Here is a 72,089-nt window from a genome sequence, read left to right on the forward strand (position 1 = left end):
TCTGACTTGATGAAACATTCTCCTAATGTCCTCCTCAGTTACCTTTGTCTCTCTGAAGAACATCCACAACCGGTGTGTGAAGTAAGCTTCATCAAAAGGTTTTTCGATTGGGATTCTGAGGACTCTTTTAGTGAAACCATCCATCTCCTTATCGTTAGCTTCCCGCTTAAGGTTTTTAGGAATCTTCTCCTTTCTTTTCCTTAACCTTCTCCCTTCAGCTTCTTGTTCTTCTTGAACTGATTCAGGTGAACTATTTAAAGGGTTGGGTTTTGGTTCGGGTGGGTTAGCTAATCGGTTAGGTGGTGGTCTGAGTGCGTTGATGTAATCATTATCTATTGAGGGTAACCGCACTCGGTATGTCAGAGGTGCCTGTCGATCAATGGGAGGTGTGTTGTGACGATCGACGTCGGACTCACTCTGTCGATCGATGGTTGGCACAACCGATCGATTGATTTTATCATAGAAAGGGGAGGGTGGGTGAGGATGCTTAGCTGTGAATTCTTCATGAGTTAGAATTCGAACCGCATTGCATTCAGTCGATTTGGCAGACAACGTCGATCGATGACTGGAGTAATCCGTCGATCGATCTTGATCATGGTCTATCGATCGATGCGAGTTCATCGACATCGGTCGACACCATTGGGATCCGCCGAGACTTATGGAGCTTTCGATTTCGAAGTCTCCTTCCTCAAGCTTTTCATTTTTCACCACTTGCCAGAAATCATCATATATGATGGCATTTACGTGGTGTTTCCCTTTGTCGGCTCCTGCCTCTCTAGCGAAAACTTCTTGCCTCTTTATAGTCTCGCCTGTCTGAATTACTTGGGTTTCAAGTTTTCTCACCTGAGTCCCTAAGGTCTCGATTTTGGTGTTCAGATTGTTGTAGGCGGAGTCTATTTTACCGTTGAAATCCATGGTGATTTGTTGTTGTCCCAACAGTACTCGATCAAGCATTTCTTTGATCTTGCTTTCCTGAGTCTGGGGTGGTGGATCTTGGTAGTAAGAGTTCGAGTAGCTTTTGTTGTTGTTGAAGGGTTTTTGAAATTGTGAACTTTGGTTACTTATTTGGCCATTTCCAAAGAAGTTTATGTTTCCGCCCTGGTTTCCAAATTTCTGGAATCCGGTACCTCCGATGTAGTTCACATTTTCTTCTCCTTCCGTATCTGCTACTTCTCCTTCAGCTGAACAGACTTGATTCTTAAGAAGCTCGTGCACCACATCTAACTTGGCTCTTACTTCGTCCATCTGTTCCTTCCCGATAGAGGCTACAGACTTCTTCCGTTCAGAGTCAGTGTTTTTGGTGCTGCTGCTATTAGCAAGGTTTTCGATAAGTCTCACAGCTTCTAACGGATTCCAAGTAGTGAAGTTTCCTTCACTCGCCGTATCAAGGGCCATTTGATACTGTAAGGCGAGACCTCGGAAGAAAGTGCTTAGCAGCTGCACTTCGTTAAATCCGTGGTGTGGACAGTCTCGATGGAAGAACCTAAATCTAATCCACGCATCTTTGAAGGACTCTCCAGGCTTCTGCGAGAATGTGGAAATTTTGTTCCGAAGGTCTTCAGCGCGCGCCTCATCGAAGAAGTTTCGTAAGAAAGCATTCTTGATGTCGCTCCAGGATGTTAAAGATCCTGTGGGTTGCTGCCTAAGCCAGTGCATCGCTTCTCCATTCAGCGTGTATCTGAAGAGCTTGCACAGCAGGTAATCTTCGGGGACTCCTTCCCTCCGAATAGCAGCGATTAGATCCTTGAACCGTTCCAAATGGTCCATAGGATGCTCGTGCGGTAACCCAGAGTAGGGTATCTTCGACACGAGAGTGTAGTATTGAGGCTTCAGCTCGAAATTCTGCTTCTGGATCTCCAGAAGTCGAATAGCTGATATGTTGGAATAGTACTCATCTATGCGATTGTAGTCGGCCAGTGGTTTCGATCGAGCGTCCTCGTCTACAGGTTGAGCAGCTCCTGTAGTATCAGCATCAGGGATTACAGTTCACTGAGCATCTATTTTCTGACCTGTTTCATTACGCAGATGACCGGCCTGGTCATACAGGTTTCCGTTCTCGTCCTGAGTTAGAATAATAATGTTTACCATTTTTGACGACCGGTATCGATCGACGTACGCGGTGTAGTATCGATCGTTGTCGAACGATTGAGATCGATCGACGATGATGGTCTGTGTCGGTCGACGGTTGGTTGTGCGTATCGATCGACGACGAAGTTGTTGCGTCGAGCGATGTGGAACGTTGACCTCTATGGATGGTGCGTTCCAAATGAGCAGGATCGTCTGAAAACAGCAAGTCTTTCTCCTTGTTGCTTCTGGTACCGCTGGGCATGCACCTGAAAAGACAAGAAGAAGATTATTAGAAAGGGGGTAGAGAAAAGAATAAGAATCAATAAAACTAAATCTAATGGAGATTAAAGCTCCCCGGTAACGGCGCCAAATTTGATACCACTCAAATTACCCTAAGGAGTGTTACTCTCATCAAAAGAGGTTCAGATGTAGTACTTAGGGATCGAATCCACAAGGAGCTAGGGAACAATTAAATCTAGTGTTTATTAATTATAAAGGTTGTAAATGTTTAAATGAAATAGCAATAGTAACAAGCGAGTAAATAATAAATGTAACTTGGTTGGAAATGATATTAGATGCAGGGCCACTATTCAGGTGTTGGAGATTATAATACCTATAGATGCCTAACTGTTGCATGCATGATATATTAGAGCTTATTCGCTTAACTAAGTGATCAGCTGTCGCATGTACCACTGGTTAACAGACTAGATCTCGTGTCTCAACGGTTAGTATGCAGACAACGAGAGAGTGTCGATCGATGGTCTATTAAGACGTCGACCGATACACCTTTGCCAACGTCGATCGATAGTCAGTTGAGGACATCGATCGACGGGTTCTAGCCAGGCCTATGCGCGAGTATGAAATGCCCTCCTAAGATGCTAAATTGGCGGTTAGCCCTCTCTAGCAGTCCTAATATGATAGATAGATGTCAGGATGGGATAACAAGGGTGCTTGAGTATGCAATCCTATGATCAAGTTCTAGTTAGCAAGACTAAAACAAGCAATGAATACAAATCTATCATGAATATCACAACAAGGCAGATCTATAGTTTTGGGCTAATCCCACAAACCTATCTGAACCCTGGATCTAACAGTTGAACTACTCAGACATAGCAAAGCAATTCATAACAATAAAGGAATAGAAACTCATAGTATAGATGAAAAGAAATGGAAACAAGGAGTTCCAATCACAAGTGATCTTCCCTCCCCAATGAAACTTGTAACAAAACTAGATCTAGAAAAAGCTCTCATGCCGTCAAAACACTTAGGCAGTATATATTCTACTAGGTTAAAAACTCGTCAGGGCATTTTGGTAATTTGGCTTGGCCGTAGTTTTTAAGTCTGCTGAATCCAAAATGTCGCGTCTGGTGTCTCTACATCGATCGATGGTACTTGTGTACATCGATCGATATTAATCTTCATCTGTCGAGGCAATTCCTGATATCGATCGTCAGCACTGATGCACATCGATCGATTGTTCTTCCTCTCGTCGACCTCTAAGTGGTCAGCTCAGGTGAAATGTCCTTTAAGCTCCAAAATGCTCCAAAATCATAGCTTTACTCCGAAATGAACCTGAACCTGAAAACATACCTAGAAGAGTAGAAAACATAGATATATATATAGTAAAATACTTATATACCATGGATAAAAATGGGTCAAATCCAAGGTATATCAGACACCACGGACTTCCTGTGTGTACTGAACAGACAGTCCACGTGGGCCAATGTCACCCGAATAGTCCACGGGAAGGGCCAGCGTGCTGAGTCCAAGGACCAGCGTGCTGATATGTGTACTGATGGACAGCCACAGACATCCTGTGTGTGCTGACGGACACACACGGACCCACATGGACAGCCACGGACGTCCTGCGTGTACTGATGGACAGCATTGAGATCAGAACGTTCTGAAGATTTCAACTGAGGTTCATGTTTTTCACCATACTGACCAGACTGACCGGACACTGTACTGGACTGTCCCACATGCATCCGGATGGGAGCTTTGGCTGGAACCATGGCCAGATGACAGATTTGACCGTACCAGATTTTGTATCCACCATACTGTTTTCCATTTCATGAAGAACAGTCGAGACGAAATCGCATTCGGACGCACCAATTCTGAGATAGGTCATCACTACTCAATTCTGGACTGTACCGTACGTACTGCCCGCGCGACCGGATAGGAACTTCTTCAAAACTCACGACCAGACGATCGAATCCCTCGTACTGAATCTCGGCTTTCCTGACCTGTTTTGCATTCTAAGAAGAATGGTCGTGGCAGATTTCAATTTGATCGAATGGATTTCAAGTTAGGCCGTGCAACTTCATTTCCGGCTAGTTTGGACTGTCCTGATCACGTACTGGCCCTGTCCACGGGACATGCTGAAGGTTCATTGAATCTGGACAGTGGAATTTGAAGAGTTCACTTGCAGTCAATGTTAATTTTCGTGCTTGACCAGATCTGGTCAATTTTATAATTTTCTATGTTTAGATTTCCCACATTTTTCTTTAAGTCTTTTGACTAGAACTTCTATATAATGTAACCATCAGATCTGAATAAGATAATTTCGTTTTGCTTTCATTCTTTTGAGTTTTTACTCTCTTTGTTCTTTGTTAGAACATTTCTTAGTTTCTTGGTGAGGTTATCTCCAAGTTTCGATCCGTCTTTTCTTGGACCGGTGCGTCACATCCGGCAACGATCGAAGTCTGGTAGTATCTTTGGGCTATTCCGCAACCCTTAGTGTAATAACCCTCACGAGCAGATAGAATTTTGGTCAAGAAAATTCTTTAAGATTAGTTTGAAGATTGATCGATCAGAATTTAAATAAAAATCAACACGGTGAATTAATCTCGACGGGGCTGTCTTTTGGTCGAAAACCCATCTCTTGATGGTTCTGGTCGAGTGTTAATTATTATTGTCGATTTTTATTCATGCTGGACGAGTTTCTTCAGAGCAGGATGAGATTCGAATGATGAAAAATATTTAGTCGAAACAGTCCGAAAAATATCGACAAAACTCTTAAAATTATTTCTGAACAGTCACATGCTTTGCTCCTTCTAGCCTACTTGCTTCCTCAGTAATTAGGTCACATGACCTGCACCTACTTGCTTGCCTGCTTGCTCATTAATTCAGTCACATGATTGTCACCAGCTGCTTGCAGCTTTCTTCTTGGGAGGGAAAGGACAGCAGCTTGCTGTTGGAAGTGCTGAAGCTGCTCTCCACATGTCCTTTCTCAGCCTTGCTTTGTGCTGAGTGAAACCCTCACCTGAAGCAACTTCTTATGTTATAAAACACCATCTTCTCTCCTCTGAACGTTCATAACCTGCAAGAAAAACCAGAGAAAAATTCAGAGAGAAAGAGAGAAAGAAGAGAGAAAAATTTGTGAGAAAAACTAGTTGAAAAATTCAGAAAGAAAATTCAGAAAAGAGAATTGAGCATGGACAAACCTTTCTCACCATCCTGTGACTTTATCCAGTGTGTTCTGGTGTGGTTAAGAGCTGAAGGTTTGGTGTCCAAGAGTTAGAATCACCCATGTTCTTCAGCCTTTGATTTTGATCGGTAAGATGGTTGTGGATCAGTTTCTGTGAGAAGTTTTGTTGGTTTGCCTACACTGGAGATAAATTCTGAATAAATCCAACCATGAATTCTTGTGGTGTTGATCAGGTTAATTCGTGGTTAGCTTGAAGAGAGACAACCAGTCAAGTTTAATTAGTTGAGTAAAACCGGTAAGCTTCAGCTTCTTGATTCAGCCATGTTTTGATGAGAACCAATTGCTGTATGTTAGTTAACCTGTCAGGATCAGTTGTCTAAGGTCTTGTTCTCTTCAGTATTGGTTGGTTTATGATTTAATCAGTCTCATAGAACCAGTAGACGAACTGATAAGAATTATGGGAATTAAACCGAACTGATTTGATCTTGTTTAGAACTGAATTGAGCTGAGTATGTTCTGATCTGATCTGAGCCAAGCTGTCTATGGTCTGAAATTGTCTTGAACTGATGTCGTCTGAGTATAACCGAGTTGAGCTGTTGGGAACTGATTAGAACCGGAGTTAGCTGGGCATGAACTAAGCTGATATGAACCGAGTTAAATTGTTAAAGCTTGAACCGAGCTGAACTGGTATCAATCTGTCTTGAACCGAACTGATATGAGAGAACTGAACTGAAATGTTATGAACTGAGTTGAGTTTCTTCTTGAACCAGACTAGTGAACCTTATGTTCCAACTGTTATGTTTTTAATTCAGATGGCCAAGGAGAGTATTCGGATCAGCCGGATCCTTGTGATGGTTCTGAACCGAGAGTGATCCAGAAGTGAAGTGTGATTAGCTTGAGCTCGAGTCTAGTCTTCCTTAGCCAATCTCATGGATTTAAAGGTGAGTCTAGATAGATGATGAATGAATTATGAATGAGTATGCATGATTGCATATTGAATATGGTTGATTAATTAAGAATTAATTAAGGATTAATCATGGATTAATTAAGGATTAATCATGGATTAATTAAGGAGTAATTATGGTTGATTGATTAAGTATTATCCCTTGATCTATATTTATATATGAAGTATTTATCTAGTTTAAATACGTAAGAATTAATAAGAATAATTCTTGGAGGTTATCCCGAGCCTTAGTACTTGTTCTAAAGTACTAAACTATAAGTATTCTATTAATAAGTGTGAATCATGTGAAGTCTTATTGTATACTCACTCTCCCGAAAGTCCCGCATTGCCGTGAATTGGTCCTGCGATATGGATCAAGGTCATGAAGACACGATGATGGGGTCGCACCCTGGAGGCCGTGTAACTGCATGCAGCGTTGGATGTTCTATCTTGGAATATCTGATGGAGATGATGGTTATATTTGTTCCCCGTTAAGCTCGGTTAGCCTTGGTGGTTTTCCGGGTTTAGCAAATATATTTATTAAGAGTGAGTGATTGGCAGGTATCGTGGAGGTGATGTTTAAGATAGATTCACATGGATGGATTGAGAGGCCTTATAATTATATTAATTATCGAATATAATTCCACTGCATTCAAATGGTGTTGCTTGCTCGGGATACTATTGATATGTCTTTTGGTGTGGGATTAGACTCACTGATTAAACTAGTTACTCATGACTCATTTGATATGCAGGTAACCAGTAGGTGGGAGACCTTTACTCTAGGACGGGAAGGAACGGCTTTAGCCAGCGGTAGTTTTATTATCCTTGCAGTCGTTTTGATATACTATATGTATAAGGTTTGTTGACCGAAAACCTCGAGGTTAATCTATAAGATTTTGTAAGGTTCTTTTAAATGAATAAGTATATAATGTATAAAGAATGTTTTTAAAGTACGGCTTCCAAATGATATTAGTCCTTGTCCGGACGAACCAACTGTTGGGTATTACTCTTAAGGTTGTAAAGCCTCGGGTTGTATCTAATAGGATATGTGTACTTAGGCGGTTGGCCTAAGGTACCTGGATTTATTTCGGGAACTTCGGGTTAGTCGTTTATGTACACATTGTGGCTTCTCGGTTTGGTTTCAGTTACAAGTGATCGGCTGTGCATGTTCTTGTTTGATTGTTGCACGGTTGGTCGAGTAAACTTATACTTAGACCAGATCGGGGGTGTCACACTTAGTGTCACCGTTCATACCATCAGTTCTCAATCCTCTCGGATCTGAGTTCATATCAACCTTACCGAAAGAGTGATCCTTATTTTGGTTCTATCACCACGTGGGCCAAAATAACCTAAACAGTCCACGGAAAGGGCCAGCGTGCTTAGTCGGAGGACCAACGTGCTGATATGTGTACTGATGGACAACCACGGACGTCCTGTGTGTGCTGACGGACACAGACGGACACACACGGACACACACGGACAGCCACGGACGTCCTATGTGTGCTGGTGGACACCCACAAACGTCCTGTATGTACTGAACAGACAGCCCACGTGGACCAAATTCACCCAAACAGTCCACGGGAAGTGCCATCGTGCTGAGTCCAAAGACCAACGTGCTGATATGTGTACTGATGGACAGCCACGGACGTCCTGTGTGTGTTAACGGACACACACGGACACACACGGACAGCCACGGACGTCCTGTGTGTGCTGACGGACACACACGGACGTCCTGTGTGTGCTGACGGACACACACGGACGTCCTGTGTGTGCTGACGGACACCCACAGACGTCCTGTGTGTGCTGACGGACACACAAAAACACACACAGAAAGCCACGGACGTCCAGTGTGTGCTGATGGACAGCCACGGACACCATGTGTGTGCTGGTGGACACCCACGGACGTCCTGTGTGTACTTAATAGACAGCCCACATGGGCCAAAATCACCCGAACAGTCCAAGGGAAGGGCCAGCGTGCAGAGTTCAAGGACCAACGTGCTGATATGTGTACTGATGGACAGCTACGGACGTCTTGTGTGTGCTGACGGACACCCACGGACACACACAGACAGCCACAGACGTCCTGTGTGTGCTGGCGGACACCCACAGACGTCCTATTTGTACTGAACAGACAGCCCACGTGGGCCAAAATCAGTCCACGAGAAGAGTCAGCGTGCTGAGTCCAAAGACCAACGTGCTGATATGTGTACTGATGGACAGCAATGGACGTCCTGTGTGTGCTGACGGACACACACGAACAAACACGGACAGCCACAGACGTCCTGTGTGTGCTGACGGACACACAAGGATGTCTTGTGTGTGCTGACGGACACCCACAGACGTCATGTGCGTACTGAACACACAACCCACGTGGGCAAAAATCACCCGAACAGTCCACGGGAAGGGTCAGCGTACTGAGTCCAACGACCAATGTGCTGATATGTGTACTGATGGACAGCCACAGACTTCTTGTGTGTGCTGACGGACACACACGGACGTCCGGTGTGTGCTGACGAACACCCACGAACATCTTGTGTGTATTGACGGACACACACGAACACACACAGACAGCCACAGACGTCCTGTGTGTGCTGACGGACAGCCACACACGTCCTGTGTGTGCTGACGGACACACAAGGATGTCTTGTGTGTGCTGACGGACACCCACAGACGTCCTGTGTGTGCTGACGGACACACAAGGATGTCTTGTGTGTGCTGACGGACACCCACAGACGTCATGTGCGTACTGAACACACAACCCACGTGGGCCAAAATCACCCAAACAGTACAAGGTAAGGGCCAGCGTGCTGAGTTCAAGGACCAACGTGCTGATATGTGTACTGATGGACAACCACGGATGTCTTGTGTGTGCTGACAGACACACACGAAAACACACAGACAGCCACAGACGTCCTGTGTGTGCTGGCGGATACCTACAGACGTCCTATGTGTACTGAAAAGACAGCCCACGTGGGCCAAAATCAGTCCACGAGAAGAGTCAGCGTGCAGAGTCCAAGGACCAACGTGCTGATATGTGTACTGATGGACAGCCACAGACATCCTGTGTGTGCTGACCGACACACACGAACAAACACGGACAGCCACGGACGTCCTGTGTGTGCTGACGGACGCACACGGATGTCCTGTGTGTGCTGACGGACACCCACGGACGTCCTGTGCGTACTGAACACACAACCCACGTGGGCCAAAATCACCCGAACAGTCCACGGGAAGGGTCAGCGTACTGAGTCCAAGGACCAATGTGCTGATATGTGTACTGATGGACAGCCACAGACATCTTGTGTGTGCTGACGGACACACACGGACGTCCTGTGTGTGCTGACGAACACCCACAAACGTCTTGTGTGTGCTAACGGACACACACGAACACACACGGACAGCCACAGACGTCCTGTGTGTGCTGACAGACAGCCACGGACGTCCTGTGTGTGCTGGCGGACACCCCCGGACGTCCTGTGTATACTGAATAGACAGCCCACGTGGGCCAAAATCACCCAAACAGTCCAAGGTAAGGGCCAGCGTGGTGAGTTAAAGGACCAACATGCCGATATGTGTACTGATGGACAGCCACAGGTGTCTGGTGTGTGCTGACGGACACACATGGACACACACAGACAGCCACGGACGTCCTGTGTGTGCTGGCGGACACCCACAGACGTCCTATTTGTACTGAACAGACAGCCCAAGTGGGCCAAAATCAGTCCACGGGAAGAGTCAGCGTGCTGAGTCCAAGGACGAACGTGCTGATATGTGTACTGATGGACAGCCACGGACGTCTTGTGTGTGCTGACGGACACACACGGACGTCCTGTGTGTGCTGACGGACACACACAGACGTCCTGTGTGTGCTGACGGACACCCACGGACGTCTTGTGCGTACGAAACAAACAGCCCACGTGGGCCAAAATCACCCGAACAGTCCACGGGAAGGGTCAGCGTACTGAGTCCAAGGACTAACGTGTTGATATGTGTACTGATGAACAGCCACGGACGTCCTGTGTGTGCTGAAAGACACACACGGACACACACACGGACAGCCACGGATATCCTGTGTGTGCTGACGGACACCCATGGCCATCATGTGTGTGCTAACGGACACCCACAGACGTCCTGTGTGTGCTGACAAACACCCACGGACGTCCTGTGTGTGCTGACGGACACCCACGAACGTCCTGTGTGTACTGAACAGACAGCCCACGTGGGCAAAAATCACCCGAACAGTCCATGGGAAGGGCCAGCGTGCTGAGACCAAGAACCAGCGTGCTGATATGTGTACTGATGGACAGCCACTGACGTCATGTGTGTGCTGACGGATACACACGGACACACACGGATACATACGGACAGCCACGGAAGTCATGTGTGTGCTGACAGACAGCCACAGACATCCATGGACGTCCTGTGTGTGCTGGCAGACACCCACGGACGTCCTGTGTGTACTGAACAGACAGCCCATGTGGGCCAAAATCACCCAAACAGTCCACGGGAAGGGCCATCGTGCTGAGTCCAATGCCCAACCTGCTGATATGTGTACTGATGGACAGCCACAGACGTCCTGTGTGTGCTGACGGACACACATGGACAGCCACAGACGTCCTGTGTGTGCTGACGGACACACAAGGACGTCCTGTGTGTGCTGACAGACACCCACAGACGTCCTGTGTGTGCTGATGGACACACACGGACACACACGGACAGCCACGTACGTCCTGTGTGTGCTGATGGACACACACGGACACACACGGACAGCCACAGACAGCCACGGATGTCCTATGTGTGCTGGCGGACACCCACAGACGTCATGTATGTACTGAACAGACAGCCCACGTGGGCAAAAATCACCCGGACAGTCCACGGGATGGGCCAGCATGCTGAGTCCAAGAACCAGCGTGCTGATATGTGTACTGATGGACAGCCACGGATGTCCTGTGTGTGCTGACGGACACACACGGATACACACAGACAGCCATGGACATCTTGTGTGTGCTGAAAGACAGCGACGGACGTCCTGTGTGTGCTGGCAGACACCTACAGACGTCCTGTGTGTACAGACAGACAGCCCACGTGGGCCAAAATCACTCGAACAATCCACGGGAAGGGCCAGCGTGCTGAGCCCAAGGACCAACATGCTGATATGTGTACTGAAGGACAGCCACAGACGTCATGTGTGTGCTGACGGACACAGACAGACACACACGGAAATACACGGACAGCCACGGACGTCCTGTGTGTGCTGGCCGACACCCACGGACGTCCTGTGTGTGCTGGCGGACACCCACGGACGTCTGGTGTGTACTGAACAAACAGCCCACGTGGGCCAAAATCACCCAAACTGTCCACAGGAAGGGCCAGCGTGCTGAGTCCAAGGCCCAACGTGCGGATATGTGTACTGATGGACAGCCACAGACGTCATGTGTGTGTGCTGATGGACACACACGGACAGCCACAGACGTCATGTGTGTGCTGACAGACACACACGGACGTCCTATGTGTGCTGACGGACACCCACGGACGTCCTGTGTGTGCTGACGGACACACACGGAAACACACAGATACACACGGACAGCCACGGACGTCCTGTGTGGGCTGATGGACGCACACGGATGTCCTGTGTGTGCTGACGGACACCCACGGACGTCCTGTGCGTACTGAACACACAACCCACGTGGGCTAAAATCACCCGAACAGTCCACGGGAAGGGTCAGCGTACTGAGTCCAAGGACCAATGTGCTGATATGTGTACTGATGGACAGCCACAGACGTCTTGTGTGTGCTGACGGACACACACGGACGTCCTGTGTGTGCTGACGAACACCCACAAACGTCTTGTGTGTGCTGACGGACACACACGAACACACACGGACAGCCACAGACGTCCTGTGTGTGCTGACGGACAGCCACGGACGTCCTGTGTGTGCTGGCGGACACCCCCGGACGTCCTGTGTATACTGAATAGACAGCCCACGTGGGCCAAAATCACCCAAACAGTACAAGGTAAGGGCCCGCGTGGTGAGTTAAAGGACCAACATGCTGATATGTGTACTGATGGACAGCCACAGGTGTCTGGTGTGTGCTGACAGACACACATGGACACACACAGACAGCCACGGACGTCCTGTGTGTGCTGGCGGACACCCACAGACGTCCTATTTGTACTGAACAGACAGCCCACGTGGGCCAAAATCAGTCCACGGGAAGAGTCAGCGTGCTGAGTCCAAGGACGAACGTGCTGATATGTGTACTGATGGACAGCCACGGACGTCTTGTGTGTGCTGACGGACACACACGGACGTCCTGTGTGTGCTGACGGACACACACAGACGTCCTGTGTGTGCTGACGGACACCCACGGACGTCTTGTGCGTACGAAACAGACAGCCCACGTGGGCCAAAATCACCCGAACAGTCCACGGGAAGGGTCAGCGTACTGAGTCCAAGGACTAACGTGTTGATATGTGTACTGATGGACAGCCACGGACGTCCTGTGTGTGCTGAAAGACACACACGGACACTCACACGGACAGCCACGGACATCCTGTGTGTGCTGACGGACACCCATGGCCATCATGTGTGTGCTAACGGACACCCACAGACGTCCTGTGTGTGCTGACAAACACCCACGGACGTCCTGTGTGTGCTGACAAACACCCACGGACGTCCTATGTGTGCTGGCGGACACCCACAGACGTCATGTGTGTACTGAACAGACAGCCCACGTGGGCAAAAATCACCCGAACAGTCCACGGGAAGGGCCAGCGTGCTGAGTCCAAGAACCAGCGTGCTGATATGTGTACTGATGGACAGCCACGGATGTCCTGTGTGTGCTGAAGGACACACACGGATACACACAGACAGCCATGGACATCTTGTGTGTGCTGAAAGACAGCGACGGACGTCCTGTGTGTGCTGGCAGACACCTACAGACGTCCTGTGTGTACAGACAGACAGCCCACGTGGGCCAAAATCACTCGAACAGTCCACGGGAAGGGCCAGCGTGCTGAGCCCAAGGACCAACGTGCTGATATGTGTACTGAAGGACAGCCACAGACGTCATGTGTGTGCTGACGGACACAGACGGACACACACGGAAATACACGGACAGCCACGGACGTCCTGTGTGTGCTGGCCGACACCCACGGACGTCCTGTGTGTGCTGGCGGACACCCACGGACGTCTGGTGTGTACTGAACAAACAGCCCACGTGGGCCAAAATCACCCAAACTGTCCACAGGAAGGGCCAGCGTGCTGAGTCCAAGGCCCAACGTGCGGATATGTGTACTGATGGACAGCCACAGACGTCATGTGTGTGTGCTGATGGACACACACGGACAGCCACAGACGTCATGTGTGTGCTGACAGACACACACGGACGTCCTATGTGTGCTGACGGACACCCACGGACGTCCTGTGTGTGCTGACGGACACACACGGAAACACACAGATACACACGGACAGCCACGGACGTCCTGTGTGGGCTGATGGACAGCCACAGACAGCCACGAATGTCCTTTGTGTGCTGGCGGACACCCACGGACGTCCTGTGTGTACTGAACAGACAGTCCACGTCGGCTAAAATCACCCAAACAGTCCACGGGAATGGCCAGTGTGCTGAGTCCAAGGACCAACGTGCTGATATGTGTACTGATGGACAGCCACAGACGTCGTGTTTGTGCTTACGGACAAAGACGGACACACACGGACACACACGGACAGCCATGGACGTCCTGTGTGTGCTGGCGGACAGCCACAGATGTCCTGTGTGTACTGAACAGACAGCCCACGTGGGCCAAAATCACCCGAAGAGTCTACGGGAAGGGTCAGCGTGCTGAGTCCAAGGACAGCGTGTTGATATGTGTACTGATGGACAGCCACGGACGTCCTATGTGTGTTGACGGACACACACGGACACACACGAACAGCCACGGACGTCCTGTGTGTTCTGACGGACAGCCACCAACAGCCACGGATATCCTGTGTGTGCTGGCGGACACCCACTGACGTCCTGTGTGTACTGAACAGACAGCCCACGTGGGCCAAAATCACCCAAACAGTCCACGGGAAGGGACAGTGTGTTGAGTCCAAGGACCAGCGTGCTGATATGTGTACTGATGGACAGCCTCGGACGTCCTGTGTGTGCTGACAGACACACACGGATACACACGGATACACACGGACAGCCACGGAAGTCCTGTGTGTGCTGACAGACAGCCACAGACGTCCTGTGTGTGCTGGCAGACACCCACGGACGTCCTGTGTGTACTGAACTGACAGCCCACGTGGGCCAAAATCACCCAAACAGTCCACGAGAAGGGCCAGCGTGCTGAGTCCAAGGCCCAACGTGCTGATATGTGTACTGATGGACAGCCACGGATGTCCTGTGTGTGCTGACGGACACACACGGACAGCCACAGACGTCCTGTGTGTGCTGACGGATACACACAGACGTGCTGTGTGTGCTGACGGACACCCACTGTAAGACCCAATCCCGGCCGACTAGGCCGCAATCGATGCCTCACGTCGCTCGGTCCATACTACGACCGAACCTCTAAATTTTTTTTGCCTTTTATCTATAATATCGCCCATAGGCGAGGGCTAACCTAGATCTTAACTTACGACTATCTTAGTCATTCCATAGTTTAGATCATTTCAACTTATGCACAGCGGAATAATATATACTTAACCATTGGACTAAATCCAATCTAGTACTCGTCCGGTCGAATCACCTCAGCTAATGGTTAGTATTCTCAACTACCAGCTAGCTCAAAAATCGATCCTAGACCCGAATCAAGTCATACAAATCTGAGGTTCCATTCCCCTAGTCAATTCTATCTAGAACTACGCAAGAGTTACTAGATCATACCTTAGCCACATACACGGAGCTTGTTAGCTCATCGGCCCAGCTACTCTAGCTGAATGAACTCGTAAACCAGCTGATCAAGCTGTCACACTCGAACAGAGCTGAGTCCGAGCTATGGCCAGCTGCCATATACTGCGTCCAGCTTCTTTACACATAAAACAACTCCCCTAGGCACTTAGTCATTCAGCCAACCATCCCCACTGACTTAAGTAACCCTTGAGAATTCTTCAAACAGCTAAGGACATGCATTTGACCGTTCCCGGCTCATGCTTCATTCAACATCCTTTCGCTTATCAGCTTATGATACCAAGTCCATCTTATGGACTAAAAATGCCCATCAGATCCTAAGTCAATCAACCAACCACCCCACATGACCTAGAACTGATGAGTCTTCACACATACCTAACCGACCATGGAACCATGTCCCCACGAAACTGATCACTACTGCTTTGACAACCGGTGCGTCCTTTGATCAATCTGATCAGACACCTTGACCCATCATCTATTGGATCAGGTCGTCCATCCTTACCAATGATCAGATAACACACGGCCTTCCTTGAATAATAACACTCAAGCTCAGTACTTATGGTCCATGCCACCAAGTACTAGCCAGACTCTTCTAAATGGCTCTTAACCAATGCTTTGCACATAGCTTACCAACCCAAGGTTGATAACTAACATTCCTTATGATCAATAATCATAAGTGACAAACACTTCACAATACACAAGCATATGATCCGATAACCTAACACAAAGATCTATCATTGCATGGCTGGTTCCATAACTAATCGATCAATTTCTCATTAAACCCAAATCTGGCCGATTTCAAAAGTGATCCAAAAACTAAATAAAATTCATGTATATTCATGATAATTCCAAACTAAGAGAATGCCATAGTCAGAATTTTCAGAACCGACCTTGATCCTAGAGATCTCGGCCAAGATCAGCCAAACCGGCCCAAAGTGGACATCATCAAATCAATTCCTAAAAATGATTAAAATTCATGAAAACTCATGATAATTCATAACTAAGAGATTCCCATTATCAGATTCCAAAGAACCGATCCAAAACATATAGATCTCGATCAAGAACAGCCCGGCTAAGGCCATGGACATCATTCCTGAACCGGCCAAGGCCATGGCTCAGTGCCATAAAGTCTGATCCAACAGATTACACCATGTAAACCTAGTTTATATCACAATATATAGTCTTCAAGGGGCGTGCCATACTTGGCCTTGATCACACCACAAGAGACAGAAATATAAACTGGAAAGTATTTACAAAATCGGTTACCTTATACATGATCTGATTAGATCATGTGCCTCCTCTTATTTTGTTCGGCCATGCTCCTCTAGTGCACGCCTCTATCAATCCTTATCATATAATTTCAGTATTGATAAGATCCATTCAAGGGTCGGACCCATCATCCCTTCCATGGAACTCCCATGAAACCACTTTGTTCACTGCATCAACCTTTAAGGCTATCTTGGCCTCTAAGAGTGGAGTCCGGCTTCCTCCCTTCTCCCCTAACCATTTCCGTGTGTCCCCAGGCTGTAGAAGAAGCCTAGGACGTGATCATCCATGATCATACACCATCACAGGGTCGTGCATCACTTCCCCCTTCAATGGCCATGGAACTGCCTTTCTACATACATCTGCCTTCAAGGCTGTCTAAACCATTGGAAGTGGGATCCGGCCTCCTATCTTCTCTCCAGGCTATTTGCGTGTGATGTATGAATGTATAGAAAGCCCAGGGCGTGTCAAACAATAATCAAAACTCACCAGAGGGTCGTTCTCAACTCCCCTCTTGATTGTCTTGCAAAACTGCTTCTTTGATGCCTTTGAATGCCTCTTGGTATTGGATTGTTGAATCCGACCATCTCTCTGTTTTTCTCTGGTTTTCTTTGTGTTTCAGGATGTATGAGGAAGCCCTGGCGTGCCTTCAAAGGCACGGACTTGCCTGCCTTTTATATAAGAAGGGGTAGTTACCTTTCCAAAGGTTGCACCCTTTCGGTATCATTTCTGGTCATTGATTTAATCAATGGTCCAGATCACACCCTTTCGCCTCTGGCAGTTACCAGACGTCCTGGAACTGTCAAACCACTCTTGTACATGTACAGAACAATCCCACACGGATTGCCCATGCACCTGGCTCAATCCCAAGAGCCCACCAGCCCATCGGCACACACACGGGTCGCCAACATGGCCTGGCCACTATCCGGACCCGGCCCAACTGCCCAAGACTTGAACACTCAGTCCAGCTGAGTTGAGCTGATCCCCAGCTGACCCAGCTGAGTGAGCTAGTCCATCCAGCTCAGGGAGCTGACACACTTTACTTGAGCTCCAACCGAGCTTCGTCCAGGTCGTTGAGCTTCTTGCTTGCATCGCCTAGCTGCTAGAAACTTCGTCCAGCTTGCTTTCTTCATCTTATTCAATCCTTCTAAGTCCCTTGGTCTATTTCCAGACCTAGACTTCGTTTTCCCATGATCCATTCTGATCATTTACTATATCATAGCTTCACCTAGATGACTGAGCTTCACCCGGACCTCGTCCAGCTACCGAAACACTCGACCACTCCTTTGAGCTTGCCTCCGCCTTGTCTTGGCTAAGTCTCAGCTATATGTTTCCCTTAACCATTCTAATGGACCATGATACGCTTGTCGTTAGGTCATGTGACCTGACTGGTCTGTCTCCTCGCACCAAGGTATGTCCGGATGATCCTATCCAGGATCGGGGACATGACAAGTCTCCCCCACTTAGAATGGATTCGTCCTCGAATCCAGTGGTGCTGACTTCCTGTCTCAAGACAAAAAGGTTCCAACCGAACTCTTTTCTTCCGGAACATGTAGCATGCTCGTTTGGTTCTACCAAACCAATTCGTTGCATCTCCCTACTTGTTCCTTCTCATTGATCACGTCTTGATCATCATATATACAAGTCTCCCCCACTTGATAGAGATTTAACCCAAAATCTTATCAAGTGGTCCATCAAGCACCCATACAAAGACATGACTTGTGTCACTGACCCAACTCTCCAGGTTGCGGTCCTTGTAGACACCAAGCCCATATCTCTCTTTAGAATGTCGTCTATGTGGAACCGAAATTTGCACTGTCGATTTCCGTTTAAATAAGGAAACTAGGAAAACCCTAATTTCCCAGAGGTCCCGGATCTCTGCAGGACCCAACGACAAGTGACCAAATATATGCGGAAATTATGAAAAGATAACAAACGAGTTTAGGGAAAACAGTTGATCTTATTTCGAGTCCGCGTAAGAGCGTTGCGATCATTACAAGAGATCATGAAAGCTTTGGCCGCAAAGGCTGTCAGCGAGTTACTTAGTTCTAGCGACCTAATAGCTCAAACCTAGTTTAGTCGCAGCTCGATAACGAAAGACGAAATAGATAAAGAAACGGTTTTTGATTGATTTCGGACTGAACCTTGTTAAAGGCTGCCTACGTACCCCTTTCGAGGATCAAGCCGAACGTAGTTCAATTGATAGAGCTGGACAAGAGATTGAACTGCCTGGGCGAGTTCGTCTAGTAATTGTGTGCCAGTCATAGAAACCGAACTTGTCGAGAATAAAGCCTAAAGTTTCTAAGTGCAGAGAATTCTGAATCTAAAAGCTCTCCCAATGCTCCTCGCCTAGGACTCCTTATATACTAGCTCCAAGGTCGGTTTACGCTTTTACTCTTCTGCCCTTAAGCCGTCATAGCGTAAAAATGGAGATATTCCATTTTTCCCAATTTTCACAATTATCTTCAAAACTTCCGTATTTATCCGCGGAAACTTGACATTTATCCTTCCTTGTGGACCAAGCGTAAACCGGGCTTTGGTTTACGGGCCTTTGGTTAAGAAATCACAGGATGGGCGTCGAGTCGTGTTTTAGGTCCCTTTGGGCTGTCTTCCGACTCGAAGAGTTTACTACAATTTCTTTCGACAAAGAAAGAACTTTCCGCGGTTTCTAATCTGTGAAGTTTGATCGATGATTTAGAATAGCAGAAAACATAGACTGAGCTCGCTATGGTCTTCGGGAGATAGCATTTGAAGGTTTGACGAGAATGCATGGACTGGTGTCATACCGATGGTCGGAAGAGCTCGGTCGCTACGCAGCGACCGAACTTTGGCTCGAGCTGTTTTCATGCTTGGTCGCCGCGTATCGATCGAGCTTGGCTTGTCTGTGGTCTGATTTCCATACTCGAGCTTGTCCGCGGCCGATTTGGATACATGTCCGCTGCCTTCGGACAATCGGTATTTAGTGGTTCGATTGAGATTTGGACGAGATTTTTACTGCAAGGCTCTTCGTAAAGATATCTTTACGAAGATTACTTTTCGTAGAAACGTTTATGCTGATTTTTACGAACTTTCAGACATTGATTCCGTCGTGACCGATTTTGACCCCAACAGTTAGCCCCCCAGCTCGTTAGAACCATGAGTTTCTAGTGTGAGGTTCTAGCGAGTGGCTTGGCAAGTTAGGCAAGTTAGGCGGAATTACTGGTTGAAAAGGTCTGTGGTAAGTGATCTTCTCGCTCTCCTAAAAGTAGAAAACGCGATAAGATTGGGGCTGCGCATTATGACGGCTGCCTACGTACCCTTGTTGAAGGGATCAAGCCTTTCGTAGTTCGTCTTGGAGTTAAGGTTCTTACGACTAGTTTTCCAGTAGGACCTTTATGGTCTAGTTTTTATGTAGCGGTTATAAGGCGTGTTGCTGCCGATGGCATTTTGTATGGGTGTAGAGGGAAGACTACGAGTTGTCGTCTCGTAATCTAACTCTGTGTGAATTGCCATATCCATAATCTGTTTCGAGATTTTTCCGCAGTGTGTAAACTTGCGGGATTTTCTGAAGACGTTCGAATATTGGCAAAGAGACAAATTTTGGGATCTCGTATCAGGGTGTTTGATACTATGCCTAGAGATGTTAGAGACCAGTGCGCTGGGTTTAGGGCAAGACCTAGGTTTACTTTCGGTTTAAGGATTGTGCGGTGACTGGCCGGCTATCGTTTTTCCTGTTACGATTTCTTCCTGATTCGTATCGATTTAAAGTCCGCGATAGGTTCTCGGCTTATACGACTTGTTTGATACGAATCAAGCATCTCTCCGGAGACCGGAAGTGCTGGACCAAAATTTCGGATTTCTTTTATAGCGCTATTATCCTTGTGTCGGATGTAAGAGAGTCATCTTCGTGAGATGGCTATGTCTGTTTAGGACGTTGAGAGTTTGTTGTGATCAGCAACAAACTTAATGGTAAAAAATACCGTTTCGAGTCTTCGCGAAGAATATTTTTTGAGAAGATGTTAGTGCGTATGACTGTTTGGTCTTCCATGAAGGTGTTTTTATCGAGGAAGGAAATTTTGTCGAAGAACTAATCTTCAGGCGTCTGCGACGTCTCGCGATGCTGAAGATTTGTTATTCTTTCGTATGACACGTTTCGTGCTTGAAATGTTCGCGGGCTTGAAGATATTTCGCGATGTTGCAAGGGTTTAGTCTTAGCCATGCGTTTGAAAAACATTCTAGTTTGACTACGAATGTTCGCAGCCAAAATTGTTGTTCATGTTTGGATGCTAATAGTTTTATTTGCGATCGAGGAATTATGACTGAGTTGTCGTGTAAATTTGTCCATGGGAACAAGCGTTTTCCTTCATAGTGCTTTGTGAAGTGTTGGCCTTCCAAGATGTATTTCGTGCATTTTTTAGGATGTTTCGTATAGCTCTAGAAGCTTTGTTACGAATTTTTCCTTACATGCCGCGTATTATGGTTAAACCGTTGCGGGCTTAAAGTGAATTGTGGAGCGTATTGAACTTGGTCAATTTTCGAAAAGTTTAGATTTTCCGTTAACCGTTTGGTTGTTAGGACTTAGTTTCGTTACGAAGAATTTATCATATGATTTCCGACTGTGGGCTATACGATAATTTATCATATCATATAACCGATTTTACGAAGGTCGTAAATCAGTGATATGTATAAATATGTCAAAGTAGCATTGTTTCTGCGGGTTCTACGAGAAACGTTCCCGCTGTGATTTTGATCTTAGGTGAAAGTTGCTTGGAGTTACCCATGGAGTATTACCGAAGTTTATTTCAATACGATCTAGTCGCGGAACGTTTTTCATAGGTTTTCGAGAGGATTCTCATGACACATTCGTTTCTTGAACGGATTGGTCAACCAGAAGTGGATCTAGCTAACCATCGGGAGGAAAGTGCTCCTTTTAATGTGCACGATGCTACATATATTCTCGAGTTTTCTTCGTTGCAAATGTTTTTGATGCTTTTCCGTGACTTACTTGGTACAACGGAAACTGAAAGAAATGCTTTGGTGATTGAAGATTTCTCGTAGAAATTTTTAAAACTTTGGCTAATCGTCGAGTTTCAGTTTGATATTGGTACAAGTTTTCTGTACGCATGATTGCGACAAGAAATGATGTATAGTTTTTGAGATTATGTTCATGATCGTCTGGATATGTTGCTAGCGTTTAGACGGATATTAAGATTGTCGTTTGCCTATTCTTGACAATTTGCAGAAGTTTTTTGAAGTTTGGGAGTATACGAGTATAGTATACGTACCTACTCCCCCCTTTTTATTTTTTTTTTTTTACGAAAGAAAACGGTTGAACCGATACTTTGAATGGTTGTGTACGTTTTCTCTTCTGATGTTTGGAATGATCGATAATTCGGGATGATTTATAGACGACGCTTGGACTGTGATTTGGTTGTTTCCACGTTGACGACTTGGGATATGTCGGTTCTGAGAAAATTGCCAGAAACGAATCGGTTTTAAGACGACGTTCATGTCTCTAACTTTTTCTCTCTTTAGGAAGCGAGCTTGATATGCGTGGCGATCGTTTCTCGACTTTCGAAGAGTTTAGATCGGTTTGCAAGATCTGGATGAACAATTATGGAACAATATATCGAGAGAGGAAAAATCGCTTTAAAACTTAGTTCGCTAGACTATCCGCCTAGGTTTTACGTTCCCTAAAGTTCTATGGCAGCCTCAAAGTAATTTCCTACGAAAATTCCAAGTCTGATTTCAAAAATTTCAAGTCGGAAATACCTTACTTCTCTCGAAGATGCAGTTTTGTCCCTTCTCAGTTTTGCGTGCTCATTTCCGTTTCCTATTCTCGTGTATGTTCGCCATTTCCGATATTGGTGTTTATCCTTTGAAACTTGATATTTATCTTCCGAACTTGACTGTTGTCTTCTCCTTTGATAAGACGTTGATTTTTGTAAAAAGGTTCAACGTAATCGTATAGTTAAGGCGGCTATGGTGTTAAGTTAACCGTCGCCGTTTTATACGATTAATCTGAATCCATGCGAGAAAATAGGTCTTTGCGGTTTTTTTTATAAAATCTCAATGGTAACTTCAATCGAGGCGAAATAAGAGACGTTTCGATCGGGATTCGAAAGTGAACGCAAAGATGGAGGTAGGGTGAGCAGAAACAAGCCAAGGAGTTTAAGATGAGTTTTACTTGTTTTTGTCGTAAAATCTCAACGGAAACTCCGATTGAGACGAAACGAAAAGCGTTTCGAGGAGAATTCAAAGGAGAACGCAAAGGAGGACCCCTTTGAGGCCTGACAGGTCGCTACGTAGCGACTGGCGGTCTGACAGGTCGCTACGTAGCGAGTGGAAGCAAGCCAAGAAGAGTCCTACTTGTTTTCGTCGTAAAATCTCAACGGAAACTCCGATTGAGACGAAACGAAAAGCGTTTCGATGAGGATTCAAAGGAGAACGCAAAGGAGGACCCCTTTGAGGCCTGACAAGTCGCTACGTAGTGACTGACGGTGTAATAACCCTCACGAGCAGATATAATTTTGGTCGAGAAAATTCTTTAAGATCAGTTTGAAGATTGATCGATCAGAATTTTAAATAAAAATTGAGCCGGTAAATTAATGCTTCGACGGGACTGTCTTGTGGTCGAAAGACCTTCCCTTGATAGTTTTAGTCGAGTCTTAAATATTTGGCCGAATTCTTTTTTATTTAAGCTGGACGAGATTTTCCGAGAGCAAAACGAGGGCCGAGGACAAGGAATTTTTGGTTGAAAAATTATTAAAAATTATCGACCAACTTCCTAAATAATTTTAGAGCTAAGTTATGTTCTCCACCAGCCTGCTTGCTCGGTATTAAATCACATGTTATGCAACTGCCTGCTTGCCTAGCTTCTTCAGTAACAGCACATGCAAGTCACAAGCTGCTTGCATGTGCTTGCTCATTAATTTAGTCACATGATTGTCACCATCTGCTTGCAGCTTTCTTCTTGGGAGGGAAAGGACAGCAACTTGTTGTTGAAAGTGCTGAAGCTGCTCTCCACATGTCCTTTCTCAGCCTTGCTTTGTGCTGAGTGAAACCCTCAGCTGAAGCAACTTCTTATGTTATAAAAATCATCTTCTCTCTTCTGGTCGTCCATGACCTGCAAGAAAACCAGAAAACAAAATTGAGAGATTGAGAGAAAAATCAGAGAAAGAAAGAGAGAAAATCACAAGAAAAATCAAGAGAAATTTTTTGTTGGTTTGATCTTCAACCTCAGGCCACAGCTAGAACATGTGGGAAAGAAGAAGATGAGATATACAGAATAAACCATAGCTTTTTTTCTATTTCTGATATGAACCGAACCTTGATCTCTCTTTTTAATTGGTTCAGCCGTGAGCTAAGCTTGGAGGTTAGCACCATCTTAGATCATCTAACCATGAGTTCTTGTGGTTTGAATTCAGATGGTCGAAGAGGGTGATCAGAACAGCCAGATCATGCCTTGCCCTAATTCTTTTGGGAGTGATCAGCAAGTGGTGAACGTTTAGTTGAGCTCGAGTCTAGTCATCCTTAGCCAATCTCATGGATTAAAGGTGAGTCTAGATAGATGATTGATGAGTAGTGAATGAATATTTCTTGATTGAACGTACTGATTGTAGATGATTGATAGGCTTTGTCTCTTGATCAATATTGAATTGGTAAGGTGTTTACTTAGTGTAAACACTTATTAAATATTTATGAATGATCATAGAGGTTTATTCCAAACCTTAGTACTTGTTCTCAAGAACTAATACATATGTATAGTGTTAAATATAATTAAGTATGGAAGTATTAATCTTGTGAAGTCTTATTATAAACCTGTCTTCCAAAATATTCCCGTATGAATGATGATTACCGTGAATTGGTCCTGCGATATGGAACAAGGTCACGAAGACACGATGATGGGGTCGCACCCTGGAGGCCGTGTAACTGCATGCAGCGTTAGATGTTCAATTTTTGAATATCTGATGGCGATGATGGTGATGCTAACTTGCTAGACTCATTTAGCCTTTGTGGTTTCTCGGGTCTGGTATATATATATATATAAATATGATTGTATGAATGATATGAGAGGAAGGAATAGGAAGTGAGGTATATGATTAGATTCACAATGATGGAAGAATATTCCTTATATGTAAATATCCAGATATGAAATATATTTCCACTGCATACAAATGAAGTTGATTGCTTGAGATATTATTAATATATGTTGGGGTGCGGGACTAGGCTCACTGAGTAAACTAGTTACTCATGACTCATTTGTGATGCAGGTAACCAATAGGCGGGAGACCTTACTCTAGGACAGGAAGGAACAGCATTAGCCAGCGGTAGTTTTATTATCCTTGCAAAGTCATTTTGATATATCTTATGTATAAGATTTGTTGACCGAAAACCTCGAGGTTAATTTATAACAAATTTTGTAAGATGCTTTTGATTGATATATAAAGAATGTTATTTTTTTAAAGTACTGGTTCCATATGATATTAGTCCTTGTCCGGACGAACTAACTATCGAGTATTGCTTTGTCGGGTTGAAAAGCCTAGAGTTATATCCGATAGGAGCGTTGGTGTTCTTTGGTTTTTGGTCTAAGGCGATCGGAAGTATTCTGAGAACCTCAGATCGACAATCGAAGAACATCGACCGTGTCATTTCCAGTCATCTACGATCGGGGGTGTCACAAAGGTGGTATCAGAGCATGGTTATACGATGCTGGAATGGGACTTGTTTCAAATGTTTTTCGAGTCAAAAAGAGTTGCAAGGATAACTAGGATATGCTGGCTGGTTCCTTTATTTTAGGAAAGATAGTCATGGGTAGTTACCTAACCGTGATCTTTCATAGCAGAAGCACCAAGACAAGATTGAACGGGTGAACCGTGCTTACCGGTGTTACTATCATTATGCTCGAGTTTGCTTCCCTCATGGTGGGGTTCACTACCGTCCTGCTAGAAGTCAGTAACCTCATGCCTTCATGCTGTTCTTCTGAGTTTTAGTGGGGGATGCTAATACTTTAGAGAGATTTATGGGACATAATTGATACATCGAATACATCTCCGTGTGTTATCGATGTCAAGGTGGGTGTTGTTTGTGATCCAATTCAGTACGATTTGAATGCACATGATCACTTAGATTCACTTATTCTTCCGGCTTCTCAAGTTTAACCAGCTAATGCTAAGACGTACAAGCACCAGAGCCATACAAGCATGATTTCTTAAGCATTTGTTTCAAGCTTTGCGTTGGAGGAAGAGATGGTTTGATTGTATTACAAAATGATGGAAGCACCAGAAGCATTCTGTTTGCAATGGAATATCATGAAGCTTATGATGCAAAGAAGAAGAAGTTGGGACCATAAGATACTGAAGAAGGACTAAACCGTTCGAAGTATACTTTGTCTTGAGGCAGATTTGGGATCCAATACTCAGAGCATAATATTCACGTGGCCGTTGTTCAGAGAATTACAAGAAGGATTTGGCAGCAAGCTATTTGGAGATCAAAGCTATGAGTTGTTGGTCGAGAGTCAAGAATTACTTAAGAGAGTTGACTTCGAGTTGGACAGATTTCATGAGTTCAAGATGTAGTATTTTCTACACAAGGTATGTGACCAATTGAAGATTCAGTTTGTGGAGTTGGTACAGTGGGATGTTTCCGCCAAGAGGTTCAGGTCGAGTTAATCATATACCACAATTTCAGCATCGAGATATGTGGTAGAGTGAATTTCATTCATCGATTATGGTTTGGAGAATAAGCCAAAGATAATACGGAAAATCTTTGGGAACTTAGCTAAGAATTTTGGAGTAGATAAAAGACCATGGAGTTTCAAACCTTCGAGGAGATGTTAGAGTACGACGTGAATGTTAAAGAAGCTATTATTGCTGAAGAAGTTAACCAAGTCATGCAGACTGTCTATTTTCCAACCGGTGCAGATCAAAGGTCAGTTTCAAGCAGTGAGTTAAGTAAGTCGTTGGTGTACATTTCATCGGATCAAGATCGAGGACCTTGAGCCGTTATGGTTGTGACTCAAAAGGATAGAATGGTCGTGATTATCAAAGTGTGGGAAATCCTGGAACGCTTGCATCATTCGCGCTTTGGTGGTTCTTGTGAAGAGTTAGGATTTTAGGTGACCCTTTCTCATGAAGTTACCCGATCTACGTTACCTATACCTAAGATAACACTTGTTGAACTTGTCCGCTTTTCCTTACCGTTAGTCCACATCCAAGTGTTAGGCTATTTGGGTAGAGCCTACACTTTATAGTTGACTGGACCGTGAAAACCCCTGGAAGGTCCAATCACAGGTTTGCTTCTTATCCCATTGTGTGTTGTGTGCATTTTTAAAATTTTATGAATGATTGAAATTAAAAAAAAAATGTGAATTGTGATCAAGGTGTCGTAAGAGACCTTGCATATGGATGGAATTTTCCGTCCATATTGTGTTTGAGTTGGGAACCACACGTATTTGTAGTTCCCGAGTATTGTCATAGTTGTAAGTAGGATTCACTTTAGTGAATTCAAGTACTCGTTCTTATTCTTGGAAGTACTGGCTACCAGTTAAAATTTATGGTATGCCTTTTCCCATTCCTCAGTACTTCCATTAGAGCGGTATGTTTCTATCTAGAGTGAGATTGGCTATCTAGTTACCGAGCTCAATTAGGATGTTGAGGAAATAATTTTTTTGGAAGAAGACTAGTTGCCAATGGCCTACAATGGTATTCTACCAAGTGTTGGAGCATCGTTCGTATCAGTCTTGGGAGTTGAAGACCTTTTGGGAAAAGGTGAAGATGTGTATTCCATTATCTTGATCATTAGGAAAAGAGAAGATGACAAGGATCAGAATATAGTGAACAATCAGATAGCTTGAGAATTTGAAGTTATGCTTAAGGAATTGGAAGAGTTGTTGCTATCTAGAAGTAAGCTGTTCAATATTCTTGTTCAACTTGGATCCACTGGAATAGCCTAGGGATTTCACCAAGTGGTTCTTGTCGAGTTCTAGTAGTAGTCAGAAGATTATGAAGAGCGTCTCAGATAGATCAGAAGTGTAAAGAATACTGTAAGTGAAATTATTCTTGGAATGGGTGAGTGTGTTTATTCGAGAGTAGCACCCCTGGTCTGAATCATGTTGGCATGATTGATCGTACGTGTTCTTGTTTGATTGTTGCACGGTTAATCAAGTTAACATTGACCGGACTGGAGATGTTACATTCACGTATGGCACATCACCTCACGTTCCAAATTTCATGTTGCTGTTATGGGGGAAAGTCAGATAGAAAAGGTTGAGAAGTAATAGTCTATAGATACAAGATTGTTAGAAAAAGTATGCAGACCGCAGTTGACAAAATTGTGCAGAGTAAAGAATTTGGTTATCTTGAAAGTGGCTGCTCAGAAAAGAAAGGATCGGTTGGGGGAATCAAGGGATCGACCATGAATTGTTTTGATATGGGCAGATTAAGATAAGGTCAGATCTAATATCCAGAACTCCTTTAAGAGACTGTTCAGTAAAGAGTGTACAGCTACGTTTTTAGAATTCGGGGGCGAATTCTTTTGAGGGGGGAAGAATGTAATAACCCTCACGAGCAGATATAATTTTGGTCGAGAAAATTCTTTAAGATCAGTTTGAAGATTGATCGATCAGAATTTTAAATAAAAATTGAGCCGGTAAATTAATGCTTCGACGGGACTGTCTTGTGGTCGAAAGACCTTCCCTTGATAGTTTTAGTCGAGTCTTAAATATTTGGCCGAATTCTTTTTATTTAAGCTGGACGAGATTTTCCGAGAGCAAAACGAGGGCCGAAGACAAGGAATATTTGGTTGAAAAATTATTAAAAATTATCGACCAACTTCCTAAATAATTTCAGAGCTAAGTTATGTTCTCCACCAGCCTGCTTGCTCGGTATTAAATCACATGTTATGCACCTGCCTGCTTGCCTAGCTTCTTCAGTAACAGCACATGCAAGTCACAAGCTGCTTGCTGTGCTTGCTCATTAATTTAGTCACATGATTGTCACGAGCTGCTTGCAGCTTTCTTCTTGGGAGGGAAAGGACAGCAACTTGTTGTTGAAAGTGCTGAAGCTGCTCTCCACATGTCCTTTCTCAGCCTTGCTTTGTGCGGAGTGAAACCCTCAGCTGAAGCAACTTCTTATGTTATAAAAATCATCTTCTCTCTTCTGGTCGTCCATGACCTGCAAGAAAACCAGAAAACAAAATTGAGAGATTGAGAGAAAAATCAGAGAAAGAAAGAGAGAAAATCAGAACAAAAATCAAGAGAAATTTTTTGTTGGTTTGATCTTCAACCTCAGGCCACAGCTAGAACATGTGGGAAAGAAGAAGATGAGATATACAGAATAAACCATAGCTTTTTTTTCTATTTCTGATATGAACCGAACCTTGATCTCTCTTTTTAATTGGTTCAGCCGTGAGCTAAGCTTGGAGGTTAGCACCATCTTAGATCATCTAACCATGAGTTCTTGTGGTTTGAATTCAGATGGTCGAAGAGGGTGATCAGAACAGCCAGATCATGCCTTGCCCTAATTCTTTTTGGGAGTGATCAGCAAGTGGTGAACGTTTAGTTGAGCTCGAGTCTAGTCTTCCTTAGCCAATCTCATGGATTAAAGGTGAGTCTAGATAGATGATTGATGAGTAGTGAATGAATATTTCTTGATTGAACGTACTGATTGTAGATGATTGATAGGCTTTGTCTCTTGATCAATATTGAATTGGTAAGGTGTTTACTTAGTGTAAACACTTATTAAATATTTATGAATGATCATAGAGGTTTATTCCAAACCTTAGTACTTGTTCTCAAGTACTAATACATATGTATAGTGTTAAATATAATTAAGTATGGAAGTATTAATCTTGTGAAGTCTTATTATAAACCTGTCTTCCAAAATATTCCCGTATGAATGATGATTACCGTGAATTGGTCCTGCGATATGGAACAAGGTCACGAAGACACGATGATGGGGTCGCACCCTGGAGGCCGTGTAACTGCATGCAGCGTTAGATGTTCAATTTTTGAATATCTGATGGCGATGATGGTGATGCTGACTTGCTAGACTCATTTAGCCTTTGTGGTTTCTCGGGTCTGGTATATATATATATATATAAATATGATTATATGAATGATATGAGAGGAAGGAATAGGAAGTGAGGTATATGATTAGATTCACAATGATGGAAGAATATTCCTTATATATAAATATCCAGATATGGAATATATTTCCACTGCATACAAATGAAGTTGATTGCTTGAGATTATTATTAATATATGTTGGGGTGCGGGACTAGGCTCACTGAGTAAACTAGTTACTCATGACTCATTTGTGATGCAGGTAACCAATAGGCGGGAGACCTTACTCTAGGACGGGAAGGAACAGCATTAGCCAGCGGTAGTTTTATTATCCCTGCAAAGTCATTTTGATATATCTTATGTATAAGATTTGTTGACCGAAAACCTCGAGGTTAATTTATAACAAATTTTGTAAGATGCTTTTGATTGATATATAAAAAATGTTATTTTTTTAAAGTACTGGTTCCATATGATATTAGTCCTTGTCCGGACGAACTAACTATCGAGTATTGCTTTGTCAGGTTGAAAAGCCTAGAGTTATATCCGATAGGAGCGTTGGTGTTCTTTGGTTTTTGGTCTAAGACGATCGGAAGTATTCTGAGAACCTCAGATCGACAATCGAAGAACATCGACCGTGTCATTTCCGGTCATCTACGATCGGGGGTGTCACAGACGGTCTGATAGGTCGCTACGTAGCGAGTGGAAGCAAGCCAAGAAGAGTCCTACTTGTTTTCGTCGTAAAATCTCAACGAAAACTCCGATTGAGACGAAACGAAAAGCGTTTCGATGAGGATTCAAAGGAGAACGCAAAGGAGGACCTCTTTGAAGCCTGACAGGTCGCTACGTAGCGACTGACGGTCTGACAGGTCGCTACGTAGCGAGTGGAAGCAAGCCAAGAAGAGTCCTACTTGTTTTCGTCGTAAAATCTCAACGGAAACTCCGATTGAGACGAAACGAAAAGCGTTTCGATGAGGATTCAAAGGAGAACGCAAAGGAGGACCTCTTTGAGGCCTGACAGTTCGCTACGTAGCGACTGACGGTCTGACAGGTCGCTACGTAGCGAGTGGAAGCAAGCCAAGAAGAGTCCTACTTGTTTTCGTCGTAAAATCTCAACGGAAACTCCGATTGAGACGAAACGAAAAGCGTTACGATGAGGATTCAAAGGAGAACGCAAAGGGGGACCCCTTTGAGGCCTGACAGGTCGCTACGTAGCGACTGACGGTCTGACAGATCGCTACGCAGCGAGTGGAAGCAAGCCAAGAAGAGTCCTACTTGTTTTCGTCGTAAAATCTCAACGGAAACTCCGATTCAGACGAAACGAAAAGCGTTTCGATGAGGATTCAAAGTAGAACCCAAAGGAGGACCTTTCTGAGGCTTTACAGGTCGCTACGTAGCGAGTGGAGAGTTGGCTTGAGCTCGGTCGCTACGTAGCGACCGAGCGGTGTGCATGCTCGGTCGCTACTTAGCGAGTGGAGAGTTGGCTTGAGCTCGGTCGCTACGTAGCGACCGAGCGGTGTGCATGCTCGGTCGCTACGTAGCGACCGATCGGTGTGCGTGCTCGGTCGCTACGTAGCGACCGAGCGGTGTGCGTGCTCGGTCGCTACGTAGCGACCGAGCGGTGTGCATGCTCGGTCGCTACGTAGCGACCGAGCGGTGTGCGTGCTCGGTCGCTACGTTGCGACCGAGCAGTGTGCGTGCTCGGTCGCTACATAGCGACCGAGCGGTGCGTGTGCTCGGTCGCTACGTAGCAACCGAGCGGTGTGCGTGCTCGGTCGCTACGTAGCGACCGAGCAGTGTGCGTGCTCGGTCGCTACGTAGCGACCGAGCGGTGCGTGTGCTCGGTCGCTACGTAGCGACCGAGCAGTGTGTGCTCGGTCGCTACGTAGCGACCGAGCAGTGTGCGTGCTCGGTCGCTATGTAGTGACCGAGCAGTGCGTGCTCGGTCGCTACGTAGCAACCGAGCGGTGTGCGTGCTCGGTCGCTACGTAGCGACCGAGCTGTGTAATTGATTTGTTGTGTTTCCTTTTTCCGCGATTAACCTAGGGGTTTTTCAGCGGTTTTTGGGAGAACAAGTTTTACCCTTCCGAAATGTTTTCGGAAAACATGTTTTGGTAAAACCCTTACGCATCAAGATTTCTTTTGTTCGGTAATGAGCCAAACTTACGGGGTTTTGATAAGATTTATCGTTTCCCTTCGTGTTTACAGGGAGAAATCGCGAGCTTGTTTTAGTGCTCTTCTTGTGGCGGAAGGTCGCGACTAAGTTTTCGATTTTGTTGAAAACTATGGCGTTTGCGTAAGCGTTGGCCATAGGAGCAGTCAGTGCTGCGAGTTTCTCTTTCATGTATCCAGACATCGTTTCGATCAAGCGTTTTGTGGCCATGAGTAAGAGTAATCCGTTACCCCCCCCTCCTTCTAGCGCCAAACTGTGGGAAGCGAAATTCGCACTGTCGATTTCCGTTTAAATAAGGAAACTAGGAAAACCCTAATTTTCCAGAGGTCCCGGATCTCTGCAGAAGCCAACGACAAGTGACAAAATATATGCGGAAATTATGAAAAGATAACAAACGAGTTTAGGGAAAACAGTTGATCTTATTTCGAGTCCGCGTAAGAGCGTTGCGATCATTACAAGAGATCATGAAAGCTTTGGCCGCAAAGGCTGTCAGCGAGTTACTTAGTTCTAGCGACCTAATAGCTCAAACCTAGTTTAGTCGCAGCTCGATAACGAAAGACGAAATAGATAAAGAAACGGTTTTTGATTGATTTCGGACTGAACCTTGTTAAAGGCTGCCTACGTACCCCTTTCGAGGATCAAGCCGAATGTAGTTCAATTGATAGAGCTGGACAAGAGATCGAACTGCCTGGGCGAGTTCGTCTAGTAATTGTGTGCCAGTCATAGAAACCGAACTTGTCGAGAATAAAGCCTAAAGTTTCTAAGTGCAGAGAATTCCGAATCTAAAAGCTCTCCCAATTCTCCTCGCCTAGGACTCCTTATATACTAGCTCCAAGGTCGGTTTACGCTTTTACTTTTCTGCCCTTAAGCCGTCATAGCGTAAAAATGGAGATATTCCATTTTTCCCGATTTTCACAATTATCTTCAAAACTTCCGTATTTATCCGCGGAAACTTGACATTTATCCTTCCTTGTGGACCAAGCGTAAACCGGGCTTTGGTTTACGGGCCTTTGGTTAAGAAATCGCAGGATGGGCCTCGAGTCGTGTTTTAGGTCCCTTTGGGCTGTCTTCCGACTCGAAGAGTTTACTACGATTTCTTTCGACAAAGAAAGAACTTTCCGCGGTTTCTAATCTGCGAAGTTTGATCGATGATTTAGAATAGCGGAAAACATAGACTGAGCTCGCTACGGTCTTCGGGAGATAGCATTTGAAGGTTTGACGAGAATGCATGGACTGTTGTCATACCGATGGTCGGAAGAGCTCGGTCCCTACGCAGCGACCGAACTTTGGCTCGAGCCCGATCGCTACGTAGCGACCGAGCGAGACGGACGCTGGGTCGCTACGTAGCGACCGATCTTGGCTCGGGCTCGGTCGCTATGTAGCGACCGAGCTGTTTTCATGCTTGGTCGCCGCGTATCGATCGAGCTTGGCTTGTCCGTGGTCTGATTTCCATACTCGAGCTTGTCCGCGGCCGATTTGGATACATGTCCGTTGCCTTCGGACAATCGGTATTTAGTGGTTCGATTGAGATTTGGACGAGATTTTTACTGCAAGGCTCTTCGTAAAGATATCTTTACGAAGATTATTTTTCTGTAAAAACGTTTATGCTGATTTTTACGGACTTTCAGATATTGATTCCGTCGTGACCGATTTTGACCCCAACAGTCTACTCTAGACTTTCTTCTTGTTCGGATCTAGGTCCATGACTAGATCAATTCATTCCCTAGGAACATACTGCGTACTCAAGTCTTAGTAGATTCAAACCATCTCTAAGCCACACGATGCACCAGCCAAGTCCTAGCGAACATGTTCCAATATTTAGGCTGCTCACTCTACCATGAGTCCTAACAGATTGTTTTGTTCCATTAAGTCCTTCCTGGACAATAAGGTTTATGACTCCAGCCATCCAATTACTGGATCATTCTTTAACCAGCCACAGCCTCTCCCAGCTTGGCCATATTGCGACCTTAGTCCATACTAGACTAAACCGCCTTATCTTGACTCTGTCCATTACTGGACTTTGTCATAAATCGATCCTGGTCCTTTCATGGACTCAATCATATTCCGGTCCTGGTCCACTCAGGGACTCAACCGTTTTCAACCTGACCATAGGCCCATCTCCGAATAGGTCGTCATGTGATCCTTATCCCTTACTGGACTTAATCATTCTTATTCCAACCTTAGGTCAACCTCCGACTTGGTTGTGCTGCGATCCGCATCGCTCATTGGACTTGATCGACTTCAGCTTGGCCATCTCGGCAGGAGCAATACGATAGGGACTTTTGGATATTGGGGCCGTCCCTGGTTCCAGTTCTATTATGAATGGGTCCGACCTATCAGGGGGAATGCCCTGTAGTGACCTAAACACATCATGGAACTCTCGGACCAGCGGTATTCCCTCCGGGTCACCACCCCTACGACCTCCTTAGTGGCGTTTGTGGCCAAATAAGCTTCACAACCCTTCCTCAACATCCTTTCAACATGGATTGCTGACACCACCAAGCATCCAGAGATCGGACGTATACCTTGGAACCTGACCGGAGATCCACACCTACTCTCAAACTGCACGCGCCCCCGGTGACAGTCAAGAGTGGCCCGGTTCTTTCAAAGCCAGTCCATACCTAATATCACCTCGTGATTCTTTAGGTGGACTACCACAAGTTCCACAGGCATGACCCTGTCTTGGATCACCACTGGGATGTCCTGAATCACTCCTAGTGAACACATAACATGCCCATCGGCCGCGTTCACTACCCCAGGACAATCCCCCGTTCCCAACTGGAACAACCCCTTTCCGAGCATCCATGGGCTCACAAAACTATGTGTAGCTCCAGTATCGAAAAGTATGTGTGTTTCCACACCACAGATCATTAAGTACTTAGATGAGTAGGATCTCGATTTGATCACACATTTGGAAAGTGTCCCATACCATTCTCCAAAGCATCACACTTCTGTGAACGTCCCATACCATTCACAAAAGTGTTTATAGTATACCTCAATCCTCCTCATACTAAGATACTTAACATCGTGTTTCCAATTCCTCTTGGAATTGATCCATTCTATTCACTCAATCTTAAGGAATCCTACCTTGACTTACACTGAGTCCAAGCTGATCCATCTGATCACACGCCCACTCATGTACTAGTCATGTAGTGTCTCCCTTAGACTAATATGAACACGACATATGCTCACTTGTTTTGAACGGCCGCCAGGGGATAACACGAACCTCCAAAAGAGTGCTGCACGTTTCTTTCAACCTAAGCCACTCACTGGTCCATGTACTTCCCTTCTCCAGGTCGTCCATACAAAGATCTTGCATTGCGTCCATCGTCCAATCCGTTTACTACTTCCAAATAACTAGATAACTAACCTTTCTGTTTTCAGGGTCTTACCCTTGGAGAGTGCATCTTGGCTAAACCGGCACATCTTGGAACTTTCCCGTTAACAACCATGACACCCAATCTTACCTCAACTCTCTCTTGGCTCACCATAGCTAAGGTTCCGAGTCATCTCAGTTTTCAGAAATAATTTCGGTTTGGAACTCAACATCTTTGAGCACTGTCCTTAACAGGATCAAGCATGCTCTGATACCAACTTGTAAAACCCAATCCCGGCCGACTAGGCCGCGGTCGATGCCTCATGTCGCTCGGTCCATACTACGACCAAACCTCTAAATTATTTTTGCCCTTTATCTATAATATCGCCCATAGGCGAGGGCTAACCTAGATCTTAGCTTACGACTATCTTAGTCATTCCATAGTTTAGATCATTTCAACTTATGCACAGTGGAATAATATCTACTTAACCATTGGACTAAATCCAATCTAGTACTCGTCCGGTCGAATCAACAACCAGCTTGCTCAAAGATCGATCCTAGACCCGAATCAAGTCATACAAATCTGAGGTTCCATTCCCCTAGTCAATTCTATCTAGAACTAAGTAAGAGTTACTAGATCATACCTTAGCCACATCCACGGAGCTTGTTAGCTCATCGGCCCAGCTACTCTAGCTGAATGAACTCGTAAACCAGCTGATCAAGCTGTCACACTCGAACTGAGCTGAGTCCGATCTATGGCCAGCTGCCATATACTGCGTCCAGCTTCTTTACACATAAAACAACTCCCCTAGGTACTTAGTCATTCAGCCAACCATCCCCACTGACTTAAGTAACCCTTGAGAAGTCTTCAAACAGCTAAGGACATGCATTTGGCCGTTCCCGGTTCATGCTTCATTCAACATCCTTTCGCTTATCAGCTTATGATACCAAGTCCATCTTATGGACTAACAATGCTCATCAGATCCTAAGTTAATCAACCAACCACCCCACATGACCCAGAACTGATGAGTATTCACACATACTTAACCGGCCATGGAACCATGTCCCAACGAAACTGATCACTACTGCTCTTACAACCGGTGCGTCCTTTGATCAATCTGATCAGACACCTTGACCCATCATCTATGGATCAGGTCGTCCATCCTTACCCATGATCAGATCACACACGGCCTTCCTTGAATAATAACACTCAAGCTCAGTACTTATGGTCCATGCCACCAAGTACTAGCTAGACTCTTCTTTATGGCTCTTAACCAATGCTTTGCACATAGCTTACCAACCCAAGGTTGATAACTAACATTCCTTATGATTAATAATCATAAGTGACAAACATTTCACAATACACAAGCATATGATCCGATAACCTAACACAAAGATCTATCATTGCATGGCTGGTTCCATAACTAATCGATCAATTTCTCATTAAACCCAAATCTGGCCGATTTCAAATGTGATCCGAAAACTAAATAAAATTCATGTAAATTCATGATAATTCCCAACTAAGAGAATTCCATAATCAGAATTTGCAGAACCGACCTCGATCCTAGAGATCTCGCCCAAGATCAGCCAAGCCGGCCCAAAGTGGACATCATCAAATCAATTCCTAAAAACTGATTAAAATTCATGAAACCTCATGAAAATTCACAACTAAGAGATTCCCATAATCAGATTCCAAAGAACCGATCCAGAACATATAGATCTCGATCAAGAACAGCCCGGCTAAGGCCATGGACATCATTCCTGAACCGGCCAAGGCCAAGGCTCAGTGCCATCAAGTCTGATCCAACAGACTACACCATGTAAACCTAGTTTATATCACAATATATAGTCTTCAAGGGGCGTGCCATACTTGGCCTTGATCACACCACAAGAGACAGAAATATAAACTGGAAAGTATTTACAAAATCGGTTACCTTATACATGATCTTATTAGATCATGTGCCTCCTCTTATTTTTTTCGGCCATGCTCCTCTAGTGCACGCCTCTATCAATCCTTATCATATACTTTCAGTATTGATAAGATCCATTCAAGGGTCGGACCCATCATCCCTTCCATGGAACTCCCATGAAACCACTTTGTTCACTGCATCGACCTTTAAGGCTATCTTGGCCTCTAAGAGTGGAGTCCGGCTTCCTCCCTTCTCCCCTAACCATTTCCGTGTGTCCCCAGGCTGTAGAAGAAGCCTATGACGTGATCATCCATGATCATACACCATCACAGGGTCGTGCATCACTTCCCCCTTTAATGGCCATGGAACTATCTTTCTACATACATCTGCCTTCAAGGCCGTCTAAACCATTGGAAGTGGGATCTGGCCTCCTATCTTTTCTCCAGGCTATTTGCGTGTGATGTATGAATGTAGAGTAAGCCCAAGGCGTGGCAAACAATAATCAAAACACACCAGAGGGTCGTTTTCAACTCCCCTCTTGATTGCCCTCCAAAACTGCTTCTTTGATGCCTTTGAATGCCTCTTGGTATTGGATTGTTGAATCCGACCATCTCTCTGTTTTTCTCTGGTTTTCTTTGTGTTTCAGGATGTAGGAGGAAGCCCTGTCGTTCCTGCAAAGGCACGGACTTGCCTGCCTTTTATAGAAGAAGGGGCAGTTACCTTTCCAAAGGTTGCAACCTTTCGGTATCATTTCTGGCCATTGATTTAATCAATGGTCCAGATCACACCCTTTCGCCTCTGGCAGTTACCAGACGTCCTGGAACTGTCAAACCACTCTTGGACATGTCCAAAACAATCCCACACGGATTTCCCATGCACCTGTCTCAATCCCAAGAGCCCACCAGCCCATCGGCACACTCATGAGTCGCCAACATGGCCCGGCCACTATCCGGACCCGGCCCAACTGCCCAAGACTTGAACACTCAATCCAGCTGAGTTGAACTGATCCCCAGCTGACCCAGCTGAGTGAGCTAGTCCATCCAGCTCAGGGAGCTGACAAACTTTACTTGAGCTCCAACCGAGCTTCGTCCAGGTCGTTGAGCTTCTTGCTTGCATCGCCTAGCTGCTAGACACTTCGTCCAGCTTGCTTTCTTCATCTTATTCAATCCTTCTAAGTCCCTTGGTCTATTTCCAGACCTAGACTTCGTTTTCCCATGATCCATTCTGATCATTTACTATATCATAGCTTCACCTTGATGACTGAGCTTCACCCGGACCTCGTCTAGCTACCGAAACACTCGACCACTCCTTTGAGCTTGCCTCCGCCTTGTCTTGGCTAAGTCTCAGCTGTATGTTTCATTAAACATTCTAATGGACCATCATACGCTTTTCGTTAGGTCATGTGACCTGACTGGTCTGTCTCCTCGCACCAAGGTATGTCCGGACGATCCTATCCAGGATCGGGGACATGACACCCACGGACGTCATGTGTGTGCTGACGGACACACACGGACACACACGGGCAGCCACAGACGTCATGTGTGTGCTTACGGACAGCCACAGACAGCCACGGATATCCTATGTGTGCTGGCGGACACCCACGGACGTCCTATGTGTACTGAACAGACAGCCCACGTAGGCAAAAATCCCCCAAACAGTCCACGGGAAGGGCCAGCATGCTGAGTCAAAGAACCAGCGTGCTGATATGTGTACTGATGAACAGCCACGGACGTCCTGTGTGTGCTGACGGACACACACGGACACACACGGATACACACGAACAGCCACGGACGTCCTGTGTGTGCTGACAGACAGCGACGGACAGCCACAGACAGCCAGGAACATCCTGTGTGTGCTGGCAGACACCCACAGACGTCCCGTGTGTACTGAACAGACAGCCCACGTGGGCCAAAATCACCCAAACAATCCACGGGAAGGGCCAGCGTGCTGAGTCCAAGGCCCAACGTGCTGATATGTGTACTGATGGACAGCCAAGGACGTCCTGTGTGTGTGCTGACGGACACACACGGACAGCCACAAACGTCCTGTGTGTGATGACGGACACACACGGACGTCCTGTGTGTGCTGACGGACACACACGGACGTCCTGTGTGTGCTGACGGACACCCACGGACGTCCTGTGTGTGCTGACGGACACACACGGACACACAAAGACACACACGGACACCCACTGACGTCCTGTGTGTGCTGACGGACAGCCACTGACGTCCTGTGTGTGCTGACGGACAGCCACGGATGTCCTATGTGTGCTGGCGGACACCCACGGACGTCCTGTGTGGACTGTACAGACAGCCCAGGTGGGCAAAAATCACCCGAACAGTCCACGGGAAGGGCCAGCGTTCTGAGTCAAAGAACCATCGTGCTGATATGTGTACTGATGGACAGCCACGGACGTCCTGTGTGTGCTGAAGAACACACACGGACACACACGGATACACACGGACATCCACAGACGTCTTGTGTGTGCTGACAGACAGCGACAGACAGCCACGGACGTCCTGTGTGTGCTGGCAGACACCCACAGACGTCCTGTGTGTACTGAACAAACAGCCCACGTGGGCCAAAATCACCCAAACAGTCCACGGGAAGGGCCAGCGTGCTGAGTCCAAGGCCCAACTTGCTGATATGTGTACTGATGGACAGCCACGGACGTCCTGTGTGTGTGCTGATGGACACACACGGATGTCCTGTGTGTGTGCTGATGGACACACACGGACAGCCACAGACGTCCTGTGTGTGCTGACGAACACACATGGACGTCCTGTGTGTGCTGACGGACACCCACACACAGCCACGGATGTCCTTTGTGTGCTGGAGGACACCCACGGACGTCCTGTGTGTACTGAACAGACAGTCCACGTGGGCCAAAATCACCCAAACAGTCCATGGGAAGGGCCAGCGTGCTGAGTCCAAGGACCAACGTGCTGATATGTGTACTGATGGACAGCCACGGACATCGTGTTTGTGCTGACGGACAAAGACGGATACACACGGACGTCCTATGTGTGCTGGTGGACAGCTACAGACGTCCTGTGTGTACTGAACAGACAGCCCACGTGGGCCAAAATCACCCGAAGAGTCCACGGGAAGGGTCAGCGTGCTGAGTCCAAGGACAGTGTGTTGATATGTGTACTGATGGACAGCCACAGACGTCCTATGTGTGCTGACGAACACACACGGACACACACGGACAGCGACAGACGTCCTGTGTGTGCTGACAGACAGCCACGAACAGCCAGGGATGTCCTGTGTGTGCTGGCGGACACCCACTGACGTCCTGTGTGTACTGAACAGACAGCCCAGATGGGCCAAAATCACCTAAGCAGTCCACGGGAAGGGACAGCATGTTGAGTCCAAGGACCAGCGTGCTGATATGTGTACTGATGGACAGCCACAGACGTCCTATGTGTGCTGACGGACACACACAGACACACACGGATACACACGGACAGCCACGGAAGTCCTGTGTGTGCTGACAGACAGTCACGGACAGCCACGGACGTCCTGTGTGTGCTGCCAGACACCCACGAACGTCCTGTGTGTACTGAACAGACAGCCCACGTGGGCTAAAATCACCCAAACAGTCCACGGGAAGGGCCAGCGTGCTGAGTCCAAGGCCCAACGTGCTGATATGTGTACTGATGGACAGCCGCTGTAACATCCCGGATCCTGAATAGGATCATTGGGACGGCCATGGTTCGAGGAAACGTACTAGTCAGTCTTAAGACATCAAGGCAAGCGTTCCATGGCCGGATAAGAAGGTTAAGGACGTAAGAAACTTAGACTTAACCTTACACAAGTCAAGAGTCAGCTAGACCGAGCAGGACGGTAGCTGGATGAATGGAACGGGTAGCTCAACCAGCTCAACGGAGTTAGGTTAAGCTCACTCCAGCTTGGACACTACAAGGTCAGCTCCACTAACTGGACTACTAGCTCACACAGCTGAGGCAGCTGGGGGTCAGCTCATCTCAGCTGGACGGAATGTTCGGGTTTCGGTACGATGGTCCGGGTCCGGGCCGGTGGCAGGCCATGGGGGTCTGGCCATGAGGTCATCGACCATTGGGGCTTGGGACAAGGCCGTGGGCCTCTGTCCGACCCAAACCCATGTGGTATTGGCGAAGGGACACATGCGGCCGAAAGGTGTAACCCTTGGCCGATTGTGCCCCTCCACTGGCCAGTCATGCCAGTTCATGGGGCAAGACTTACCCCCTCGTTTTATATAAATATGGGGTCCTCTATGTCGATTTCATTCATCCAATCCAGAGTAGAATACTCAGAGAAATCATAGAGAGAGAGAAAGAAAGAGAGAGAGAGTTTCCGGCCAAAGCAAGGCCGATTGTTTGGTGGTTAGGTTTCCAGCGATCTGATCGTTTGTGAAGCAACCTCCGATCAAGTATGGGAGACCGAGAGCAGGAGAAGAGCGTGGAGAACCCTGACCTGGTTCAGAAGGTACGTGGTGGGCTTTGGCCGCACCAGTCCGAACGGATGGTCCTTGTGACCGCACCGCGGCTTTGGACGGTTCATTAGACCTGGCCGCTTCTCCTCTTCTTGTTTCTATCCGGTCCTTTCTCTTCTTTCTGATTATGCAGGAAGGGTTATTGTTGGTTCAGTCCAAGGGACACGTTCCTAGACTGGCCGGACATAACCAAACCGCTAACCTAGACGCTGGTCGGTTAGACAGTCGGTTCAAATCACACCATAGACTGGGCGGTTGGACTTAACGGTTGGGCATGTCCCAAGAGGCACGAGTGGCCAAAGGTCATGAGTTACCAACTATTGTGAGTTGCCAAAGGGTGTAAGTAACCAAGGGTTACGAACGCCAAGTGGTATGAGCACCAAGTGGTACGAGGACCAAGAGGTACCAAAGGCCGAAGGGGTGCGTGTACCAAGCGGTGCCTGTTGAGTCAGGTCGTGTCCGTTCCTTAGGGATCAGGCCATGTCTTGTTCATTGAGACAAGTACACAGTCCGTCCAGGCCAGGGTAAGAGTCGCAAGGTCCGAGCGGCCATTGGCCTGACCGGATTGGGCGTGAGGCTTACTCAGCCGTTGGATCCAGGCCCAAGGCCGGATTAGGTAAGGAAGTCCGTTGGGCCATTGAGCCGGACTTCATCTAGGCCGGTCGCACCAAGATTCTATCCGGATGGACGGATTGGTCTTCGGGACGATCCGGATTGTTCGTGTGTACTGTTTATCTATTCTAGGCTGTCTATCTGATTCTAAGTCAAGGGGTGGTTGGTTGAATGACTTAGGATTCGGTAGGCAGGTTCATACCTTTTTATAAGTATATTGTCTGAGGTTTATCAATGTTCTAGGAACCAAGCGAAGCATTGTAGGATCAACCAGTCCTATTCTCGGTTATGATTAATGCTTACCTGGTTGTGGTTTCAGGAACTAAGGATGGTCCTGGTCAAGCCAAGGAGCCGTGAAGGCTTGGTCAGTGAGAGGCTGTGTGACGTGTGGTTAGATGATGCTAAGGACGAACTAGTGATTGTCTATGAAACTGTTAAGAAGTTTTGTATTGGATCTCATGTTTCTAACTAATACAAAGTTTACACATTGTTATTCCGCTGTTATATCTGTTCAATTGATTTAGAACCTCAGATTAAAACATGACTTAGTACATGAAAGACTTAAAAATGAATCAAACAAGCAAAGAAATTGATTAAGTAGCAAACGGGTTCAGTCTTGTCGAGAGGCCGGATTCGGGAGTTACAAGTTGGTATCAGAGCATGCTTGATTCTAGGATAGTTGGGTTATGTAGTCCACACACACGCAGCCAGCTGATTCAGTCTCACGGTGAGGTTTAATAGTTAGGTCTAGGGATTAATTCTCTCGGTTATGTTATGTATATGTTGTACTAACAATGTCGGAATCCTTAGGCTGGGAAAAGCAAATCGGGAAAGACCCGAAGGAGTAAGAAAACAGCTGGTCCGTCAAGTCAAGCGGCTGCGGACAGAATTAATCTGTCCGGGTTACCAACCGAGCCGGCTGCAACTAACACCGGTGATGTGTTACCGACTGACCAGGCCAATCTCACGGGAACGCAACAAGAAGGTCAGCAACACCAGGAGAGCGACGAGGAAGTGGAATCCTCGAACGCTAACCGTGATGGTGACCAGCGTGAGCAAAGGGCCGAGGGAACGGCCAACGTGCCCGCAGTACTGTCCCGTGAGGACTTGTTAGAGGCCATGAAAGTAATGGGTAATCAGGTGGCGGTTATGACTCAGCTGTTCACTCCACTAGTGAATTCATCAGTTGGTCAAGCTACGGCTACACCTATTGCTAAGGGTCCAACTGTGGACGCGGTTGAGGTGATCGAGATCGATTCACCGGAATGGTCTCTAAAGAAGGTTGACTATCTGAGTTTGCTTGAACATCTATCATGATTGGGTACGAAGCAATTCTCAGGCAGCACCGACCCGGTTGTGGCAGATGAGTGGAGGAGTAGGCTAGTCCGAAACTTCCAATCAACTCGCTGTCCAGAGGATTACAGACGAGACATTGCGGTTCACTTCCTTGAAGGGGACACGCATAATTGGTGGCTTGCAGTGGACAAGCGCACCAATGGAAGTCTCACAAGTTTTGCGGACCTTGAAATTCAATTCAACCGCAAATACTTTCCTGCTGAGGCTTGGGATCATCTGGAAGCTAAGTTCCTAGATTTGGTCCAAGGCCGCAGGAGCGTACGGGAGTACGAAGAAGAGTTCAACCGACTCAGACGGTTTGTTGGAAGAGAGCTGGAGGACGAAGCAGTCCAGGTCCGTAGGTTCATCCGAGGCCTAAGGCCGGAACTGAAGACCCACTGCTCGATCTGCACTTTCAACACCATCGGAGAACTGGTGGAACGAGTGGCTTTGTTGGAGTCTAACTTGGCTGAGGAAGCTAAGCTTAAGGCTAAGCCACAGTCTGGCCCATTGGGCAAGGCTAATGATAAAAAGAGAAAATGGGACCAGGTGGACGGAGGTAAGACCTCTTGTGGCCGACCTGCGTGTTCCAAATGTGGACGGAACCATCCCGGTGAGTGCTGGAAGGCCAAGGGAGCTTGTGTTCGTTGTGGCAGCATGGACCATGGGGTTCAGAACTGTCCTCGACCGAACCAGAACCAGTCTGGGAGAAGCGGCTAGATGACCTGTTTCCATTGTGGCCAGCAAGGACATTTCCAATCGGCGTGTCCCAAGCTGCAAGGAAGTCAGGGGAAGGGCCGTGGAGATTCAGGAAAGGTGTCCCAAGGCAAACCAACCACAACACCGAGAGTGTATGAACTGTCACGAGAAGACGGAGCTTCCGGATCCTTTGATTCGATCTCTGGTAATTTCTAAATTTATCTTTTTACATTCAAGTAGTAATGCTTGGTCTGTAACCTAGAATGTGGTCTAGGGGATTCTGATGGGGGTCTTTGATAGGAACCCTCATGGTCGGTGGGGTAAAAAGCCACGTGCTTTTCGACACAGGGGCTACACATAGTTTTGTGAGTCCGAAACTGGTCGGAGAGGGTCTGTTATGTTTGGATGCTGGTGATAATTTTGGGATAGTGAGGGCGGCCGGTGGTCAAGCCATGAACTCACTAGGTCTCATGTCAAATATCCCAGTACAGATCGAGGGAAAGGTCTTCCTTGTGAATCTGGTCTGTGTCCACCTAAAGAATCAAAAAGTGATCTTAGGTATGGATTGGTTGGGAAAGTACCAAGCCACTCTCGATTGCCATAAGGGTCGTGTGCAATTGGAGAATGGACTTCACCCGGTAGAGTACCAAGGTCTGTGTCAGGCTCAAGAGAAAGTAGTGGTTTCAACAGTTCCAGCAATTCGGATGCTGGAACAGGGTTGTCAGTCATTCTTGGCTACAATTACAACTGTAGAGCCTAACAGTTCTGGTTTTCTGTTAGACCCACGCGAGGATTCGTTGGTGTCCGAGTTCCAGGATGTGTTTCAGTCGCTACAGGGTGTCCCCCCTGATAGGTCCAATCCTTTCCTGATTGAACTGGAACCAGGGACAGCTCCGCTGTCCAAGAGTCTGTATCGAATGGCTCCGGCCGAGATGGCCGAGCTGAAGAAGCAATTGGAAGAATTGCTTGACAAGGGGTTCATACGGCCAAGTAGCTCCCCTTGGGGTGCACCAGTCCTCTTTGTGAAAAAAAGGATGGTAGCATGCGTCTGTGCATCGACTATCGAGGGTTGAACAGGGTAACTGTGAAGAACAAGTATCCGTTGCCCAGGATAGACGAGCTGTTGGATCAGCTGAAAGGAGCTAAGTGGTTTTCAAAAATCAATTTGGCCTCGGGATATCATCAGATACCTATAGAGCCAAATGTGAAGATGTAAGATGTCCGCCCTGAAGTAGTCGCTGACGTAGTTGCTGAAGCAGACGTCGTAGTGAGTGGTGAAGACCATGTGGAGTCAAGGTGCTGAGCTGGAGTCGTGTAGACTTGGAGAGCAAGGGAGTATCTTGGAGATATGGAAAGAGGAATAAACTTGAGGAGCAAGTTTATGACTTAAAGAAAGAGGAATAAGTGCATTCCAAGAAAAGGAAAGTTGCACTTATTGTTATGGAAGATGTCCATACATGTTGCCTTGGAGACTAGGGTTTCAGGAACGTGGAGAATAACTATAAGATAGCTATGGGGTCGTCTGTATAGAGACAGACACACGGAGGCTGATCTTATATAGAGAGAGAACCTCTTGGAGGTGTTCTTGGGTCGTGCTGAAGCGGTGGCTGAAGTACTTGACGGAGAAGAGACATAAGTGGGTAGCTTAGGAATCTTTCAGTAGCGTGTGTTAGGGTGTTAACACTGACGTGTAAAAGCTGAATAAGCAAGTCTTGTAAAGATTGTTTAAAGGAGATTCTAATAAAAGCTTTGGTGTGCTAATGTGATTTGTCTCTTTGATTTACCTTCTGCATTATCTATTGTTGTGTCATCTTGCACTAACAAGTGGTATCAGAGCGGGGCACCTAAGTTATCGGTGTAATCCTGAAGGTGAAGATCGACACGATTATGTCTATGCAGAAGGCGATCGTGTTGAATGCGGACCAGTATGGTCATTGGAAGGCTCGCATGAAGCAGATGATTCGAGGAATCAATGAAGATGCGTGGACAGCTGTGGAGATTGGTTGGGAGGAGCCTACCATAGTCACAGGAGGTGAGAAGAAGCCTAAGCCAAAAGAGGATTGGTCAGAGGCAGAACACAATGCATCAAAATTTAATGCAAAGGCGTTGTCGGTGATTTTTGGAGCTGTTGAAGCAGAGCAGTTTCAGCTGATTCAGGGGAGTACTTTGGCTAAAGAGGCGTGGGAGATCCTGCTGAATTCATTTGAAGGAGATGAGAGTGTCAAGAGGACACGTCTAGATCATCTTGGGTCGCAGTTTGAGAATCTCAGGTGGTCTGATAATGATTCTGTGGCGAGTTTTAGTGCCAAACTCAGTGGTATGGCGCATGAAGCATTTGTACTTGGGAAGAAGTACAAGGAGAAGAAGCTGGTAAAGAAGTTACTACGCTGTCTTCCAACGAAGTTTGGAGCTCACAAGGCGGTATTACAGATGACTACAAACACGGATGAGCTCAAGTTTGACAAGCTTGTGGGTATGCTGAAGGCACAAGAGATGGAGACAGACAGTAGTTCAGTCTCTACGTCAGGTGGTGCATCAAGGAGTATAGCTCTTGCTGCTGATAAAGGTGGAGATAGATCTCCAAATGTTGAAGATGCCATGGGGATGTTGGCTAGGAATCTGAGTAAGATGATGAATTCCTCTGGTGAGAGGAATCAGTATGGTCGTCAGGGAGGTGATCGTGGCAATTGCAGAAGAAGAGAACGTCTTAAATGTTATGAGTGTGAAGGTGTTGGTCATATAAAGGCTGACTGTCCTATAGCACAACGAAGAGAACTTAAGTGTTCTGAGTGCAGATGTGTTGGACACACACGGCGTGAATGTCCAAACTCAAAGAAGGAGAAAGGAGTTCCATTGCAGTCGTCTGATGATTCAGAATCTGAAGAAGATGGAAAGGTGATGAAGAATATGGTTGCATTTGGTGCACGCAGGGAGAAATCCATTGAATCCTCGGATTCAGAAGTCAGTACAGACTTTGAGGATTATCAAGTAATGCACAACAAGTGGTTGAATCTCAAGAATCAGAATCTGAGGTTGCAACACGATTTGGTGCAGAGCCGTGAACAGTATGAAGATCTTGCTGAAGAACTTGCTGCTGTAAATGAGAATTATGAGTCTCTGGAGAAGGAGGTTAGCAAACTGAGAGAGGTTGCTACTGATGAACGTGAGAGAGCAATGAGGCTGGAACGTGATTTGGCTGAGAATCGCAAACAGATCAGGATGCTCAACAGTGGATCCAAAGAGTTGGATAAGATACTCTCGATGGGTCAACCAGCCAAGGCGAAGTGGGGCCTGGGAAATCGAGGAGTTGAGAGTACTAAGGAAGTACAACATAAGGGGTTGCCACGTTTCGTGCATGGGAGCACATCAGAAAACGGAGCCAAAGGAGCTTGTCAGGAATTACGTCGGGACGTACGACAGGTAGTAAGGCAGGAAGTTCTACAGCGCGTAGCTGTGAGTAACAAGCCAAAAGTAGTACATCAGTGCAATAACATGAAGGTCAGACAGGAGGTTCTGAAGCATGGTTATGCAGCTGGTACAAGGAAGGAGACTGATCGGTGCATCAGCAACTGTGTCAGGCCAAGCAAGAAGCAGCATCGAATGTGCTCTTGGTTCTGTGGGAAGGTTGTACACAAGAAGGTGGAGTGTTTTGCTCGTGAGAAGAGCAGAAACATGGTCAAGAAGGTGAACAAGACGTTCACTAAGCCTAGGAGGGTTGAAAAGGTATCTTTAGCCAAGAGTAGCTTACTTGATGAGATCAAGGATGAGACATCAGAAGATGGATGCAGCTCTGTTAGGAGTGATCTTCAGGAAGGTCAAGAAGCATCAAGCATGGAGTCAGGACACGGAGTTGTCTGTGCACAAAGGGGAAGGAGATCGAAGTGCGTCAGGAAGTAGTGCGAGATGATCTTCAGGGGTGTGAAATCACTCCAAGACAATAGCAATGAGTGCAGAGGGCACTCGGTGCAGATGGGGAAGGGCTCATGGTCAAGGAGACGACACATGAAGGAAGCCTGGTCCTCAACAGAAGTGGGTCGAGAGGTAGCTCGACAGGTGCGTCAGATCGTGATTCAGTACTTGTTATTCCGCTGCAGCAGGGGCTGTGTCATGATTATACATGAAGAAACAGACGGTGGGTCTGTAAGGCTTGACATCTAAGCATCTGTTCTAGCTTAGTATGCAATCAAGCAGGGGGAGAATGGTGATGTTCTGGTCCTTAGTATGCATATCTCATGGGGGAGAAAAGCATGGTCTGGTGCACATCTCGTGGGGGAGAAAAGCACATTTGGTATGGAAGTTTCCAGGTGAGGAACGTGGGTTCTGAACCAGAAGATTGTTGTGCTTGATCGGCACACAAAGCTAAAAGGGGGAGATTGAAGATGTAAGATGTCCGGCCTGAAGTAGTCGCTGACGTAGTTGCTGAAGCAGACGTCGTAGTGAATGGTGAAGACCATGTGGAGTCAAGGTGCTGAGCTGGAGTCGTGTAGACTTGGAGAGCAAGGGAGTATCTTGGAGATATGGAAAGAGGAATAAACATGAGGAGCAAGTTTATGACTTAAAGAAAGAGGAATAAGTGCATTCCAAGAAAAGGAAAGTTGCACTTATTGTTATGGAAGATGTCCATACATGTTGCCTTGGAGACTAGGGTTTCAAGAACGTGGAGAATAACTATAAGATAGCTATGGGGTCGTCTGTATAGAGACAGAGACACGGAGGCTGATCTTATAGAGAGAGAAGCTCTTGGAGGTGTTCTTGGGTCATGCTAAAGCAGTGGCTGAAGTACTTGACGGTGAAGAGACATAAGTGGGTAGCTTAGGAATCTTTCAGTAGCGTGTGTTAGGGTGTTAACATTGACGTGTAAAAGCTGAATAAGCAAGTCTTGTAAAGATTGTTTAAAGGAGATTCTAATAAAAGCTTTGGTGTGCTTGTGTGATTTGTCTCTTTGATTTACCTTCTGCATTACCTATTGTTGTGTCATCTTGCACTAACAAGACATTAGGAAAACAACATTAGGACCAGGTACGGCCATTACGAATTTGTAGTGATGCCGTTCGGTCTGACCAATGCACCTGCTGCATTCATTAAAATGATGAACAGCGTGTTTCGGGACTTCTTGGATGAATCAGTGATCATCTTCATTGATGATATCCTGATTTACTCCAAGGATGAGGAATCTCATTGGAAACATTTGAGAGCCGTGCTGGAACGATTACGAGAGCACAAACTCTTTGCTACACTCAGCAAGTGCAGTTTTTGGCAAAAGAGTATTGGGTTCCTTGGTCATATTGTCTCTGACCAGGGCGTCTCAGTGGATCCAGAGAAGATCAAGGCAATCAAGGATTGGCCTCGACCACGTAGTGCCACAGAAGTTAGAAGCTTCCTAGGGCTGGCAGGTTACTATAGAAAGTTTGTGAAGGGATTCACAAGCTTAGCTCAGCCGATGACCCGGTTGACTGGGAAGGACGTTAAGTTCACATGGTCTGACGAGTGTACGAGATGTTTCTCTGCAGTTAAGGATATGTTAACTAGTGCACCCGTCCTGGTTCTCCCGGAGGCAGACCAACCTTATGTGGTCTACACGGATGCGTCCATCACTGGACTCGGTTGCATGTTGACCCAACATGGGAAGGTCATTGCTTACGCGTCAAGGCAGCTGAAAAAACATGAGGGAAAGTACCCCACCCATGACCTTGAAATGGCTGCGGTAGTGTTCGCCTTAAAGATTTGGCGATCATATTTATATGGGGCCAAAGTCCAGATACTTACGGACCATAAAAGTCTGAAGTATATATTCACCCAGCCTGAGTTGAACTTAAGGCAGAGGAGGTGGATGGAATTCGTGGCCGACTACGACCTAGACAACACTTACTATCCAGGCAAGGCCAACCTTATGGCTGACGCCATGAGCCGGAAACGAGAAGATGTTGCGGCTGGTAGCGGAACGGACGAGCCGGATGAGGAGGGATGTTTCGTCCGTTTAAATGCTTTGAACGGGACGGACGGACCACGGGGTTTAGAGGTGGTGAATAGAGCCGACCTGCTTACCCGGATCCGAGCGACCCGAACCTGACTGAGTATCAAATCGCCAAGGACGGTACGATCTTAGTTCATGGTCGGATCAGCGTACCCAATGATAGGAGTTTAAAGGACAAGATCCTTAGAGAAGCTCACAAATCTAGATTCTCGATCCATCCTGGAGTGACCAAGATGTATCATAATCTCAGACAGTACTATCATTGGATACGGATGAAGGTCGATGTGGCCGAATGGGTGGCCAAATGTCCTACTTGTCAACTCGTCAGGGCCGAACAACAAGTTCCGAGTGGACTGCTTCAGAGCCTACCTATTCCGGAATGGAAGTGGGATCACATCACGATGGACTTCGTGACAGGATTTCCCACGACCAGGAATAGGAATGATGCTGTCTGGGTAATAGTGGATCGACTAACCAAGTCTGCCCACTTCCTGGCCATCAAAAAGACTGATGGAGTCGACCGGATTGTGAGTAAGTACATTGACGAGATTGTGAGGCTACACGGAGTACGCTCAAGTATAGTTTCGGATAGAGATTCGAGGTTCACATCTCACTTCTGGCAAGCTTTTCAAAAAGCTTTAGGAAAAAGAGTGAACATGAGTACGGCTTATCATCCCCAAACGGATGGGTAGTCGGAAAGAACTATACGGACGCTGGAGGACATGCTTCGAGCATGTGTTCTGGATTGGGGTGATTCCTGGGAACGGCATTTGCCATTAGTGGAGTTCGCCTACAATAACAGCTTCCACTCAAGTATAGGCATGTCGCCATACGAAGCTGTGTATGAGCGACCATGCACGACACCGTTATGCTGGACCCAAGTGGGGGAACGTAGCATGATAGGCCCCAAGATCGTGGAGGAAACCACGGAGAAGATCAAGTCCGTGCGGGACAAGATGAGGGCCGCACAGGATAGACAAAAGCACTACGCTGACAAACGAAGGAAAGAACTGGAGTTTGCAGTGGGTGATATGGTCTATCTCAAAATGATTACCTTTAAAGGTAGAGTGCGAATTTCAGGTAGAAGGAAATTGGATCCAAGATACCTAGGGCCGTTCAGTGTCATAGAACGAGTGGGTAGTGTGGCATACAAGTTGGACTTACCATCTGAGATGGAAGCCTTTCATAATGTATTCCATATCTCCCAACTCCGGAAGTGCTTGACGGATCAGGACATCTTAATACCAGAAATACCATCTGATCTAGGTACGAACCTAACTTTGGAAACAAGGCCGGTTCGGATCGTAGACAGGATGGAAAAACCAATGAGAAAGAAAACAATCCAGATGGTCAAGGTCATTTGGGATTGTAATGGTCGAGAGGAGACCACTTGGGAGACGGAGGCCAGGATGTAGGCCGAGTTTCCAAATTGGTTTGACCAGTTTGTGTTGGATGAAACACATGACTCGGATTCGAGGACGAATCCATTGCTAGTGGGGGAGACTTGAAACATCCCGGATCCTGAATAGGATCATTGGGACGGTCATGGTTCGAGGAAACGTACTAGTCAGTCTTAAGACATCAAGGCAAGCGTTCCATGGCCGGATAAGAAGGTTAAGGACGTAAGAAACTTAGACTTAACCTTACACAAGTCGAGAGTCAGCTAGACCGAGCAGGACGGTAGCTGGACGAATGGAACAGGTAGCTCAACCAGCTCAACGGAGTTAGGTTAAGCTCACTCCAGCTCGGACACTACAAGGTCAGCTCCACTAGCTGGACTACTAGCTCACTCAGCTGAGGCAGCTGGGGGTCAGCTTATCTCAGCTGGATGGACTGTTTGGGTTTCGGTCCGATGGTCCGGGTCCGGGCCGGTGGCAGGCCATGGGGGTCTGGCCATGAGGTCATGGACCGTTGGGGCTTGGGACAAGGCCGTGGGCTAAGTCCAGAAGAGTTGGGTAAGGCTTTGGGCCTCTGTCCGACCCAAACCCATGCGGTATTGGCGAAGGGACGCATGCGGCCGAGAGGGTGTAACCCTTGGCCGATTGTGCTCATCCGCTGGCCAGTCATGCCTGTTCGTGGGGCAAGACTTACCCCCTCGTTTTCTATAAATATGGGGTCCTCTCTGTCGATTTCATTCATCCAATCCAGAGTAGAATACTCAGAGAAATCGTAGATAGAGAGAAAGAAAGAGAGAGAGAGTGTCTGGCCAAAGCAAGGCCGATTGTGCGGTAATTAGGTTTCCGGCGATCTGATTGTTTGTGAAGCAACCTCCGATCAAGTATGGGAGACCGAGAGCAGGAGAAGAGCGTGGAGAACCCTGACCTGGTTCAGAAGGTACGTGGTGGGCTTTGGCCGCACCAGTCCGAATGGACGGTCCTTGTGACCGCACCGCGGCTCTGGACGATTCATTAGACCCGGCCGCTTCTCCTCTTCTTGTTTCTATCCGGTCCTTTCTCTTCTTTCTGATTATGCACGAAGGGTTGTGTTGGTTCAGTGCAAGGGACACGTTACTAGACTGGCCGGACATAACCAAACCGCTAACCTAGATGCTGGTCGATTAGACGGTCGGTTCGAATCGCACCATAGACAGGGCGGTTGGACTAAACGGTTGGGCATATCCCTAGAGGCACGAGTGGCCAAAGGTCACGAGTTACCAACGGTTGTGAGTTGCCAAAGGGTGTAAGTAACCAAGGGTTACGAACGCCAAGTGGTACGAGCACCAAGTTGTACGAGGACCAAGAGGTACTAACGGCAGAAGGGGTGCGTGTACCAAGCGATGCCTGTTGAGGCAGGTCATGTCCGTTCCTTAGGGATCAGACCATGTTTTGTCCGTTGAGACAAGTACACGGTCCGTCCAGGCCAGGGTAAGAGTCGCAAGGTCCGAGCGGCCATTGGCCTGACCGGATTGGGCGTGAGGCTTACTCGGCCGTTGGATCCAGGCCCAAGGCTGGATCAGGTAAGGAAGTCCGTTGGGCCATTGAGCCGGACTTCATCTAGGCCGGTCGCACCTAGATTCTATCCGGATGGACGGATTGGTCATCGGCACGATCCGGATTGTTCGTGTGTTATGTTTATCTATTCTAGGCTGTCTATCTGATTCTAATTCAAGGGGTGGTTGGTTGAATGACTTAGGATTCGGTAGGCAGGTTCATATCTTTTTATAAGTATATTGTCTGAGGTTTATCAATGTTCTAGGAACCAAGCCAAGCATTGTAGGATCGACCAGTCCTATTCTCGGTTATGATTAATGCTTACCTGGTTGTGGTTTCAGGAACTAAGGATGGTTCTGGTCAAGCCAAGGAGCCGTGAAGGCTCGGTCAGTGAGAGGCTGTGTAACGTGTGGTTAGATGATGCTAGGGACGAACTAGTGATTGTCTATGAAAATGTTAAGAAGTTGTGTATTGGATCTCATGTTTCTAAGTAATACAAAGTTTACACATTGTTATTCCGCTGTTCTATCTGTTCAATTGATTTAGAACCTCAGATTCGAACATGACTTAGTAAATGAAAGAAATTGATTATGTAGCAAACGGGTTCAGTCTTGTCGAGAGGCCGGATTCGGGCGTTACAGCCACGGACGTCCTGTGTGTGCTGACGGACACACACGGACAGCCACAGAACGGACACACACGGACGTCCTGTGTGTGCTGACGGACACCCACGGACGTCATGTGTGTGCTGACGGACACACACGGACAGCCACAGACGTCCTGTGTGTGCTGACAAACAGCCACAGACAGCCACAGATGTCCTATGTGTGCTGGCGGACACCCACGGACGTCCTATGTGTACCGAACAGACAGCCCACGTAGGCAAAAATCACCCGAACAGTCCACGGGAAGTGATAGACCGCGGTCCACGGATCAGTACATGGAGCCGAACCAGCATGAAGTTCAGGACGTTCTGAAGTTTTCAACAGAGGTTCATGATTTTCACCATACTGGCCAGACTGACCGGACTGTCCCAAATGCATCCGGATGTGAGCTTTGGCTGGAACCATGGCCAGATGATCGATTTCACGGTACTGGACTTTGTCTTCATCGTCCTGTTTTCCATTTGATGAAGAACAGTCGAGACGGAATAGCATTCAGACGCACGGATCATGAGTTAGGTCATTGCTATACATTTCTAGACAGTACCACATGTACCGCCCGGATGTTCAGTTTGAGGCTTCAACAATACCCATGTCCAGACGATCGAATTCACCGAACTGGAGCTCGTATTTCCCGTACTGATTGGCATTTTAAGAGCAACGGTCGAGACAGATTTGGATTCGGACGAGTGGAACTCAAGATAGGCCGTGACACTTCAAAACTGGCTACTTTGGACTGTCCTGCTTGTGTACTGGCCCAGTCCGCAGGACATGCTTCAGGAAGCAATGAACCTGGACGGAATTTGAAGGGTTTTTAACTAGTAAAAGTGTGATTTCGTGCTTTGACCAGATCTGGTCAATTTTATCATTTTCTATGTTTAGATTTACCACATTTTTCTTTAAGTCTTTTGACTAGAACTTCTATATAATGTAACCATCAGATCTGAATAAGATAATTTTCGTTTTGCTTTCATTCTTTTGAGTTTTTACTCTCTTTGTTCTTTGTTAGAACATTTCTTAGTATTTTGGTGAGGTTATCTCCAAGTTTCGATCCTTCTTTTGTTGGACCGGTGCGTCACATCCGGCGACGATCGAAGTCTGGTAGTATCATTGGGTCATCCGCAACCCTTTGTGTCACCGTTCATACCATCAGTTCTCTTTCCTTACGGATCTAGTTCATATCTTTCCAATCCGGTTTAGTGTTCGTTCCTTAGGGTTCTTCAAGTGGTATCAGAGCCACTCTTCCGGTATTGTCTATTTCATTCATCTTTCTCATCTTCCATTTTCTTATAAAAACTTCTTCTTCTACCTTTCTTAAATCCGGGCCCCTCATTACCATCCACCATATCAAAAAAAAAAAAGATCTAATAAAAAAAAAAGAAAGAAAGATCCACATAAAAAAAAAAATAGAAATCAAAAGTTTCATTTGGGGATTGGTGGTGGAAGAGAAAGCCTGCTGGCTGAGGAGAAATCCAGCCTTTGAGGTGGTTAAAACGGATTTAAAAAAATCAAAAATCTCTTATCTATCTATCTTGAGAAAATTCCCTTGTTAGCTTGGTTTTGCCCATTGGGATTCTTTGATTTGTTCTCTCAGAACATTGAGTAGAAACTTGTGTGTGATCACCTAAATCTGAGAGAAACACTTGTGTGGGTGAGGATCAAACACTTGAGAGTGTGAGGTTTTTATCTACTAACTTTTGTGTTGAGATTTTTCAGGTTTATGATGTTTGGTCTCCAAAGGAAAAGTAACAAGGAGAAGCACCCACGACTTTCTGTCTCTCAAACCTCCTTTAAATATGCTTTGAATACTTTTGATGAGTTTGTTGATGTGCAGAAAAAACCAATTTGGTGGAGCAAAGAGCATGTCAATACCTCCAAAGATGTGGCTGATCCAAAAAGGCAACACTTTCAGTTTGATGTCCAACAATTTTGTGATAACTTTGTGAAGGGTGTGGACAAAGCCCTCAAGGACGTCAGCAAGAGCCAAAAGAAGAGCACATCCACACGTGCCCAAGTAGCTGAGCCATCCTTTTCCATCAGTAAGAAAACCCAAGGTGAATCTGAAAACTGTTTTGAAGAATTTAAAGATTTTTCAGATTCTTCACCTATATTTGATGAAACTGATGAAGAACCAATTGAAAGTTTGATGTCTTGTGAAGAAAGTTGTGACCTTCCTTATCTTGAATCTGAGTTTATAAATGATAATGAACAGGCTAATGTAGAACTAACTATTTTGCAACCGGAGCATCCGAGTAGCCTTGTTTTGTCTCAACAGGTTTTTGAGGAAGAGCCACTGGATATTCCACATCAGTGCCCATGTCTTGACATTTGGACATCTTTGGATGAAGTCCCAGAACCTATCTTTGATGAGGAGGACGAACCTGATCCAGTCTTTGATGAAGAAGCAACAAGCATCATATCCACCTTTATGGAGAGCCATCTTTGCTTTGATTCTGGCACAACTACTGCTCCTTCATCTCCAGCCCCTTTGCTTCATGATCTTCAAGAGCACTGTGAGGAACCTTCTTCTCTTAATTCTCTGCCTGACATGGTTGTGAAAGTCAGTACTGATGATGTAATTCGTTTTGGTCTTGACAAGATGAAAGATTTTTGTGTTTCAAAATCTGTTTTTGATAACATGATTAATTCTTTAAAAATCTTTGAACCTGATAAATGTCTTGATCAATCACGTTTTCAAAATGTCAATGGCATTACTTCTGGAATTATTTTGAGCTCTGATCAGTTCTTGGAACATAACAAAGGTTTTCATCTTCTTGGAAGGCCATTTGATCTTGATTTGCAACAAACTGATTTTTGTGCTGAAAAATCTCTTGATTCGTTAGTTTGCAAAGGAAAGAGCTTTGATCTGAGTTCTTCTAGACATGTACTGATCACTGATGAATTGTTTGCATCCTCTTATGCCTTGGACGAAATTTTGATTCAGAAGTTGTTGGAACAGAAATCACTTGAAACTGAAAATGATTTTCGTAATCTTGAATTTTGTGGTTCTGTTTTGCAGCCTGATCTCTTGAGTTTTGAAACTGATAATACTTGGCATTTTCTGAGATCATTTCGTGATAATGGTGTTGTCTTGAGTTCTGATGATATTTTGGTTTACAACACATTCTTTGAGAAATGCCTTGAACTTTTGATAAATGATTCTCAAACTGAACTTAAGCTTGTGTGTTCAGATGTTGGGAAGGATATGCCCATTTTGAAAATGAATACTGTTGTTGCATATCTTGATAAAATTATTGTCTGTAATATTTACTTTGATGAGCACCTTGAAAGGCTGAAAAATGTGCAATTTGTTCTTGGAAAAGATATCTTGATTTGTGATTTGAACAAATATTTATCTTGCACATTTGATCCTGGTCTTTTAGTGTTTGTTTTGAGTATCCAGGAAAGACAGGTTCAGCCTCTGAATGAAATCGTTGGCCGTGCCCAACAACCTCAGATTTGGAGAAGCTTTGTTGTTCAAACCGGCTACCTTGGTGCCAGCGACAAAGGTTCAGTCAAAGAAGTATATCTCAACAGTCCGAAGGTATTTTATCTTGAATCCAATTTTACAAGAAAGCCAACTCATCAAGGATTCACTGAGGCTTGGAAACGCATGAAAAGCTTCACGGATGAAGAAGTTATGAATTTTCCAAACCGGTGGTTCTTCAGTCCATCTATCCGCGAGTACCAGATTTCTAAAGGAGATTCATGCCCCAGAAAGAATCGACCTGAGCCAAAACCGATCCTCCATGAACCAAAGGTGTTTCCTCGGTCATTCTCCTGTCTAAACCAAAAGCACTTTGCTTTGAATAAACAGGATAAGCATGATCAGTTTCTAAGGAGAGCAAGCACCAATGGACCCCAAAGTACTTGGAATTCCTTGATAAAAATGACTTCAAAACTCCAAGGAAGTTTCTGTCCATTCTATTCATTTACTGAATTTCCCTTGAATTTTAATTCCTTTGTATCTGATTTATCTCTTTTTGATATAGGTACATTGGATTTGAGGACAAATCCTTTTGAAGAAAGAGGGAATGATAGACCGCGGTCCACGGATCAGTACATGGAGCCGAACCAGAATGAAGTTCAGGACGTTCTGAAGTTTTCAACCGAGGTTCATGATTTTCACCATACTGGCCAGACTGACCGGACTGTCCCAAATGCATCCGGATGTGAGCTTTGGCTGGAACCATGGCCAGATGATCGATTTCACTGTACTGGACTTTGTCTTCATCGTCCTGTTTTCCATTTGATGAAGAACAGTCGAGACGGAATCGCATTCGGACGCACGGATCCTGAGTTAGGTCATTGCTATACATTTCTGGACAGTACCACATGTACCGCCCGGATGTCCAGTTTGAGGCTTCATCAATACCCATGTCCAGACGATCGAATTCACCAAACTGGAGCTCGTATTTCCCGTACTGATTGGCATTTTAAGAGCAACGGTCGAGACAGATTTGGATTCGGACGAGTGGAACTCAAGATAGGCCGTGACACTTCAAAACTGGCTACTTTGGACTGTCCTGCTTGTGTACTGGCCCAGTCCGCAGGACATGCTTCAGGAAGCAATGAACCTGGACGGAATTTGAAGGTTTTTTAACTAATCAAAGTGTGATTTCGTGCCTTGACCAGATCTGGTCAATTTTATCATTTTCTATGTTTAGATTTACCACATTTTTCTTTAAGTCTTTTGACTAGAACTTCTATATAATGTAACCATCAGATCTGAATAAGATAATTTTCATTTTGCTTTCATTCTTTTGAGTTTTTACTCTCTTTGTTCTTTGTTAGAACATTTCTTAGTTTTTTGCTGAGGTTATCTCCAAGTTTCGATCCTTCTTTTGTTGGACCGGTGCGTCACATCCGGCAACGATCGAAGTCTGGTAGTATCATTGGGTCATCCGCAACCCTTTGTGTCACCGTTCATACCATCAGTTCTCTTTCCTTACGGATCGAGTTCATATCTTTCAAATCCGGTTGAGTGTTCGTTCCTTAGGGTTCTTCAGGAAGGGCCAGCGTGCTGAGTCAAAGAACCAGCGTGCTGATATGTGTACTGATGGACAGCCACGGACGTCCTGTGTGTGCTGACAAACACACACGGATACACACGGACAGCCATGGACGTCCTGTGTGTGCTGACGGACACACATGGATACACACGGACAGCCATGGACGTCCTGTGTGTGCTGACAGACAGCGACGGACAGCCACGGACGTCCTGTGTGTGCTGGCAGCCACCCACATACGTCCTGTGTGTACTGAACAGACAGCCCACGTGGGCCAAATTCACCTAAACAGTCCATGGGAAGGGCCAGCGTGCTGAGTCCAAGGCCCAACGTGCTGATTTGTGTACTGATGGACAGCCACGGACGTCCTGTGTGTGTGCTGACGGACACACACGGACAGCCACAGACGTCCTGTGTGTGCTGACGGACACACACGGACGTCTTGTGTGTGCTGACGGACACCCACGGATGTCCTGTGTGTGCTGACGGACACACACGGACACACAAAGACACACACAGACAGCCACGGACGTCCTGTGTGTGCTGATGGACAGGCATAGACAGCCACGGATGTCCTATGTGTGCTGGCGGACACCCACGGACGTCCTGTGTGTACTGAACAGACAGTCCACGTGGGCCAAAAACCCAAACAGTCCATTGGAAGGGCAAGCGTGCTGAGTCCAAGGACCAACGTGCTGATATGTGTACTGATGGACAGCCACGGACAAAGACGGACACACACTGACAGCCACGGACGTCCTGTGTGTACTGAACAGACAGCCCACATGGGCCAAAATCACCCGAAGAGTCCACGGGAAGGGTCAGCGTGCTCAGTCCAAAGACAGCGTGTTGATATCTGTATTGATGGACAGCCACGAACGTCCTGTGTGTGCTGATGGACACACACGGACAGCCACGGACGTCCTATGTGTGCTGACGGACAGCCACGGACAGCCACGGATGTCCTGTGTGTACTGGCGGACACCCACTGACGTCCTATGTTTACTGAACAGACAGCCCACATGGGCCAAAATCACCAAAACAGTCCACGGGAAGGGACAGCGTGTTGAGTCCAAGGACCAGCGTGCTGATATGAGTACTGATGGACAACCACGGACGTTCTGTGTGTGCTGACGGACACACACAGACACACATGGACAGCCACGGACGTCCTGTGTGTGCTGACGGACACACACGGACGTCCTGTGTATACTGAACAGACAGCCCACGTGGGCCAAAATCACCCACGGACAGCCAAAATCACTCGATAAGCCAAAATTCAAAATTTAATATTTTTGAAGAAAGTTTTCTGAAAGGAAACATCAAAAATATGTCAACAAAGAGTTTAGGATGTCAAGTGTTGATCAAAAGTTGCAGTAGACATCCATTTAGACCACGAAACCCCGAGCTTTGTAGTATGCAAAAGACATGGTTAGAAGCAAAAAAAATCATGAAAATTTGCCAAAAAATAGCTTTAACCATTCTTATGAAGCATGCAAAAAATCAGGTTCAAATTCGAAGTATTTTTTTTTATATTAAAAATACTCCCAGAACACAACCAATGTCTACTGGCACTCTTCTGAGCCTACCCTCAGTACCCGAAGGGGTATGTAGGGTTGGACTGCTCGGTCCAAAACTATCGATGGCTGGGTTGAGGTCGATCGTCGGATTGTCTCCGGTGAATTTTCCCGTAACTTTTCTGGCTAATTTTCCGGTGGACCGTTTTGCCCCTAACTTCAAATGTTTTCGCTTGTGTGGTCTTGGCCTGGTTTCATCCGTCTTCCAATTGCTCTTTTGATTACATCTCAAGAGTGGTTTGAAAGATTGATGTTAGCAGGGCAAATGAACATTCGGCGTATGAGTGGTGATTGGATAGCTAGTGTTTGTAGGCTCTGTGTTCGCCCACCCAACTACAGACCAACTATCCTCCTCAGTTTCTCACTAGCATAGTTTTATGCTTGTTTAACTGATCCGGGGCCTGTGTTGCGCACCTATCTGGAAGGAATTGTTAAGCTTTGCTTAAAATGTTGTTTGCGGCATCTCCTTCACTGGGGAAGTCGTTAACACATAAGCCGGCACTTGTGATCCTTGCGTCTTTGCATAATTTATGCATTGTTCGCAAAGGTGAATAAGCTGTTTGCTGAGATCTCGGTTGCGGAAATATTATGGCGGTGACTCGACGAATTTCTGTCCTGCTAAGCACGTTTGTCTCCAGACAAAAGATGACGGTCAATTCTGTGTCTGTTCCCACTTTCCATGTGTTTGCGGGAATATGATGTAGTCTTGCCCTGATTTATGAATGCTACCTGGTTTATCCTGCCAGTAGTCATATCCTTTTCTCAAAGATTAAGCCATGCATGTGTAAGTATGAACGAATTCAGACTGTGAAACTGCGAATGGCTCATTAAATCAATTATAGCTTGTTTCATGGTAACTACTACACGGATAACCGTAGTAATTCTAGAGCTAATATGTGCCACAAACCCCCGACTTCTGGAAGGGATGCATTTATTAGATAAAAGGTCGACGGGGGCTCTGCCTGTTGCTCTGATGATTCATGATAACTCGACGGATCGCATGGCCTTAGTGCTGGCGATGCATCATTCAAATATCTGCCCTATCAACTTTCGATGGTAGGATATTGGCCTACCATGGTGGTAACGGGTGACGGAGAATTAGGGTTTGATTCCAGAAAGGCAGCCTGAGAAACGGCTACAACATCCAGGGAAGGCAGGAGGCACGCAAATTACCCAATCCTGACACGGGGAGGTAGTGACAATAAATAACAATACCGGGCTCTTTGAGTCTGGTAAATGGAATGAGTACAATCTAAATCCCATAACGAGGATCCATTGGAGGGCAAGTCTGGTGCCAGCAGCCGCGGTAATTCCAGCTCCAATAGCGTATATTTAAGTTGTTGTAGTTAAAAAACTCGTAGTTGAACCTTTGGATGGGTCACCCGGTCCGCCTTCGGTGAGCACCGGTCGGCTTGTCTCTTCTGTCGGCGATATGCTCATGGCCTTAACTGGCCGGGTCGTGCCTCTCGGCGCTGTTACTTTGAAGAAATTAGAGTGCTCAAAGCAAGCCTACGCTCTGTATACATTAGCATGGGATAACATCATAGGATTTCGATCCTATTGTGTTGGCCTTCGGGATCGGAGTAATGATTAACATGGACAGTTGGGGGCATTCGTATTTCATAGTCAGAGGTGAAATTCTTGGATTTATGAAAGATGAACAACTGCGAAAGCATTTGCCAAGGATGTTTTCATTAATCAAGAACGAAAGTTGGGGGCTTGAAGACGATCAAATACCGTCCTAGTCTCAACCATAAACGATGCCGACCAGGGAACAGTGGATGTTGCTTTTAGGATTCCGCTGGCACCTTATGAGAAATCAAAGTTTTTGGGTTCCGGGGGGAGTATGGTCGCAAGGCTGAAACTTAAAAGAATTGACGGAAGGGCACCGCCAGAAGTGGAGCCTGCGGCTTAATTTGACTCAACACGGGGAACCTTACCAGGTCCAGACATAGTAAGAATTGACAGACTGAGAGCTCTTTCTTGATTCTATGGGTGGTGGTGCATGGCCGTTCTTAGTTGGTGGAGCGATTTGTCTGGTTAATTTCGTTAACGAACGAGACCTCAGCCTGATAACTAGCTACGTGGAGGCATCCCTTCACGGCTGGCTTCTTAGAGGGACTATGGCCGTTTAGGCCAAGGAAGTTTGACGCAATAACAGGTATGTGATGCCCTTAGATGTTCTGGGCCGCATGCGCGCTACACTGATGTATTCAACGAGTTCACACCTTGGCCGACAGGCCCGTGTTATCTTTGAAATTTCATCGTGATGGGGATAAATCATTGCAATTGCTGGTCTTCAACGAGGAATTCCTAGTAAGCGCGAGTCATCAGCTCATGTTGACTACGTCTCTGCCCTTTGTCCACACCGCCCGTCACTCCTACCGATTGAATGATCCGGTGAAGTGTTCGGATCGCGGCGACGTGGGTGGTTCCCCGTCTGCGACGTCGCGAGAAGTCCACTAAACCTTATCATTTAGAGGAAGGAGAAGTCGTAACAAGGTTTCCGTAGGTGAACCTGCGGAAGGATCATTGTCATACCCTGAAAACATAACGACCTGAGAACTATGAAACATCACTCTCGGTAGGCCGGTTTCTTACTGGGCCTGCCGATTATGGGGTTATGCGTTCATCCATGCCCAAGACTTCAGTTTTGGTTGGATCATACGCATAGCTTCCGGATATCACCAAACCCCAGGACAAAAAGTGTCAAGGAAAATGCAACTAAACAACTAACCCGGAGACGGTGTTTGTTCGGAAGCAGTGCTGCAATGTAAAGTCTAAAACAACTCTCGGCAACGGATATCTCAGCTCTCGCATCGATGAAGAACGTAGCAAAATGCGATACTTGGTGTGAATTGCAGAATCCCGTGAACAATCGAGTCTTTGAATGCAAGTTGCGCCCCAAGCCTTCTGGCCGAGGGCACGTCTGCCTGGGTGTCACAAATCGTCGTCCCCCCATCCTCTCGAGGATATGGGACGGAAGCTGATCTCCCGTGTGTTACTGCACGCGGTTGGCCAAAATCCGAGCTAAGGACGCCAGGAGCGTCTTGACATGCGGTGGTGAATTCAATTCTTGTCATATAGTCAGATGCGGTGGTGAATTCAATTCAATTCTTGTCATATAGTCAAAGCTGTTTCCAGGGTGAGCAGGCTGTTAAACAGAAAAGATAACTCTTTTTGGAATTCCCATCGACGTCTTTGGACTTCCTTATGTTACCGTCAACCGCCACGTCCCGGTTCCATAATTTTAACCGGATCCCCTTTCAAAGTTGAAGCATAAGCCCTATCAGACGGGTTTCCCCCGACTCTTAGGATCGACTAACCCATGTGCAAGTGCCGTTCACATGGAACCTTTCCCTTCTTCGGCCTTCAAAGTTCTAATTTGAATATTTACTACTACCACCAAGATCTGCACCGACGGCCGCTCCGCCCGGGCTTACGCCCTAGGTTTTGCAGCGACCACCGTGCCCTCCTACTCATCGAGGCCTGGCTCTTGCCCCGACGGCCAGGTATAGGTCGCGCGCTTCAGCACCATCCATTTTTTGGGCTAGTTGATTCGTCAGGTGAGTTGCTATACACTCCATAGCGGATTTCGACTTCCATGACCACCATCCTGCTGTCTTAATCGACCAACAACCTTTGTGGGTTTTAGGTTAGCACGCAGTTGGGTACCATAACCCGGCTTCCGGTTCATCCGGCATCACCAGTTTTGCTTACCAAAAATGGCCCACTTGGAGCTCTCGATTCCGTGGGATGGCTCAACAAAGCAGTCACCCCGTCCTACCTATTTAAAGTTTGAGAATAGGCCGAGGACATTGCATCCCCGATGCCTCTATTCATTGGCTTTACCCGATAGAAGTCGTTTCCGAGCTCCAGCTATCCTGAGGGAAACTTCAGAGGGAACCAGCTACTAGATGGTTTGATTAGTCTTTCGCCCCTATACCCAAGTCAGACGAACGATTTGCATGTCAGTATCGCTGCGGGCCTCCACCAGAGTTTCCTCTGGCTTCGCCCCTCTCAGGCATAGTTAACCATCTTTCGGGTCCCGACAGGCATGCTTACACTCGAACCCTTCTCAGAAGATCAAGTTCGGTCGGCTGTGCACCCGTGAGGGATCCAGCCAATTAGCCGTTGACTCGCACACATGTCAGCCTCCTTGGTCCGTGTTTCAAGATGGGTCAAATGGGGAGCCCACAGGCTGACGCCCTAAGCACGCAGATGCCAAGGCACACCGTGAGGCACGTGCTGCAGACCACAATTAAGGTAGCGATGTCTCCGCGGGCGTAACAAAATCCCAGGCTTAGGTCACCACCATAATCCGCATCAGTCCACGGCCTGAATTGATCGGCGGACTGGATTTCTCCGTTCTGCATCCGACCGGGACAAATCGCTGGCTCCCATCTGATTACCTCCCGACAATTTCAAGAACTCTTTGACTCTCTTTTCATAGTCCTTTTCATCTTTACCTCGCGGTACTTGTTCGCTATCGGTCTCTCGCCCATATTTTGCCTTGGAGGGAATTTACCGCCCGATTGGGGCTGCATTCCCAAACAACCCGACTCGTAGACAATGCCTCGTGGTGCAACAGGGTCCGGGAACGACGGGGCTCTCACCCTCTCTGGTGCCCCTTTACAGGGAACTTGGGCCGGTCCGTCGCTGAGGACGCTTCTCCAGACTACAATTCGAACGCCAAAGACGTCCGATTTTCAAGCTGGGCTCTTCCCGGTTCACTCGCCGTTTCTAAGGGAATCCTTGTTAGTTTATTTTCCTCCGCTTATTGATATGCTTAACCTCAACGGGTGATCCCGCCTGACCTGGGGTCGCGTTAAGGACTTTGGGTCATCAAGAGCTTTAGAACCGGAACGTCTGACTATATGACGAGAATTGAATTCACCACTGCATGTCAGGACGCTCTTGGCATCCTAAGCTCGGATTTTGGCCATTCACGCGCGGTAACACACAAGAGATAAGCTTCCGTCCCATATCCTCGAGAGGATGGGGGGACAAATATTTGTGACACCCAGGCAGACGTGCCCTCGGCCAGAAGGCTTGGGGTGCAACTTGCGTTCAAAGACTTGCTGGTTCACGTGGTTCTGCAATTCACACCAAGTATCGCATTTCACTACGTTCTTCATCGATGCTTGAGGCGAGATATCCATTGCCGAGAGTCGTTTTAGACTTTACATTGCAGCACTGCTTCCGAACAAACACCATCTCCGAGTTGGCGAAAGCAGGCTGTTTAGTTGCATTTTCCATGACACTTGTCGTGCCGGTGTTTGGTGATATCTGGAAGCTATGCGTACGATCCAACCAAAACTTAAGTCTTGGGAATGGATGAACGCATAACCACGGAATCGGCAGGCACAGTAAGAAACCGGCCTACCGAGAGTGATGTTTCATCGTTCTTAGGTCGTTCTGTTTCATGGGTACGACAATGATTCTTCTGCAGGTTCACCTACGGAAACCTTGTTACGACTTCTCCTTACTCAAAATGATAAGGTTTAGTGGACTTCTCGCGAAGTCGCAGATGGCAAACCACCCACGTCGCCGCGATCCAAACACTTCACCGAATCATTCAATCGGTAGGAGCGACGGGCGGTGTGTACAAAGGGCAGGGACGTAGTCAACACGAGCTGATGACTCGTGCTTACTAGGAATTCCTCGTTGAAGACCAACAATTGCAATGATTTATTCCCATCACGATGAAATTTCAAAGATTACCCGGGCCTGTCTGTAACACCCCCGAACCGTCCTAAGCATAGGTCGACCCACCGGCCAACAATCAAACAAGAACATGACCGACGGAAGACCCACACCAAGGGTTGGAGATGAAAGGCCAACCAGCCAGCCAACAATCAAACAAGAACATGACTGACCGTCCAACCCAACACCATGGTTCGGAAGCGCTACATGACGGGCTAGGGACAATCCGGTCAGAGTCACAAACTTTACTTCATGACCTCGACCATTTCATCCACTAACTCGTCCCGCTGCGTCAAGGCACAAGGCTTTGCAACCCGGCCAAGAGTTAGCGTTTTCCGTTAGATCGAGGCCTAAGGCTTTTCAACCCGTACTACGACCAAACGTTGTGTTAGACCTGACTAGTCAAATATCAGAGTACTCATGAAGCGCATATAAAACAATTACTTTATTGATTCGAGAAATATCCATACATTGAATAATTCAAGACTGGGCCCGGCCTAATGCCAAATCGAGTCAACATAACACAGTTCACAATACCGTTTACAAAAGGCATGAAAATCTACACCGGCGGTCCTAACGTCCAGCACGAAGCTATCCGATCATCCTTACCTAAAGCAACCTGCAAAAAGGACAACGGAGTTGGATGAGTAATCTAGTATTACTCAGTGAGCTGGCGGCCTCTACCCGCAACCTAGACTCTACCCAGACAACCCAAAATAACAATCAATCTAGCCCTAGCATGCAATAAAAGCTAAGGCTAAGCAAACCGTTACTAAGTTAGACTTGGCCTCCTGCCATGATCTAGCTTCAAGTAACGGGAACCTGCATTAAAACAAGTCAACAAGCAATCCCTAGTTAACCATATATACGCCTGAGTTCAATACTCATGTAGTGTTAGACACTTAGACTATACAAGTATCATTAATCGATCGACCAACAATCAAACAAGAACATGATCGGCCAACCAATGATACCGCATAGCTTTAATATCCACCAACCTTCACAAGCAATCACTCAAACACATACAGGCCAACGTCAGGCCTACACTAATGAAATACACATCAAGCCTAATCCGGTACCTAAACCAGACTTAGACTTAACGTCAGAACCTGCAAGCAAATCAATCAACCACAAACACAATCACAATAATAAGACTATGAGTAACTACGACTCGATCTAACTTGTAACACAGTATATCGGTGCTACACTAACTCGAGGGTTCCATAACCCTCTACGACACTCTAACACAACACTCTAACCTTGGCCCTGGTGACTTCGTGTTCCTCCTCCCCTATCGGCAATATCCTATCTTCCTACCACAAAGGCCAGAAGAAGGAACTTTCAACCGACCGCGGGCCCACAGTCCTTCGGGTCACCGCGCGACAGCCCACAGTCCTTCGGGTCACTGCCACATTACACCGTCGTGTAATACCAGCCATAGTACATGACACATGAACCGTTCGTCTGAGTCTTCCGATCCAGCAAATAAGGGGTTTCCTTGAACCCGCTGGGTACGAGCCGAGGAAACACTAAATCACCCCTACACAAGCCTAGTATGGGCGGGTCATGCACATACTGTCGGCACACTCACAACAAAACAAACTCAATTCTAGAACCTAACCTAGGCTAAAGTTCCAGATCCTAACTAGACACTCGACTCTACACAACAAACCAATAGTACCAGTAGTCTGGCCTATATGGCCTAAGACCCTTAGTACTAATAACTAACAATAATCATCGATACTAAACAACTCAATCAAACCGTTACCCAGATAGTCCAGCCTCCCGCTGAGAAACTATCTTTAAAGATAACGGGAACCTGCACTCAACCATTATCAACGACGCAAGAATAGAAACATGATGCATCCTATTCTTAGTCCTATCAGGTATCAACTCAGTCTTAATTCCATTTCATCTCAGGTTAGCCCTTGCTAAACTGAGTCCGGTTCCATGAAATAAAATACCCTAAGGACTCTACCATTCAATAACGTGATCATTCTACTCTATATGCGACTCGATCTACCCTAAATTCCAAGTGGAATTCAAACAAACCAACTCACAGTGTTCTAGGCGAGAAGCAGCTGGTTGATCGGAGAAGACTTGGCCAAAACCAATGGACGCCTTGACTGGACTGGAATGGACTGATCTTGTCTTGGACACAACCTTGGCTTCACCATGAAGAAGTTGAAAGGCCTCGACAGGCTGATCTGGACTCGGACAGAACCTCCTCTAGCTTCTGTACAGTTCTTCGGACTTCCCGCAGAGTATCGAGCAGAAACTTCGACTGATCTGAACCCGTGGTTCTGAAATAACTCTGGGCAGCACCTCCACTTGACCATCATAGAATATGACTGGCTTGGACGGATTGAATTGGACAGAGCTTCCGCGTCACAATCGTAGAGAATCGCCGATTGGACGGAACTGGCCTTCTCGTGGAGTATCGGTCTTCAGAATCGACCATACTCTAGATCGATCACTTCCTTTCTCTCTCTCTCTCTATAGCCACGTTTACTTGACTCCCATCTGATCTGATCTTCACTTGATTGACCTTCAGTTGGACAGAACCTTCCCAAGGCGATGACTCGAAATCAATAGAGAACTGATCTCGAAAACTCTCTAAAACTCTCGAAATAGCTCGGAATCACTTGCTTTCTTTTTCTACTTTTCTCTCATGTTTTTAAATGGGTTTGGACATGTCTGGATGTGAAGAAATGAGCTGGGGTCGTGGGGTATTTATAGGAGACACCAGCCAATCAGCTTCAGGTTGGTGGCAGCCCTGTGTGTCGCTCCGCATGGCTCCGGACGCATGCACGGCGGCACCTCGTGCTCCACATGGCTGGCTGCATGTCCAGGACACATGCAGGACGCCACCACTCCTCCCAGATGTCAGGCTGCATGACTGGAGCTCATGCAAGGCGCCACACATCCTCACACATGTCGATCAGCATGCTTCGATTGCATGCGTCGCGACATCTCGTGCTTGGCCGATCCACCTCGTGCTCCACATGGCTTGCTGCATGTCCAGGACACATGCAGGACGCCACCACTCCTCCCAGATGTCAGGCTGCATGACTGGAACTCATGCAAGCGCCACAGCATCACACACATGGCTGGCCGCATGCTTCGGTTGCATGCGCGGAGACACCTCGTGCTGGTCGATCCACCTCGTGCTTCTACATGTCAAGCTGCATGTGCAGCTTCCATGCACGTCTACACCTCCTCCTTGTGTTGACACTCAGCTGCTGATGTGATAGACAGAACGTCCTGGTCAATGCATAGAGAACCTCGAGCTTCTTGGTCCATTCGCCTGATTTCGACCCTTCCGGTGAATTTTCATCCCGCGATCAATCCAAATATTTTTCTACACCCTTTCTGATGTCAGAACAATTTAATAAACTCCACTTGATCTCTGAATTGAGGGAAAATATGTCCTGAGCCTCCGGCTTCCTCGAAGAATTCCATTATACCGAAATTAGGGTTTTCGCCCAATTCAGGTTTTTCCGTCGTGCTTTGATCCCGTCGTGCTTGCTTCCCGTCGTGCTTGCTTCCCGTCGTGCTTAATTCCCATCATGTTTCCAATGTCTTCGAATAATATACCGCTGATACGAAGTTTCAGAGAAACTTTTGCTGAAGAAGAAACGTCATTCTTCCCAAACGTCGAGCTTCTAAACCGTCGTGCTTCCAAAAATGTTATGCTTCCAAAACGTCCGTCTCATCAATCTAGGACTCTTCTAACTATGGTCGAGCAACTTATTCGACTCATAGTTAACTCACGATCACTTCTTCGCCCACCTCGTACTTCAAAACTTCTCGATCGATCCATATCGCCCGCGACTCGACCACCACAAAACATTACTCGACCATTTTTTTTTTTAACGGGTTTCTACATTCTCCCCCCCTTAATAGAATTCGTCCTCGAATTCTTGGTTGCGCAATTGCTCGTCTTCACAACATTCTCCACTCATCTCCATAACCTCTTTACGCTGTCCACACAGTTCCTTGAGTGTCCTCTTCAAGGCCTCCACAATCGTCTTCATATCTCATCATTGGAATGATCACTGAGTCATCCTCTTGCTTTTACTCTGCCATAACACCCTCATTGCCCATGATACTATCTTGTCCAGATTCCTCAAACCTTCTTGATCTTCATCTTCCCAAATACTGATGAAGTCCTTCCCCAATGAAGTCTTGTTTCCTCCCATCTGTCCAGTCCATACCACTATCCAGTCCCTCTGAAACTGTCTCTCCTCTTTCGCTTCGGGTTTGGGTTTGGCCTCGAACTCCCTCCACTTTAAGGTTTTCATCCCTTAAAGTTCCGATCAAACACACACTTACTCGCTGCAACTCAAAAGAACACTACACACACAAGTTAGTAGACAATAATCCCAATAGTCTACACAAAAACACCTAGCAATGCTAACCAGCAAACCTAACAGTTTTACCCAAGCAACCTAACAATTCTAGATTCCACTATCTCAATCCTAATTCCTAAAACCCAAATCCTATCGCTGGACGTGACCGGTTTCCCTAATGCCTTTTGTGACTCATTTTGACTCGATAAATATTTAAAACCGATTAAATCATGAGTTCCGGAAGCATGGACGAAACCATGCTCTGATACCACCTCTGTAACACCCCCGAACCGTCCTAAGCATAGGTCGACCCACCGGCCAACAATCAAACAAGAACATGACCGACGGACGACCCACACCAAGGGTTGGAGATGAAAGGCCAACCGGCCAGCCAACAATCAAACAAGAACATGACTGACCGTCCAACCCAACCCAACACCATGGTTCGGAAGCGCTACGTGACGGGCTAGGGACAATCCGGTCAGAGTCACAAACTTTACTCCACGACCTAGACCATTCATCCACTAACTCGTCCCGCTGCGTCAAGGCATAAGGCTTTGCAACCCGTACCTAGAGTTAGCGTTTTCCGTTAGATCAGGCCTAAGGCTTTTCAACCCGTACTACGACCTAACGTTGTGTTAGACCGGACTAGTCAAATATCAGAGTACTCATGAAGCGCATATAAAACAATTACTTTATTGATTCGAGAAATATCCATACATTGAATAATTCCAAGACTGGGCCCGGCCTAATGCCAAATCGAGTCAACAAAACACAATTCACAATACCGTTTACAAAAGGCATGAAAATCTACACCGGCGGTCCTAACGTCCAGCACGAAGCTATCCGATCATCCTTACCTAAAGCGACCTGCAAAAAGGACAACGGAGTTGGATGAGTAATCTAGTATTACTCAGTGAGCTGGCGGCCTCTACCCGCAACCTAGACTCTACCCAGACAACCCAAAATAACAATCAATCTAGCCCTAGCATGCAATAAAAGCTAAGGCTAAGCAAACCGTTACTAAGTTAGACTTGGCCTCCTGCCATGATCTAGCTTCAAGTAACGGGAACCTGCATTAAAACAAGTCAACAAGCAATCCCTAGTTAACCATATATACGCCTGAGTTCAATACTCATGTAGTGTTAGACACTTAGACTATACAAGTATCATTAATCGATCGACCAACAATCAAACAAGAACATGATCGGCCAACCAATGATACCGCATAGCTTTAATATCCACCACCCTTCACAAGCAATCACTCAAACACATACAGGCCAACGTCAGGCCTACACTAACGAAATACACATCAAGCCTAATCCGGTACCTAAACCAGACTTAGACTTAACGTCAGAACCTGCAAGCAAATCAATCAACCACAAACACAATCACAATAATAAGACTATGAGTAACTACGACTCGATCTAACTTGTAACACGTATATCGGTGCTACACTAACTCGAGGGTTCCATAACCCTCTACGACACTCTAACACAACACTCTAACCTGGGCCCTGGTGACTTCGTGTTCCTCCTCTCTATCGGCAATATCCTATCTTCTACCACAAAGGCCAGAAGAAGGAACTTTCAACCGACCGCGGCCCACAGTCCTTCGGGTCACCGCGCGACAGCCCACAGTCCTTCGGGTCACTGCCACATTACACCGTCGTGTAATACTCAGCCATAGTACATGACACCGTTCGTCTGAG

At 46.5% G+C, this 72,089-nt stretch overlaps 1 long non-coding RNA gene and 2 other non-coding genes across 3 annotated transcripts; 2 read left to right on the plus strand and 1 right to left on the minus strand.

The window, feature by feature from the left end:
• Window positions 1-25,214: 25,214 nt before the first annotated feature.
• Window positions 25,215-27,770, plus strand: LOC117131407. The gene is made up of 3 exons (XR_004454600.1): window positions 25,215-26,552; window positions 26,696-26,703; window positions 27,097-27,770. It is a non-coding gene; the product is annotated as an uncharacterized LOC117131407 (long non-coding RNA).
• A 35,337-nt stretch (window positions 27,771-63,107) lies between these two features.
• LOC117131409 lies at window positions 63,108-63,263 on the plus strand. The gene has a single exon (XR_004454602.1). It is a non-coding gene; the product is annotated as a 5.8S ribosomal RNA (ribosomal RNA).
• Window positions 63,264-65,337: 2,074 nt separating this feature from the next.
• On the minus strand, window positions 65,338-65,493 carry LOC117131410. The gene has a single exon (XR_004454603.1). It is a non-coding gene; the product is annotated as a 5.8S ribosomal RNA (ribosomal RNA).
• Between the last annotated feature and the right edge of the window lie 6,596 nt (window positions 65,494-72,089).

Source organism: Brassica rapa, unplaced genomic scaffold (assembly GCF_000309985.2).
Source record: "Brassica rapa cultivar Chiifu-401-42 unplaced genomic scaffold, CAAS_Brap_v3.01 Scaffold0902, whole genome shotgun sequence".
NCBI lineage: Eukaryota > Viridiplantae > Streptophyta > Magnoliopsida > Brassicales > Brassicaceae > Brassica > Brassica rapa.